At 32.4% G+C, this 72,089-nt stretch overlaps 7 protein-coding genes across 11 annotated transcripts in view; 6 read left to right on the top strand and 1 right to left on the bottom strand.

Annotated features, from left to right (window-relative positions):
• Positions 1-6,801, top strand: part of LOC107901280 (acyl-protein thioesterase 2) — a 12,180-nt gene extending 5,379 nt beyond the window's left edge. For both annotated transcript variants that reach the window (XM_041095254.1, XM_041095253.1), the window contains 4 exons: positions 5,290-5,440; positions 5,534-5,616; positions 6,338-6,431; positions 6,520-6,801. In XM_041095254.1, the coding sequence (XP_040951188.1) occupies positions 5,290-5,440; positions 5,534-5,616; positions 6,338-6,431; positions 6,520-6,601 (410 nt within the window). In that variant the 3' untranslated portion in view covers positions 6,602-6,801. The remainder of the gene's footprint in view (positions 1-5,289; positions 5,441-5,533; positions 5,617-6,337; positions 6,432-6,519) is intronic.
• Positions 6,802-16,178: 9,377 nt separating this feature from the next.
• On the top strand, positions 16,179-16,779 carry LOC107900303 (early nodulin-93). The gene is made up of 3 exons (XM_016825957.2): positions 16,179-16,280; positions 16,372-16,447; positions 16,557-16,779. The coding sequence occupies exons 1-3, from the start codon at positions 16,179-16,181 to the stop codon at positions 16,649-16,651; spliced, it is 273 nt and encodes a 90-aa protein (XP_016681446.2). The 3' UTR covers positions 16,652-16,779.
• A 6,878-nt stretch (positions 16,780-23,657) lies between these two features.
• LOC107900304 (uncharacterized RNA-binding protein C17H9.04c) lies at positions 23,658-24,907 on the top strand. The gene is made up of 4 exons (XM_016825958.2): positions 23,658-23,926; positions 24,020-24,352; positions 24,489-24,559; positions 24,670-24,907. The coding sequence occupies exons 2-4, from the start codon at positions 24,039-24,041 to the stop codon at positions 24,678-24,680; spliced, it is 396 nt and encodes a 131-aa protein (XP_016681447.1). The 5' UTR covers positions 23,658-23,926; positions 24,020-24,038; the 3' UTR covers positions 24,681-24,907.
• Positions 24,908-29,179: 4,272 nt separating this feature from the next.
• On the top strand, positions 29,180-32,530 carry LOC107899986 (uncharacterized). The gene is made up of 5 exons (XM_016825717.1): positions 29,180-29,237; positions 29,358-29,552; positions 30,012-30,828; positions 31,225-31,612; positions 32,132-32,530. Exons 1-5 carry the CDS (start codon positions 29,180-29,182, stop codon positions 32,528-32,530), a joined length of 1,857 nt encoding a protein of 618 aa, XP_016681206.1.
• A 2,526-nt stretch (positions 32,531-35,056) lies between these two features.
• Positions 35,057-40,127, top strand: LOC107901281 (NADH-cytochrome b5 reductase-like protein). 2 transcript variants are annotated; one of them, XM_016827212.2, is made up of 13 exons: positions 35,057-35,411; positions 35,874-35,916; positions 36,196-36,271; positions 36,694-36,753; positions 36,907-36,957; positions 37,659-37,713; positions 37,837-37,907; positions 37,982-38,033; positions 38,408-38,485; positions 38,603-38,692; positions 38,822-38,935; positions 39,587-39,655; positions 39,750-40,127. In XM_016827212.2, the coding sequence occupies exons 1-13, from the start codon at positions 35,247-35,249 to the stop codon at positions 39,804-39,806; spliced, it is 981 nt and encodes a 326-aa protein (XP_016682701.2). In that variant the 5' UTR covers positions 35,057-35,246; the 3' UTR covers positions 39,807-40,127. The 2 variants fall into 2 exon arrangements, with proteins under 2 accessions (XP_016682701.2, XP_016682702.2); XM_016827213.2 differs by lacking the exon at positions 39,750-40,127 and having other exon boundaries at positions 39,422-39,655.
• A 12,848-nt stretch (positions 40,128-52,975) lies between these two features.
• LOC107901282 (uncharacterized) lies at positions 52,976-55,399 on the bottom strand. Of its 3 annotated transcripts, none has more exons than XM_041095252.1 (3): positions 54,976-55,399; positions 54,007-54,403; positions 52,976-53,787 (listed from the first exon to the last, which is right to left on the bottom strand). In XM_041095252.1, exons 2-3 carry the CDS (start codon positions 54,112-54,114, stop codon positions 53,590-53,592), a joined length of 306 nt encoding a protein of 101 aa, XP_040951186.1. In that variant the 5' UTR covers positions 54,115-54,403; positions 54,976-55,399; the 3' UTR covers positions 52,976-53,589. The 3 variants fall into 3 exon arrangements, with proteins under 3 accessions (XP_040951186.1, XP_016682703.2, XP_040951185.1); XM_016827214.2 differs by having other exon boundaries at positions 54,007-54,398; positions 54,976-55,381; XM_041095251.1 differs by having other exon boundaries at positions 54,007-55,381.
• A 1,102-nt stretch (positions 55,400-56,501) lies between these two features.
• LOC107900305 (uncharacterized protein At1g15400) lies at positions 56,502-57,309 on the top strand. Its single transcript, XM_016825959.2, has 2 exons — positions 56,502-56,942; positions 57,063-57,309. Exons 1-2 carry the CDS (start codon positions 56,648-56,650, stop codon positions 57,218-57,220), a joined length of 453 nt encoding a protein of 150 aa, XP_016681448.2. The 5' UTR covers positions 56,502-56,647; the 3' UTR covers positions 57,221-57,309.
• The last annotated feature ends 14,780 nt before the right edge of the window (positions 57,310-72,089 follow it).

Here is a 72,089-nt window from a genome sequence, read left to right as displayed (position 1 = left end):
CATTGACACTTCGACAGCCATTTCAAAATACTCGCGTCAACAATCTCTACCTTTGGCAATTTTTTGAACAAAACCAATCAAGTGAGGAGACTTATCAACAATAATTGCTTCCTTTTAGTACAATTCTCTTTGTCCATCAATCTTATATTAAAACATGATTAGGCAAATTCAACCATTAATGCCTTATGAGTAATTGCATCAACAATTAAAATACTATAATTTTATGCAAGTAAGATAAGGATAAGAGCATGTGAAACAATGTAAAACCAACCAATCACCCATAAAATTTCCAATGTTCATTAGTTACAAAACTTGTAATAAAAAGTATGTAACAAAAAAGTAAACAAAACAAAATAATTCCCATCAAGAGTAACAAGAACAAACTAGCAACACCATCATCTTCCATAAGCATTTGGACAAGCTTCCAGCTACTCCAGCTCAACTACTCCATCTTTTTATTCAAAAGAGTTGCCAATGCATCACTATTTGGGGTGAGTAAATCATTACACAAAGCAACCTTGTTATATCTAATCTGTTGAATGGCCTATAACTCTAAGCGACTATTGATCTACTTAATTTGATATGTCAAATTAGGCCCTCTCGAATACTTAATGAGTTTGTACTCAAGTAGTTTTTTAATTTTGTTGATCGATTATCAGATTTTAGTGTTAATGATTTTTTTTACATTTTACTTTTCTTGAAACCCAAATTGACAATTATGCCATTGAGTGTGTAATAATCAATTTAAGCTTGTGTAGGGAGATGACTAAGGTCGAACACTGAGAAGGACTTTAGTTGTTATGTATGTTGCGACACTGACTCTCCATCACCTTAAAAAAGTGAACTTCAATGAAAACTCAATTTGGAGTAACCTATCGTTGAAGTCACGACACTAAGTATGTGGTGTCGCAACATTGAGCCTTCGAGTATTAACTACAAGCCTTGATGTTGTGATGCCAAGTCAATGGTTGAAGTGGGGAGACCCAGTGCCACTATCGTCGATGTTGCGGCACCAACAAGGTTGTGTCGCGACACCAAGAACCCTCAAGCCAAACTCGTGCCCACTACTATGGATGACACGACACCAAAGCTTGGATGTTGTGACATTGAATTCTAATGGTTGCAAAAAATTGTAGGGGAAATTTTGTTTCCAAACTCAACTCAAGTCATATCATTTTCTTGAAGGGTGTTTTTGTCAATGTTAAGGTTAAAGAATTATATGTATTTAAGTTATCTAAAAGGTGGGATCCTTTATCTTTTTGTCAACATCTTTTATTCCCTCACAATTTTTAGCTTTTTTTTTTTCTTTTTTAGCTTAGTAGTTATTTTCTATTGTTTTCTTCTTAGTTTTTCTGCACTTTTAGTTTTCTTTCAAATAGTTACAAGATTCTTCAATATTATTTTGGGTTTTTCTTTAAAGCATTCAATACTTACATGTTGTGAGTTATCAAAAGTGTAAATATAGTAACTTGGGCTATGGATTTATCAACATTATTGATGTCATCTGTATTAAAGGCTCCTTCAAGAGTCACTAAGTATTTTTAAACCCTTGTCTCTTTTGTGGTTAATTGATGAATCATTTAAGCATAAAATTGGCTGGACTTTGTATTTGATGATGAGTAGAAACTAAGTTTTAGAGTGGTTGGTTGATTGAAATGTTGCATGATTAATTTTAGGGTCAGAGATTAAATTACAAAAATTGGACTAAATTTAATAGACTTCAAAACCTAAGGCTGACTACCTTAGGTGAGCATTTAGATAAGTGAGACTGAGAGGAGATCTTATTGTGAACTAATTTGATTGTCTTGATTTAGTTTAGTGAGGTCGGGAGATAAATCAAATTAAATTATCTAATTGGATAAAATGGTGATCGTGAGGTAAAATTAGACCAATTAGAAGTTTGAGCAATTTAGGTCTCTAATCCAAGAATTATTTGGTAACATGGAAATCAATCGATCACTTTATCTCATTAAATTGATATTTTTCATACTTTTGACTGTTATTCAATTTAGTCCTCTAAGCATAGTTTAGCTTAATTAACTTTGAATTATAAATTGTCGTAATATAGTACTTAGTTATTAGCTAACTAGATTTCTTAATTGCATACTTGATCTTTGTTATTCATCTTATCGTTCGTTCTCCATTGAGTTTGATTCTTGGAATATTTGGAGTGTTTCATTAGAACACTTGGAGTGTTTCATTGGAACACTTATAAATATTAAAATTGTCCTATTACACTTGTAGTAAAAGTCTTCCATCCTTATATTTTGAGCTATTCCTTTGCTCGGTGTCCGTATGCTGTGGTGTGTTCAAGTTGTCGGCGCCATTGTCAAAGAGATGTGTATGTGATAAGTTGAACCGCATTGGTTTTTGCATGCTTTGTTAGGGAGATAATTAGTGAAAGTTAGGTTTATAGATACGGTGCTTTATTTTTTTAATAGTTTTCTTGATTTTTTTTCTTGTTGATAATTGATTATTAGTCATGTTTAATAATAACTATAAGTGGCCAGAAGATTAATTTGTGTTTGATGTGAATGGTATTTTAATGCCTAGCTTGAGGTATGATGATGATTATGAGAGTCAAAGATATGAGTCTCCTTAGGATTTTCATGGCTATACGAATGAAATGGATAGTTACAATCAATGATGATTAGGTAGTAACTCAACATGTCATCTATATTCCTCGTACTATTATCAGGATGAGGGTATGTATTATGAAGAATCTAGTGAAAATCATTATTTAAACCCTCGAGTTGGCATACTTGATGATGATATGTCTATGTGCCAAGACACTATGAAAAGTATGCAAAATCAGTTAGAGTTATTGTTAGAAGTCATCAGACATTTGAGTTGGGGAGCATGTTCCTGTGGAAGGGTGTGTAAAGTCAAATAATTCTGAACTTGATGAGTAGGTCTCCTATACGATTGTTGGCTATGAAGTCTTAGAAGTTGATTTTCAACAAGAGATAGAGATCGAAAAATTAAGTGAAGTGCTGGGTATTATTGATAAAGTCTTCGGTCCTATTGACATAGATGTAGAGATGGGAGTAGAAGTATTTTTAGAAGAGATTACTGTGCTTGAAAAGTTTGTAAGTGAAAATTTGGAGCCAACACATTTTTCAAACATTTTAGAAGGAATCTCTCGATAAAAATCGACCAAAGATATGTTCAAACAGAGGTGGGAGATAAGGTTCAACTACTTCATTTTTTGAAAGAAATTGAGTTTGTGGTTCCTGATTTGATTATTCCGCGAAAAGTGTTATGGAATGGGCTCGTTTTTGGTAAGAAATGACTCATAATGTGCATGTCAAAATGGTTTTAAATAAGCAAAACAATTTGTTCTTGAAGGGCTTCAATCGTAGTGGAGTCAATAGTGGGCACTTTATTTGTCACATGTAAAGAAATACTCCTTGCACCTTTGGCTTTTCTATGTTTGACTTTATCCAATTTTATTTCAAGGTTTGTATCTACCTAAATTAGTTCATCAGTCCTTAGACTATCTAGGTCTTTTGTCTCATCAATGGTAGTGACTTTAAATCAAACCTATCAAGTAATAATCTCAATACCTTCTTGACCAACTTGGAATTGGAATATTCTTTCCCAAGAGTAAATGCTAGATTTAGATAGATTACAAAGTTTTAAATAGAATTCACCAATAGTTTTTGAACCCTACATTCTCAAGGCCTTGAACTTGGTGGATAACATCTATATGTTAGAATGCTTTACTATGATGGTTTATTCATGTGCAATTTCAAAGATGTCTCATGCCTCTTTAGCAATTATACACTTTGAGATCCTCTAAAATTTTTGTTCATTGACACCGCAGAAGATAGAATAAAGAGCTTTCAAATTGGCATTCACAAGACGTTCTTCATTATTGGTCCAAGCTAACTTAGACTTAGGAGTTTTTCCTACTTCTGTATCAACCATAGGTGGTTGCCACCCTGTGGGAAAAGAATATTATGCTTTCTCATTGGTGGACTTAATGAAAGGTTTCATTCTTGCCTTTCAATAAGCATAGTTAGAACCTTCCAACATAAAAGGATGTGCAATTGAAGATCCTTCCATATCTAGCAATTAACAACACCATAAAACATTACTTGCTACGTTAAGTGGGAGGATCTGATATCAATTTTTGAAATAGAAAAATTTTAATTATTTAGAAAAAAAAAGGTGCTTGAATAGAGGTGATAGCCATAGTGGCCACTTCAGATGTCACTACGATGAGCACAATAGAAAAATATAACACAAAAGATTGTTTATACAGTTTAATTTCCCCACGTCTGCGGAGCCTAACTTAGTGAAAAAAAAACTCATCTTTAATCCCAATACAACAAGTGATTTAATTCCTATCACACCCCGATAAAGCAACCTCATTTATGTATCTAAAGACCTAGATCTCTCAATACTCTATACAAAACCTATACAAGTTTCTAAAAGATATAACAGTTTTGAGACTTACTTATATACTAGAGATAAATTACAATCCAACCCCCTTGAAAAAACAATTAAAATAGCAAAGTACAATATAATAATAAAGACTAATGTAAAGTGGATTGTTGGAGATATGTCTTCAATGCCATCCTGATCTAATCTCCATAATCCAAGAGATCCGATAGCTTGATCTGATCCAATCTTTAGGATAAGTTGCTTCAAATGGATTGAACTTCATAGTTGGGCTTGCGTACTTCTATTATATTGGCATCATTCAAACCCCAAAGATTTAGTTTTCAAAATTAAGTTCAAATATGACAATTAATAAGAATTTTCGCAATGTTAGCCGTAGTGACTACTACCTTGGTACTTTGGCAACCACTTCAAAACACTAGCCTTAACATATTATTTCTAGATGTTAATACACATTGATGGATTTCATTGATTTAGCTGGAAATGCTTCCAATACAAACTCGATTGATGTAAATTCACCCAAGAAGTTTTTTAAAAAAAAAAGAAAGATTGACAACAATGCACCTCTACCTCTTAACTTTGAAATGGTGTAAGAGCTCTTACAGTTTTCACCTCTTATTTATGTTTCTCTTTATCTTGACCAAAATGGCCTTTTTTTATAACAATCCCTTTTATTTAATGGCATTCTAATAAATTCCTGTAAACAACGATCACTATTTTAAGATTGGTTTATATTTAAGTAATTTGTTGCTTGACTAGTTTTGGTTACAACCGATACAATGTTGTATTCATCTTACTTTTCAATTTTAGCCATGAAAGTTTTGTTTATTGTAACTAATTTTGGCATTATTCTAACAGTAGCTTCTTCTTTTTTTATTACAGTTAAACTTGGTATTGGAGGGTTCAGTATGGATGCAGCAACCTCTCTATACTCTGCAACCTGTTTTATTCATGGAAAATATGAAAATGGCGATTTATATCATGCCAATTTGAGTGCAGTTGTAGGTCTTAGTGGATGGCTTCCATGTTCAAAGTTGGTTTCCTACGTCTGCACCTTCGCATATAACCTTAGTGCTCCCCCTCCACCCCCAACTATATTTGGTTTATAAATTGTTTTCTTTTCTAGGAATTTGAAAGCCAAAATAGAAAGACATGATGAGGTTGCTAGACGCGTTGCATCCTTTCCCATTTTGCTATGCCATGGAAAAGGTATTTTTAGTAACATTGTTTATGGGAACTATCATATGGATTTAAGTATGGTCATTGTGTTTCTTTTCTGGCTTTATCTTACTCCTCTGTTACAATAGTGGCACTGTTAAAATTAACATCATTTTTTATTATTATGAAGTAATGGGATATAACAAGATGGTAACTAGACTAGAATATATTCTACTCGAGGAATTTAACCAGGCAAATATGTTTAGTGTCAACTTTTCAAAATTAGGAAAGCAAACTTGATTTCTCAAGTTTAGTGATCTAGCCAGCCAAATGCATTGACATAAAACCTAAAATTACTATTGTTAGCATATTGTTGTATACATTCAATGTTATATGAGGGCCTTATCTATTTGTAATCTATTTCACATTGAGAAGGAAAAAACTGATTGAAACTATTTTGTGCATCCTCTATGGGCAACCATTAAATAGTTGTTATTAAAGTAGACATTTCTTTTGGTGCTTGCATATAATTAGTCATTTCAAAGAATTATAAAGTCAGCTTCCCAAACTTTCAAGTAAATATTGTCATTATTGAAACTTAAGGTAATATTTTTAAACATTTAGTAATTAACTTGGTGGTTGCTATCAGGTTAACAAATTTAGTTTATAACTCATATTTTTTTACTTGTTTCCTTATTACTGGCATCATCAATAGCTATTGGAAATATTCCTTCGGAAGTATGTAATTGTATATAATTAACTTGAGTTGCAGGAGATGATGTGGTTCCATATAAGTTTGGTGAAAAATCTGCATTGGCACTGAGTTCAAATGGATTTGAGAACATGACTTTCAAATCCTACGATGGGTATGGATCTTTAGGATCTAAATAAAAACTTTCATGATTTCTCATACGTTCAACAATTTATCAAAATAATTTGATAAACAATATATAGACTTGGTCACTATACAATCCCAGAGGAGATGGAAGAGGTCTACACTTGGTTAACATCAAAACTGGGGCTTGACAGTCGATGAGCTTAAGGATAGATGTGTTGCATTTTTTAGACGAAATCGTGGTGGTTATGGGTGTGGAAAATAATTTGCATTACATGGCTTGTAGTTCAATATTTTGTTTAATTATTGGTCATGGACAGAACAAGACAACATTATTAGCTCCTTTGCTCATCAACTTTTGTAGTTTGGAATTTATTATTAATCAGGATTCTATCTATAACATAAATATATTTGTAAAAATTATATTAGAATTTTAAAATATATATATTAATAACTATTAAGTGGTATGTCCAAATATCTTTGATATAATACCTATCAATAGTGATTTTATAACATTTGAATCTATAATGAATTTGGTTTTGCATTTCTTTTCGTGGATTGACTGAATTTTTCCCATCTTTTCATAACGAATATTTTTTAAGCTAATGGCAATATCAGGCTTCTTAACTCAACCATTAACATCTATATATCAATAATTGAAAGTAGAAAGTATAGTAGTCATAAAGAAACAAAAGGAAACTGCCGTTGAAAAAAAATAAAGGATTTACTTGTTGATTGATACATTAAAGTTTAGCTTCACTCGTTTGATCCTATGGCCAGCAACTTAAGCAAATTTGGTTTACGTTCTGCGGAACAAATATAAATACAAATACTCAAGCAATGGACTTACAGTTCTCTTCCTGTCTTACCTGAAACACAAAAAATTAGAGTCAGTTGAACTTGTCAACCGTACTATGAGGCAAGCATACAGGTACAAGATGTACATTAATAAGTTTAAACACTTGCATACTGAAATGAAACGAAATAACTTAAAGATAGAATCACTTGATCACACTTTTTGTTAATTGTCAGGAGTTTTCTGTTTCCTTACACAATGTCTCCAAAGAAATGATCCATTGTTTGAAGACTCATTGCCCTCATCTCTGGTAGATCCACTTTACTCATTATAGCTCCCCCTCAAAAAAAAATTATGGTAGATCTCCTCTTAATACTCAATTCAACTCTCACCTTTAATGTGTCAAACCAGCCGCTGCTCTTATGACTAAACCTTCATTTAAACACTCAAATAAGGAAAATGATAGTGAGCCAACTTCTATCATCACTAGATAAAATTCTATCATTAGCCTTCTTTCCCAAATAAAGATTGTGTTGGAAAAATTGTTTATGAATACATAGCAAAATTTCAAAATTTTTTATTATTTTTGTTGTGTTATCCATAACAATAAATTTTTCCAAATTTAGTATCTATGTTTCTGAGATTGAGGTGTTTTATCGAATCTTGGTTTTCGACCGAATGATCTTCTTCACTATTCTCGAATACTCGGATGCTTAAAAAGCGAACTCTTATCGCAAACTGAACACAAAACGAAAATTGTAACTTTCTAACGAGGAAAGTTCACTTTTTTTATAGGAAACCAGAATTGAAATTTGCAATCATAAGTACTCACAAAAAATAGAATTTATTCGCAGCTAAATAAATTTTTCATAAATTTTAGTGGATTATCTACATATCAATTGTGTTTATTTTTAACTACCTATAAACCCTATTTATAGGAAAAAATCACAAAAGTTTTACTCGAATAGGAGAGAGAAAATAATATTTTATTAGAAAACCTAGAGTCTTTCTGAGACTCAATATGGTGGGTGACACATTGGAAAGCACACACCAGGTTCATAGTGTGTCACCCACCCTTTATACTAAATGAGCTCATTAGGCCTTTTTCATGTTTTGGGTACAATTATATGTACAATCCAATTTTAGAATAAGCTCATATAATTATTTAACCTAATGACCAATTTTCTATTGGAAACTAGACCTAATAATGATTTAATCCAAGCATTAATAAGCTAATACAAATCCCTAGTTACAACCTTCAAACCTCATCGGTGATGCAATCCTCCCAAAATACATTCTCAAGGCTTCTGGAAAAGCTTTCCAACTATGCATTTAAATAACTAATGAGTTAAGCTCAAAGAGTTTAGTAAGTACTTTTAGATTTCCTATCTTATTCATATTAGTGGTCAATCTTTTACAAAATTATAGTTGAGTTTTAATTCTGCCAACTCTATGTTAATTTCACATTAGGTTTCAACTCTCAAGTATGATTCTTTACACATTCTTCATGTCACTTATTAAGGTGACTTGCATAGTTAGCACTTATGGTTTAGTTAATGAGCATTCAAATTATACCATATCAATCTTAATTTCGTTTCCAATTTTTATACCTTTCTATCAATGTATTCATATTTATACACAATTCACAAAGTTTACGATTCTTTTAATGTTTTCTTTATCAATTCTTAGATTTTAGTTTTAATGCTAGCTTTTATTATATTTTATCACTTTTAATACCCAAATAGACAAAACTATGTCATTGGGAGTCTAATGGTTGATTTGAGCTTGTGTAGGGAGATGATTAGGGCCAAACATCACCAAAACTCAACTTGGAAGTAGCTTGTTGTGGAGGCCATAACACAGAGTATGGGTGTTGCGACGCTAAGTTTCGAAGTTGCGATTCAAAGCCCTTGAGGTTGCGACTCCAAGCCCAAAAGATGAAGTTATTAAAACTAGTGGCTTGTCATCCCGGTCGCGACACCAGTAAGGGTGTGTCACAACAGTGAGAGCCTCTCATGCACCCTTCATGCCAACTGCCATTGGTGTTGCAACATCAAAGTTTGACGGGTGAAAAAATTGTAAGGGTAATTTTGTGTCCAAACAAACTTAAGTCATCACATTTTTTTAAAGGGTATTTTTGTTAATAGCAGTGTTTAAGAAATCAAAATATTTAAAGCCTCTTTATAGCACAAAAAACTAGACATTCATTTTCTATCATCTTTTCATTCCTTCAATCATTTAGGTTCCTGGGTTTTTCCTTTTTTAGCTTAGTCTTTATTTTGTTATTCCCTTTACGTTGTTGTACTTTTCTCTTTTAGTTCAAAAAGATACAATGACTTATTATGTAATTTTGAGTTTTTTTTCCAAGTATTCAATAGATTTAAATGATTAGTTACTAAGAGTTGCAAAGTACTTAATTAGGTTGTAGATTTGTGGAATATTCTTGCTTGTCATTATTTCCATCAAAAGCCTCTTCAAGATTTACTAAACATTTCTTAACCCTTACCTCTTTTTTAATTATTTGATGATTCATTTAAGCATGAAATTGGTTGAGATTTGTGTTTTTATGATGGGTAGGAATTAAACTTCATAGTGGTTGATTGATTAAAATGTTATATGATTAATTTTATAATTAGGGACTAAATCCTAAAAACTAGATTAAATCAAATAAACTTCAAAACCTAGAACTTATGACTGTAGGGGAACATTTAGATAGGTGAAATCGAGAGGAGATCCTATTGCAAACAAATTTGATTTTCCCGATTTAGTCTAGTGGGGTCGAGAGATAAATTGGATTGAATCATCCAATTGAGTAAAATTGTGACCGAGAGGTAAAATTGGACCAATTAGGAGTTTAAGAAATTTAGATCCCTAATTTGGGAGTTAATTAATCACAAGTAAAAAAAGCTTCTTCAAGCACAAATGATGGAATAAGGTATTGGTTTAGCATTTGATACCATTTGGTACTTTTTTTGCAAAAACAATATGTCACGTCGAGACATCAAGCGATTGCGTCGTTACGAGGAACCCCTTCACATCTCAAAGTCAACTCAAAATTTTTGAAATCTTTGCATATTGATCATTGTTTGATTTCGGGTTAACATTAGAGCTTTCATAAGCTCGTGTAAGACTCAGAAATGGTTGTTTATTGTATTAAATCTACGTAGTAACTGAATTTAATCATACAATGATATATAATTGAATGTGTTTGACTGTAGTTGCTCCAGCAATGACTGTGGTATCTCGTAACTCGAACCCGATGGCCAGGTCGGGTGCCGGGGTGTTACAATTTTTTTATTACAACTCATGTGCGAGTAATTTAATATTCTAGCCTTTCAAAACAGGGTTGTTTTGTCGTACAATAGTTACTAAATCACTTATATCTTTACCTACGAAATTCGAAATTAAGATCCGTTTGTCGTTTTTGAAACTAGACTAAATAACCTTATTACCATAAAAAAATTCAAAATTTAAATCCTTGTACATTAACAACATTACATTTTTAAAGTTGCTCAAATGTTGTTGCTAGATAGCTCTGACCTTTCTTCACTTAAAATTATTTTTTTTCCTCATGTTGGGTGCATCTCCAATTTGTTTCATTGGAAACTAGACTAAAAAATATTTTCAGACATATATAGTTCTCCTAATTCAATTTCTACAATTTTTTTTTTTGCAAATTTAACTCCTTGTACATTAATACTAAATTTAACCCATATCCATTTCCTTCATACCTTGATTAAGTATGATTGGAAAAAAATTATCTCCATTAATACTAAATTTAACCCACATCCACATGGGAAACAAAAATGGTTAATCTTTCATACCAAAATTGCACATAGGTAAATTTCGATTGAGAGATCATACTTTTCTTTCTTCGCTTCAAAGGCCTTTGGACATCTATCTACACTTGGATTTGAAGAAAATTCTTCATTCCCTGATTCAACTGTTCCGTATCATATTTAATGAATTTTTTCAATAAAATCACCAGATTGTTTCGCAATGTTTTCTAAAAAGAAACCACGTGGGAGATTGTGAACTTGAATCCAAAATGATGAAAAAATAAGAAGAACCATGAAAAATCAATAAATGGTTATTAAAAGCCCATGGAGCCCCATTAATCACCCGCTCAATGTCCAACTCATAAAAAATTTGAACAAGTAGTGTTTTTCTCCCAAATCTGATATCTGAACTCCTCCCAAAGGGAGCCAGAGCTTAGCCATTGTGTTTCTCATCGCTGGGAAAGGCACCACACTCGCCGTTAAAAAACAACCTACCAAACAAAGCTCATAAATCGATTTCTGCGATTCAACATCAATGGGAAGAAACCATGCCTCTTCTTCTCCATCCTTTATGCTAAGACCCGCCATCTCTTTTTCCATGTCGAAAACAAAAGACTAGTGAAGAACACCTGTGAAAAACAGAAAAACTAGAAACAATAAAATAAACATAAATCACAAAAACGTGCTACAAAGAGCAGACTTGTATCGATATAATAATTAGTAATATGATATTACTAATAGTGTTAAGATTTGGTAATATTTTCAATATCACTTACTTTTTAGGCTTAACTCATAAATTACTACATAAACTATACATTTTTTTCATCTTAGTACTGAACTTTTTTTTGTTATAGTAGTACCTAAACTACTTTTTCCCCAAGTTGGTACCTTTGTTAGTCCAACCATTACTCAAACCAATCTTATTTAAAAAAAAAAACTTAACCCACAAATTTGTATCTAAACTATGACCTTTTTACTATTTTGATACCTAAACATTTTTTTCTATCACAAGTGGCACCTAAACTACTTTTTTTCCAAGTCGATACATCTATTAATTCAATTGTTAGTCAAACTATTAAGTCTATTTTAAAAAGGTAACTAATTAAAAATTGCCATGTGACAAAAAAGGATAAAAAAGCATTATTTTCTCTTTATATATAATTTTTTTTACTTTATATTGTTTCGTTCTTCCTCTCATCTTTGGCTTCTTTTACTAGTGTGAGCATTTGGGCTTCATGGTTTTTATCAAGGTTTTTAGAACTAGACTAATGATCGAATCAATCAGGCCAGCAATTTTTAATTTGATCGGTTTGTCCAGTTCAATTAAATAAATTATTAAAAGATTCATAAAAAAATTTAAAATAGAGCAAATTGGTTCAACCGTTTTGTATTGATTCGCAAGTCAATTCAACCCTTATCTCTGGACGGTACCCCAACCGGTTCTTGGTCCAATCAGTCTGACTAGCTGATCCAATCCATTTTTGGAAACACTAGTTTTGATGGATGAAAGAATTTTTTTATCCCGTTAGGTCGAGCAAGCAAATGGTGAAGTTCGAAAACATAATTAATTGCCAATATCTTGACCTCGAGAGGTTCAACTTTGAGCATTGCTGACATTACCTACATTATAAAGGAAAAAGAAAGAAAGAAGGAAAAATAAAAAAAATAAAGAGAAAGAAATAATGTAAAAGGAAAATAAAAGAATTTAAAAAATGGGGAGGGATCCACTAACATTATGTAAAACTAATATGGCTTAACAACCTTTCATAACTTTTTCTATAGTTGACATTTTAACAATCAAGTCATTGAATTTATTAATATAATTACACTTGTCATACATGTAAAATTTTATATCAATCCAATATTTCTATTATATCGATCTACTATATTAATATATATTTAATAGTTGAAAGTTTTTTACAGAAAACAAATAGTTAAAAAAATTGATACTTCGAACTTAACATGGATAATCTACATGAATTGAACATGAAATTCAACAACTGAATTGTTAAAATATCAACAGTATAAAAAGTTATGAAAGGATGTAAAACCATATTAGTTTTTTTTGTATAAGTGGATCTCTCCCCATAACATTTTTTTTAAGTTTATATAACGTGACAGTTTATTATTGGTTAGAATTTTTAACGAATATAACATTTTTAGTAAAATGAGCTCAAAAGAATAATTTAGATACTAACTTGGGAAAAAGGGTTTAGTTTAGGTATTAATTTGTAGGTTATTTTTTTTAAAAAAATAGGCTTAACAGTTGGATAACGAAGGTACCAACATAGAAATAAAAACTAATTTAAGTACCAAAATGAGAAAAAGAGTATAGTTTAAGTATCGATTTGTTAGTTAAATTTATTTTTAAGTAATCTTACGTTACTTTGCTAAAGTGTGATTTATGACAAATTCACTACATGTATCGACTTCGATCCGTTTTGATTAAACTAAAACAAACCAGAAAGTACGTGAACATACGAACACCTTGAGTTTTAATTTGAGATATTCTTTGAGTTCCAAAATATTTTTTTAATTATATTTAAAGTGACTCTTGCTTTTTAAATGAAGTTTTAAATATGATTTTCTTACCCTTAATAATAATAAATTAAATTAAATGCATATTTCACTTAAAATCATCAAATTAAAATCAATATTCATAATACATATATATAGAAACCAGTTTTGAAGTATACCATCAATTTTCTATTTAAATAAAATTAATAACTTTCAAATATCCTTTATGCCGTATTTAATAAAATAATTAAATATTTTTTATTTAATACACATAATTAAATTTATGCGTCTCGCGAATATACAAAGTAGTAAATAAATATTAATGATATATTTTCTTAAGTCAGATTTCAACCATATTTATTTATTTATTTAAGCATTTATTTACTATAACTTAAATTTGTTATTATTTTCATTATTATTAGTTGATAAAACTTTGCATTTGTCTGTTATATTATATTTTTTTTCAATTACATTACCTTACTTTTTTTTATTAATTATTGTGAGTGTGTTTTTTAATTATCAATTATTTATTTTTAACATATTGTATGTTATTATGAGTCTCTATATTTTCATAAATAAATTTGATTTTCAGATTAATAACTTTTTCATCATTAAATGAGTAAAATATGATAATTACATTTCGTGAATAAAACGACAAAGTCTTATATTTGAATTAAATAAATTAAACAAGATAATGCGCGTCGACGCTCTTTGTTTCCTCGCTGATTTTCTTCACCATTTTACACCATCAAATAATTGTTCATTCTTTTGCAATTGTTGCTAACATTGCCATTGCCATTCCAACTCAAACTCAGATTCATCATTTGTAGTAAAATTAGTTCTTCTTAGGGTGCTTTCAATTACTTGCGTTTGGCATACCTTTGCAGTATCTCAATAACTTGTTTTTTATTGCTTCAATTACCACAAATGTTTTATTAATTAATTTCCAATCTTTGAATGACAACCTTTCTTCAATATTTATTTACCTTTATTTTAACCTAATTCAATTTTGACCTTTTTTTGTTAATTGTTTATTATTTTCGGCCTATTAAACCAATAAAACAGGAAAAAGGGATTTTAAAAAGTGAAGTCTGCCAAGATATGAGAAATCTTTGCAAAGTTTGAAAATTAAAATCAGTGAAACATTAGGGTGTTGAATATTTGGAAATACTTGAAAGTTAAGAAAATAATCTAGAAAAATCAGAAAAAACAAAAAAGGCATTGATGACAAATTCCATCTTCTCCTTTCTTGACCTATAAATTCCTGCACAAATTTTAAAAAAGAAAACCCACAGAGAACACAAACACAACACAGCCATGGCATCAAGCTCTAGCTGTAGCAGTAACGATGTGGAAGCATCATTCAGGAAAATAGTTACCGATTTTGAAGTTCACAACAAGATATTACGTTTGGACAAGCACCAGATTGATAGATTCATCAAGCCTAATTTGTCACCGGGTCAAATTAACATCCTTGCTAGCGGTAGAGATTGTTCAGGAATTCCGACTGTGGATGTGAAAACTGGTGATTTCTTCTTGGTGACCCTATCAAGCAATGAGTACTGCTATGTTATGACTGGAATCTCAAGCATGATTACCAAAAACATATTTGCTGCTGATCATGAGGTTGCTTTCAGTTGGCACCATGGGGCTTTGCATGTTCATCGTTACTAATTAACCTTCTTGTTTTTCTTTTTTTCTTTTTATATTAAGATATGAGAATAAATGAATTTTATTCTTCAAGATGAATGAATAAGTAATAATTTATAGTTTCTTGCTTAGCTTCTATTGGTATATTGAATGGTGCATGCGCCATCTTTTGATTTTATGTTTCATGCTACTTACATTAATATAATATTGTAAGTGATTTTTTTTTTCTTTTGTTTAGTCATATTTTAATTCGAGTCTTATATCTAATGTCAAGCTTACAAAAAGAAGTAAAGCGATTTCATTAATTATTACTTTTCTGCTATATGAGATGAGATTAAAGATTGAATTAATAGATTCGGATAAAAAAAATCAAAAGAGTTTTTATTTAATCGTTGGATCCATTGGTAGTTGTAAAAACATTGGATGAGATCCAATTTTTTTAATAAAATCACCTAAAGGCTTAAAACTAAAAAGGTAACGCACCCATGGTTTTGTGCAAATTCTCCATTATCTTTTTCTTAAGGAAATAGATCCAGTCTTGAAAATATATTTTTCTGTATTAGAAACATGACTCTACATCATGATTTAAGAGAACTGATTATTTTTATTATTTAACAAATATTTAAATATATATATATATATATATATGAAGCAGGAGTGCAGGGCACATGAGCCAGAGCTAAAGAAGTAAAACCCACACTAGAAGAAATGAAATAGAAAACAAGCGTCTCTGACACTAGAATTCAAGCCAAACCCACCAATTCTAAACCCACTTCAATTCCAATACTTTGCTTATAAATATGCACCATTCCAAACAATTTCTTCACTCAAAGCTTAGCTTAATTATACTCAATCCATACCATCTTTTTTCTGAGACTTGGTTTCATTGGAAAATCATCTTGTAACATGGCTACAAGCGTGGCTCAATCTTCTTCTACCTTGGCTTCACTTGACCAAAAGGTGGACCTTGCCAAGCGCTGCTCTCATGGTAAGCTTTTTAACTTCACACACCACTTTCAACATCTAACATTCAAGAATGCTGGGTTTCCTCAGTGATTTTGTTTTGAACCAACCAGAGGGCGTAGTTGCTGGAGCTAAGGCAGCCATTGTTGCTAGCATTGCCACTGCCATTCCAACTGTAAGAACGCTTCAATATCTGTAGTAAACCTTTTCTAAGGGAGGATTGAGTCCAAAATTTTAATAACTTGGTGTTTGACATGCATTTGCAGATGGCTAGTGTGAGAATGCTGCCATGGGCAAGAGCAAATCTTAATCACACTGCACAAGCTCTCATTATCACCACAGGTTATTCATCATCATTATCATCTTCAACTTTTAATTACCAAGTATCTGTAGAAGGTATTTTTAAGTATAAATTCCATTTTTGTTAATGAAGTTTTCGATTGGATTGCAGTGGCAGGAGCTGCTTATTTTATAGTTGCAGACAAAACTGTTTTAGCTACAGCACGCAAGAACTCATTCAAACATGTCCCTAACATGAAACCGTGAATTCTAGTTGGTCTACACCATAATCGCTACTCTTTTGATCACTCGGCTAAGAAGAGGGGGTGCATAGAAGGGGTTGGGGAGGTGAATTTGGTATTCTAGGAAGCCATTTGTTCCACTCACTGTGTGATTCATCGCCTGTTCAATATATAAAATAAAGATGGGTTTTCTTTACTAGGATCAGAGCTTTGTGCACAAGGTAAATTCACTTCCATCTATAAGTAAACCTGGATGGCATGTATCCATAAGTCAAATGTAACAAAACTCATAAGACTTGGATTTGGATGTTACCTTTGATTCATTCCAAAAATAACGGCAACTGCATAAACTTTCACCACCAGAAACCATAGTTGAAATGATGAGAATGCATGTCTTATTTCAAGCTCCGACTGGGCATTGTCCAGTTGGCTAGTTTGCTCATACATACTAAAAAGGAAAGTATAAACAAATGCTTCAAGTCAAGCCCAAGCTTCAAAACTTGTCCATGAATCTATCTCCCCTCATGATTTTAAAATGAAAGGAAAATAATATAGAATTCTAAGGAGAGTCCAGGGGGTGAACTCAAAGAAAGTCCTCTAATCAATTTAACATAGTATGATGACTATTTGCATTATTTGACGCAACAGCTTCCTACAAAGGTTATATCTATTTAGGCCAAAGCTAGATTAACCCGAGATGTATTGATTCTCAATACAGAAACTCAATTACAATAACTTCTCATGTATCCCTAACAACAATACCGATGAACCTTGAATTGCTTAACTTCACATTTCGCACAATAAGCTATTCAGTTCAACTAACTTTCCGGCATAAAAAAGTTAAAATAGTACTTTTGTAAACTAAAATCTAAACAATTTTCTTTTACGATCTTCGACATTGATCATAGGGTCCACTTGGATTTAAAGTATATTCTTTGATAAGTTTATTTTAGCAAATTTTTGCGGTTTAAACTGTCAATACAGTGCCATTTTAATATTTTGGTCATAACTTGAGCTATAGACATTTGTTTTGAGCTCGTAATGTACCGATTCGAAGAGAATTGAAACATCTATTTAAATTTATTTCATGGATGAAGCCCAAAAACGTCAATAAGACATCCAAAAATGGTCTGAAAGCTTGACACGAAAATAGTCGAAAAAACCTAAAGAACTCTATTTTATTTAATTAAGGGTAATTTTGTATTTTGTCCATTATATTATTTTTTTCATATAAATAGACATGATTAGTTAAGATTAGGTGGACTCACACCTAGCCGTTTTTAGTTTTATTTTGTTTTCTCTTCTTTTCTAGTTGAAGTAATATTCGAAGTTTGATTCTACAAATTAATTACTTTTAATCTTTCCTTACTCTTTAGTATTTGCATGTCTTCCGGTTTAATTATAATTGTTCAAGTTTATTAAATATTCAGCTGATATTTGATACCTTACAATAATTGTTTTGTCAATTAGATAATTAGTTGATCAATTAATTTATAATATTTGTGACGACTGCATGATTATTTGTATAATGTGGGCATGCGATCTAACTTAAATAAACCCTAATAGTGTGGTTGTCAGTTAAAATTGAGTGTTTTTTGTTATAAATTAAATTAAATTACTAAGCGAACGTTATAAAGTTGTATGTCAATAAGGAAAATTTTTAATCACGATTGTCTTAATTATCGAGAAGGTAAGAATAGATTAAAGACTAGTGTCACGGACTTAGATTTTTCCCACGCGATCCGTGCGGCCATAGGCATATTATTTACTCAAAAACGCCTAAGTCAACCTTTACTTGCAACAATTGAGGATTCAACAGAATTCTTCTAAGGCACCAACGAAGAACATTAGATGAACGAAATAAGAATGAACCTTGAAAGATGAACAAAAGCCACAGAAAAGCAAGAACACTTGAGAGAAAAGTTTGAGTGAATGCTCCTCAAAATTCTATTCACAACTCCATCTTATACAATGAGCAGAGAGTCCTTTATTTATAGCAGAGGCTCTCCAAAATCAACGGTCTAAATCAAAGTACATCAATGGCTACAATTAAAAACTATCTAAATATCAAATCTCTAAGATTAGATAACCGTATATTCTAAATATTACATTTAATATCTAGGATCATATATCTCTAAAGATCACCTTCCATATTTGCCAAACATATCTTTGGAAGATCACTTTCCTTATTTGCCAAGCTCCGGAGATGGGCTTTTAATTTCTCCAGGCAACGAACCAGTCCAATTGGGCCAAATGACCTCCATTGAATACGATGGATCGTACGAGTTCGTCATGGTTGCCGGCTCCCATGCGCAACCCATGGCACTAGGAGCTCGTTAGTGACTATAACCAATTTATTAAAGAACATTAAAATTTAAACCCTTGAATCAAACGGAGAATTTACTTTAACTAGAGTTTTTTCTCATTGATTTTTTTAATATTTTATTTTCTTGTCTTTTTTTTTTTACTTTGTTTTACTTTTAATATTTTACATTCTCCTACTTGTCAATGAAAACTAATCCATTATATTGATTGTTGACTTATTGTTTGAGATCACTAGCCAAACTTTAAAAAAAACAAAAAATTTAGCAACATTTAAATAAAAAATTTTAAATAATTCCATAATTAAGGTTTAGTTTAGCGGTTGTTTGAATTCCTTATGATATGCAACTGAAATAAGTTCTTGTTAATGGTAAGAAAGGGGCTTTGAATATGGTGTTGTTCTTAATTTATTAGAGGGGTTTGAGTTAGCCCCGCCTAATTGTATTTCGCCCGAGATGAAAAAAATGTTTTTAGGAAAAAAAATAGGGAGAAGTTAATTTTTTTTACTTTTCAAAAAAATATATTTTTAGTTCTAGAGAAATATTTCTTCTTTAGGAATACTTTTATCTCAAAAATATTTTTTATCCTAAAAGTAGTTCTAAAAAATATACTAAAAACACCCTAAAATGAAAACTTTCAAATTTGAGTTGCTTAATTTTGGTTCAAATTTAATATGCGTTTGGAAAGATTCAACCGTTGAAGTGTTGTAAGGCAAAATCAGATCAAGATTAACTAGGTTAGGATAAAAGGAAATTGCAAACCTCAAAAGCTGGAAAAGAAATGTAAAGGAGGAACATTCAAGATTAAACTTTAACTATTTATTAGATTAGAGTTTTTCAGAAAAATTAGTTGAAGGGTTTTGAATCGGAAGGTGAAAAAGATAAAAATCGGGGTTTAAAAAGGGAAAATAGTATCGTCGGAATTTGGAATTTGTAGCCGGAATCTGAAAAAATATGAACTTTCCGGCAAAAACATGAGTTTTCCGGTCACCGGCGTTCTTGTTTCGAAGAGCAAAGAAGAAAAATAAAAGAAACAAAGGAAAAGAAAAGGAGCAAGTTTATTTAAAAAGAAATAAAAGAAAAATGAAATACTTGTATATATTGACACATGGCAGTTGCAGATTGGTTCATTACTCCCATATTAGATATTGGGGCAAACTGATTAATGACGTAATTGTTCAGCGACATCATTCTCAAATATAACATAATGGAGTGTTGGTTTTAGTGACGGCCGATCTAATTTATACCAAAGAGATTGTCCTGTATGTTTGGGGAGCCTGTTCGATATTTGCAACAAACGGCTGCTCTTGCCATATGTCCTTCTCTCTGCACCACAGTACTCCACAAGGAAGGTAAGCAGATCTCTTATAGCAATCGTATTTAGAGCTTCTCTGACCAATATTAAGTTGGGTCAGCCTTCTGTCCTCCCCATTACAACTTTGATTGTACAGTATTAGTGCTGATACTTAGCTACCACTGCTCCCATCCCTTCATTAAAGGCCTTCCCCCACCATTCTACCATATTTTCCGCCTTATGAATAGGTAACTGCATTATCCACTCTCAACGCTCACAATTCACCAACAGATCTCGGCCTGTCTATTACACAGGCCACCTGGAGGATCGAAACACGGGGTCCTTTTTTGCCTCTCTTAGAGGACTTCTCTCAAACAACCACCGGGCATTAGCCAATTCACTACTAATAAGGGAAGTATGAGCAAAAGCATCAAGTCAAGCCAATGCCTCAAAACTTATCCGTGATGATTACCACCCATTTTCGCTAAGATTTTAAAACGAAAGGGAAAAGTATAAGAAAAAAAAATCAATTTAACATAGAATTATAAGGCAATGAAAGCCCTCTAGCCATTGTGTTCCAAATAACTTGATTTTAGGTTCACCAATGGATTCAATTAGTATGATGACTAAATTTGCATTATCTAAGGCAATAAGCTTCCTACAAAGACATTAACTCGAGTGAAACCATCACTCCAATATAAATATATATATACACACACAAGAGTTTGCTTTGCAACAAGGGAATGTTAAAATCTATGCCACATTTTGGCCTAATTCTGGATTAATTGATAAAATACTAGACAAGACACCAAACGTTTCCCAGGAAAGGGTTCCAATCTATGCCACATTTTGGCCTGGTTGATATTCTGCAAGTGTTAGAATATAACTGCAATGGTTACAATACAATACGTTACCAATTGATCTAATTCCTCTTAAAAATCGAAATTTAGATCAGTTTATTGGAACGATAACAGCACATGCATTGACAAAGACTAGCTAAATGGGGTACAATAATTGATGCCAACTCGGGGAGATGCGGGGTTACAAGTCATTTTCTCACTTGGAAAGTTGAAACTTTTGCATGGATAATATCAATCATCTCTTTGGAAGGGTCAACAATCAATGATAGATGCTCAAATCGATTTCGAAAAACATGAAACAACTTTACTTAATATTTAGCCCCCTCATGTTTCCAACCAAATTTAAGGTTTCATTAGTGTTAAGCTGAAAATCTTGGAATCACGTGGCAATGGGGAATATCCGAAATTTAAAAGCAACGGCTAATCCATGAGGATTCTCTCAAGTATTATTGAAGGGAGATGGACCTCTTCTGAAAAGAAGATGTATGTGTATACAGTTATGAGGTTTTGTATACATGAGGAATATTCACCATGTCTGGTAAGAAATGGTGATTAAAGATTCCGATTCCTCCTTATCAGTCCTGTAATTGCTAAACGATCAAGCATTTATGCATATGTTGCCATTATAAGCAATGAAGACCCCACAAATACCATAATAAGTGAGGGTTTTGCCTGGCAATTTGGCTCATAAGAAACCTGTAACTCAGTATATTCTATTAACCTTGAGTGAGGGGTATGAACGTTAACTAAAGCAAAGACCATGTTCATGACGAATGAGGCTAATTAAGCTGGGAGAATAGATTAGAAATGGATAGTGTTTTCTTAAAAGAGAACACAAAGATACCAAGCAGACTTGTCTAGTGTGGCCAGACTGTTTTTATTTTTATAATTAAATTTAACTAAGTGAAGCTGATGAATAAAGCCAATAGTGGTTAGGAAATTAGGGTGGTGAATTGTTATCAACTGGACAAGCCTCTTGGCACGCCTGTCATTGGCGTGCTGCATGGCATGGCATGCAAAAAGACATGGTTTTAGGAATCTTGGGCAATGACAATATTGGAACCCTTTATGCAGGTCAAACTAATGCAGCTCACCACATTGCATGCCTTGGAATTTTTTCAGGTGCAATGGAGCCCAAACTCCAATCTCCAAATGCTCTACTTTTCTCTCTTTCTGCTCCGAATAATTTCAAGATGAGTGTGGCATAAGAATATGTTTAACTTTTATATATATATTTAAATATATGAAACATAAATGTTAAACGCGAAAGAAAATGAAAGTTTGGAGTTACATGATATATATATATATAGCTATAACCCACCACTCCACCAGCGTCGGTTCGCCGCAAACCATATTCTGAGTTAAACATTCAGCAGAACATTCCCTTTTTCTTTTTTTTAAATGTAACCATCCATACATGTTTGTTTACCACACGTGTCAGGGTATGAGATTGAAATACATCAACTTCTTTATTATTTTTTTAAAATTAATAAATATATAGTATTGGACACATACTTGTATCTACTACTGAGGAGTCCGTTAATGTGAATCTACAGAAACTTTTGAATTATTGCAAGAAAGGGAATCGAAACATGAAACAAAAAGGAAGCTTGCAATGGATATGCATTATAAAGAATAAATTCCAAATGCCAATAAAAGAAAAAAGTAAATTTTTTCTCTTATTTTTCTTAACCCTTTCTTATTGTCCCACCTGCACCGGCACTGCTTAAGCCTACTCCTGGAAGGTGTATCTGGCTACTTGGGTCATGACTCATGAGCCCCCACAACTATTCTGCCATTTGATGACGTGTCCATCCACATCAGCTTTGGATATTGCAGGAGCCAGCATGACGTGTCTTTCCTCGTGTACAAACACGTCAGCTTTGCATGTGGGAGGAGCAATTTTGGCGACTTGTGACGTTTGAGTAAAATGAAGCTATGGCGGTGTCATGGTCAGTGCCATGTTGGGGTGGACAAACAGGGTGGAATGAACCACCTTTGACTAGGTTTTTGAACTGTTTCTTTGGACTCATTGAAAGAGCTAACATTTAAAACAATCAACAAGTTCCGATTTTTGGTTCTTATACACTTTTGTTAGTTTAACTTTACTTTATGTCGTTTAGCAATAATCCAAGGACTAAAAAGGATTATTTGATGATGACAAGGTATTTGAACTACTTCCTTTTGTTTAAGATGTGAATAAAGGAAACTTCTATATGGGCATTTCAACATTGATTCATCCAAACCAAGGGTTAAAAAGGGTTAAATTCCTTAATACTTTAAAAAATATTATAAAAAGAAAAAGAAAAGAAATTCGGAGTTTTTCTCAATTGATTATTGTAATAACTTTCAAAAACAATGTGAATTAGCAGTATCCAAATAACATCATCCCCTCATAACACCTAGTTGCTAGTAGCAATGTGGATGAGAAGAGAATAATATTTCACATTGTTTTTCAGCAATAATGATAGGGAATCAAATAAAGAGCTTTGGGGAGGGGGGGCATGTCTAGTTATTCTATTTAGAAAGTATGTATGAAACTATGGAATATGAATACATACACTCCTAAGCTATCTTCCTTTGTATAGTTAAATGTATAGCAGAACTATGGGGAGTCAGCTAGATTTTATCTAAACATCTGAGAAGAAAGAAAAAAAAAACGAAGCTGACAAAGCAACATCCATGTCCCCACAAATCAAAGGCTTAACTAGTATATATATAGCCCTTCCACCCCAAACACCAAAATCACCAATTGCACTAAGAAATTATTAATTCAGCTACTACTAAGTACAAACATTTGCGGGCTCTCTTTATTTTGCAAGGAGGTAAGCTTCGTTTCCTGCCTTTCAAATGTTTGTGTTTCTTATGTAGGATTAAAATCTGGGCTGATTTAACGTATTCTGGTATGTAAAATACAGTTAATCAATATAAAAAAAAATGAGCTGGTCTGGAGGAGATTGGATGTGTGCAGCATGCCAACACCAGAACTTTAGAAAGAGAGAAGCATGCCAACGCTGCGGGTACCCCAAGTACGGTGGCCCTGATGTATCGACTTACTTATACAACCGGACCGAAGTTATGGCCGGTGACTGGTATTGCACTGCCATCAGCTGTGGAGCTCACAACTACGCTAGCAGAACAAACTGTTATCGATGCGGTACCGTGAAAAACGATTATGGTGGTTATAGTATGATGGGTTCTGAGACCAGTGTTCCCCCTGGTTGGAAAACTGGCGATTGGATGTGCACTAGGTGAGTTTGCATAATGTTGTTCATGAGCATAAAATCCCACAAATAAGCTGCATTGTCTCTGTTAATGAGTTTGTTAATATTGCATTCCTATAATCTTTATGCTTTATCTGACATGACTGCAATTTTAATTGCACAGATATGGGTGTGGAGTTCACAACTATGCTAGCAGGCTGGAATGCTTCAAGTGCAAGACACCAAGGGATTTTGGTAAGAACTCATTGCAGCATTGATCTTCTCCAACATAACCCATTGAAAAGCTATTCACTCAAGTTCCTGACATTATCTTTTTTCTTTGTTTTTTTTCTTCAACTTTTTAGGGGATGCCTAGGAGGAATTTATGAAAAGAACATTGCCTGCAGTTTTTGTTCAACTTGGAGTGGAATAACGTTTAGGGTGAGCAAAGGGTGAAGGTTTTTTTTTCCAAGCATAGCCATGTAACTCAACATTAATCACTCAGAAGAAGCTTCGAAATATCTTCCATTAACTCTTTTTTTTTTTCTTCTTCTTCTTCTTCTTTTTGTTCATGAAAATTTGAATGGAAATACTTTGTTTCAAGTGCATGTCAAAATCCCTGTGGGCGAAAACATCCATAATTGAATGCCACTTTTGGGGGAGTGGTCCAAGGAATTAAGGCAATGGGCAATGGTAAATTCAAGCAAATATTAATATAAAAAGTAAAACTAATTCAAAGTTGAGGTAGCTTAATTCCAGAAATAAGATTCAAGGAATCTCTTTGAGCAGTTCATCTCAAAAGGGAGGCATTTTTTTTTCTTTCTCAGAGCAATAATTTAAGATCCCTTTAAGCAACAAGTGTATATATGTATAATAATGAAGATAAGAACCAGATGCTGTTTGCTTTTAAATGCATAGATGCAATTGGCGATTGCCAAGTTTAAAGCAAAGTCAAATCCCATCATCTTCTTTCTTTTGCCCTTCATTTTAATGCCTTAGCTCACCATTTTCACTCATTATCGCATCGTTTTGAAGCATGATTGGTTCCTTTGGCATACTAGTTATACCCTTTGCTAAATATGGGAATTAAAATGTACTAAAGTTTCAACCCATTATTTGTTAAAAGAAACTTTGATTTGGACATAAAAATGTGACTAAAATGTACGATGAAAATAAAAATGTGCTTTACAAACTTTTAATAATAATTTAGAGACGTAATGCATTTTTCTCTCCAGTTTTGAAACTGTATTTTTTCAGTTATCAAATCATTATTTTAATTTTAGATGAGTTAAAATTTATATCCAGGGATTTAAATTTTTATTTAATATATTATAATTTCGGGTTCAATTACATTTTAGATTTCTGAATGGAATTTAGGAAAATGTAACATCTTTTCTTTTGAGTCATTACGTTTTTAGTTCTCTCTTTTTGGGTTCTTATGTTATATATTCCATCTCCTTCTTTTATAAAATAATCTTAAAAATATTATCAAGATATCATTTTATAATAGTACATGCTAAACATTCAACAAACCCTAACTATAGATCAAGCAAAAGAAGCTGTAGAAGAGAATTCACAAAACCATGCACATCCTTCTCTTCTTTCTACACATTTGTAGTATGCTTCATAACTACTTCTCAACCATTTAATTATTTAACTATTTCAACAGTTCAATCACTCAATTATTCAGCTCAATTGTTTAACAATAGAAAAATCACTCTCGTAATTTTAGCTCCGAGCAATTCAGTTCAACCTTCATTTACTTATATATTTGAGATTTATGACTGTTCTTTTTAATAATGTTATTTTTAATATTTAAATTTATATATATATTTTAAAGTGTAATATACCAACATTTCTAGTTTGACATGGACAGATTGGTCTTTTTCAACTTGGACGGGATTTTTACCTTAAAAAAGGCCCCCAAGACAATTCAATTAGTTTTTAAGGTTAATTTTTGTTGTAGACAACTTTTTAGGATTTTGTGTTCGTGCTTTCCATCAACATGTGTTCTAGTCAAAGATTTAATTTTTCAAGTTTGTGGGATTTAAATGATTATCAAATACTCAATTTTATTAAATATAATTTTGATTTAAATTTTGGTTGTTAATAAAATTTCCCGGTTTGTTTTTCAACAACTCTTAAAGATCAAATGTGGAAATATTTCCACCCTCTCATGGATTTGTTAAAACATCTTTGGGAAAATATGCTACGGTAAATATAGTAAATTTTTTTAAAAAAAATTAAAATCTCCATTTATTGTGATATTTAAAATAATAAATATTTATGTAGCTAATCTTTTAGGAATAGTTTAAATTGTGGTATCCTTTAGGAAGTTGCTCGAACTTTTCAATTAATCGAACTCAAGTTTGAAGTTTTCAAACTTTCAACCATTTGATATTCTCCATTATTTTGGAACTCACAATTACTTCGAAAGTAGACTTTAACTCAAAGAATCGAACATAAAACAAAATCAAAATTCTCCTTAAAAAGAGTCTTTACATAAACCTCTATAACCTGAAACTAAAATTTTCAACTTCTAGTAGAATTCAAACTCAAGAAAATAGAATTTATTTATGTATAAAAAATTAAATTAATAAAATACCGCTAATTTTTGTAGAGTTTTCCCTTAGCATTGTTGATGCAAGTTTATTTCTTATTTAGAGTTCCAAATTAGTTAAAAAAAATGGAGTTTGAGTTCCATTAGAACTCCAGGGAGACATAGCCCGTGGCATCCCATAGGAGGGGACTCTCGTTGCCACCACTGCTTCACCTTTAATCGGTTGGTACGGCCAGCAAATGTCTGGTTCAATTTTCCAAATTTACCTCTCTAGATTTAAATAGAAAACCAAGCCTAATTAAATAGTACTTTATATTAATTTAGTTAATTAAACTTAGTTAATTTAATTTTCATTTTATCATATTAAAATTCATGTATAAACTTATTTAATTAACCAAATAAAATTAAATTATAATGATAATTTTAAACTAAAGAAGCTTATACATGAGTAAGAATGTCAGTGAAATGAAAAATAAAATATAATATAATTTTGATGTCGTACGAGCATTATATAAAATGGATTTCCACACATATCACCTTCCAATAGAGGAAATCCTTAGAAAATGGAATTTGCTTCTCTATTCGATTATTGTTTGTCTTTCAACCAAAGTAATAAAACTTTCATCTAATTTCATATTTTATTATTACACTGTGTTTTAACTTTTTTTTATTTTTTATGTTATTTTTCTAGGTTACATGAAAAATTCATCTGTAATGGCCTTGACCCTGCTCCTATGCCAAGCACGAGCAGCAATGAAGATCCACCTGGCAAACCGTTAGGAAGTAACAGACCCCAACGGGAAAAAAGGACACCTGTGGTCCTGCGTGGATATGTGGTGGGCTAGCAACAATTTAGGAACCATTCGGATGAAGGGCATTGGGTACTGTTGTATAAATAAGGGTAGGTATTACCAAGTGAGGCATGATATCATTTTAGCAATAACTGCTACATCCTCTCCTCTCTCAGCTGTACTGAGTTTTCTATTCCCTTCTTAATCCCTCATTTCTGTCTCAACCTTGTAATTCATCCTCAATGTACTCAATGAATCAGAAATAGCAGAAAAGTTTCATTTAAAAACTATAATCGCTTGAATCCTTGATTAAGTCCTCACATTTTGGTGCTTTTATTAGGCTCACTCCACCTCCCTATGGTAGACAACACCCGTTTGGCTCGCCTTGACACAACCGTAACCTCCTTACAACACGACCTTTCCGCCCAAGCCACCATCCTCAACAACCAATCCACTGCCCTGAGCTCTCTTCAATCCATCGTTACTACCTAACAAAACACCATGAAAGATATAAACTGACAGCTACAAAACTTAAATCAAATCCTTACTGAAAAATAACCCTTCCCTGACCACCACCTAAAACCCGATAGGTTCACCACTGAATCTTCCGCTACGGATAATCGCCTGCACCCAGTCAATGATGATGAATATAACCGCGAAGATTTTCCATTCAAACCCAAACCAGCCCGTGTTGAGCTCTCGAAATTTGACGGTTCCGATCCCGAATCATGGATTTTCAATGCCAACGAATTCTTTGATTTCTACGATACAGATGATACTGTTCAGATAACAATGGTAGCCTTTCATTTTGAAGGCAAAGCTAGGCGTTGGTATAGATGGATGAAAACTAACAAGCAGCTCTCGTGTTGGGACCATTTCACGCGAGCAATGCTTGACCGTTTTATATTTGCAACTCTCGAAGAACCCTAAGGTTTGCTGTTAAAACTTCAACAAACAACCACTGTCGATGAGTACCAAAGCCGATTTGAATCTCTTTCCAATCTAACGACCGATTTGCCCCCTCCTTTTTGTGGATTGTTTTATATATGGCTCCGAGCCAACATAAAAAATGAGGTCTTATCTTTTCGACCCACTACACTTAACCATGCCATTAGTTTGGCCCGCCTACAAGAGGCTAAACTATCTAAAACCCGGAAACTTTTATTAAAACAAATACCTTACTCCAAGTCTTTCACTCCTGGGCTGCTACCAAACCCATCCTCAACCCCACTTAAGCCTACTCCAGACCAATCTAAATCGCCAATTACTCCAGCTGTTCGTCGTTTAACACAGGCCGAGGCACAGCGTCAATTATTCCTGTGCTTCTATTGTGATGAAAAATATGTGAGGGGGCATAAATGTAATAAACCCCAATTATTCCTTTTAGATGATAGCTACCCTAGTGACGACGATAAACAATCACCGTAACCCCTTGAGCCTCCAACCGATCCTTTAAACTCCACCGACACACCTATCGAAACCCCAGCTCCTAATCCCACCCTTACAGATTCGACAACCACTACAATGATTTCTTATAATGCCATGTCTGATTGCCTTTCTCCAGCGATCTTGCGATTCATGGGTTCGATATAAGGACATTCGGTTCAGATACTTTTGGATGGAGGAAGCACATATAATTTTATTCAGAGTCGTGTTCCTCAGTTTTTAGGCCTTGATATTGATCTATCGGTGTCTTTTCCAGTATTAGTGGGCAGTGGGGAGAGTATCCACAGTGAAGGGCGAGTAAAGAACGTGAACTTACATATACAATGTACTAATATAGTTGCTAATTTTTATGTCTTACCTCTTCATGGATCAGATGTACTCTTAGGAGTGGCTTGGCTGGCAACTCTTAGCCCCGTCATAACCGACTATGCTTCTTCAACCTTTCAATTCGGTACCGGGTCGTTGCAAGTTACTTGGCAGGGACTACATAGTTCGAGTCCTAAATAGATTCAGCTAAACTCATTGCGGCGTACCCATGAAGTGAGAGCTGTTGCAGCATTCTATAGCCTACAGATATCGTTTGACCCGTCCCATACCAAGCCTTACACACCTACAGCTTTTTCCCCTTTACTTAACCAGTTTCGAGACGTCTTCACTCGAACATCCGGCCTACCCTCGACACGCCCGACGGATCACTCTATACACCTTCAACCTAACTCCGCACCGATCAATGTATGCCCCTACCGATATCTCCATTTCCAAAAATAGAAAATTGAGCGACAAGTATCAGTAATGTTGAAGGAGGGGATCATTCGGCCGAGTACCAGCCCCTTTTCCTCACCAGTGTTGCTAGTTAAAAAGAAGGACGGCACTTAGAGATTCTGAGTCGATTATCGGACCTTAAATGCAGTGACAATCTATGATCGCTTTCCAATTTCGACGGCGGATGAGCTCTTCGATGAACTATTCGGGGTTACAATCTTTTCGAAGTTAGACTTGCTTACCGGGTTCAATCAAATTTTGATTAAACTAGAGGACATTCCGAAGATAGCTTTCTGCACTCATGAGAGCCATTACGAATTCCTCGTCATGCCCTTCGGCCTTACAAATACTCCATCTACCTTCCAAGCCACGATGAATGGTATCTTTAAACTTTTCCTCCGTCAATTTGTCCTCATTTTTTATGACATTTTGGTTTATAGTAAAACACAGGACGAACACTTGAACCATTTGCGCATCGTATTTGAAAATTTGCGAGCTCATCACTTGGTCGCAAAAGAAAGCAAGTGTATTTTTGGGCAGTCGCAAATCGAGTACTTGGGACATATCGTCAACGGTAACGGTCTTCAAGTTGATCCCTCTAAAATCACGGTAATTCGTGAATGGCCAATTCCGGTTACTGTTAAGGGTGTCCGTGGATTCTTAGGCCTGGCAGGGTATTATAGACGATTTATTAAAGGATTCGCAAAGATCGCAGCACCACTCTCTGACCTTCTAAAAATTGACAATTTTAATTGGACCCCCGAGGCACAATCGGCATTCATCCAGTTGAAAGAAGCCTTGAACAGTGCACCTTTCTTGGCCCTTCCAGACTTTTTAGCCTCATTTACAATCGAAACCGATGCATCCGGGACGAGAATTGGCACCGTATTGGTTCAAAGAGGAAAGCTTATTGCCTACTATAGCCAACAGTTATCCACCCGAATGCAAGGTGCCAACATACCATCGTGAGATGTTTGCCATTACCCAAACAGTGGGCAAATAGAGACAATACTTGTTGGGAAGACGATTTTCCATCATCACGGACCAAAAAGCCTTAAAAAATCTCACCGCACAAACAATACAAACACCAGAACAGCAGCATTGGCTCTATAAATTGATCGGGTTCGACTTTGAAGTATTATACAGACCCGAGAAGTTAAATACAGTGGCTGATGCCTTATCTCGCTACCCGACAGGTTGCCTCTTATCTTATCAGTTCAAGAATTCACTTGACTTGCGGAATTTCGGAAACTAAATAGCTCTCACCCCGATCTATTACACATCCATGCTCAGTTAGCTGCTTGTAACTCTGAATTTCATGACTATACGGTACATGACAGATTATTACTCTTTAAAAACAGATTGGTAGTGCCCACGGACGCCACCTTGTATAAAGCTCTACTCGAAGAATTCCATTGCTCAGTCATCGATGGACATGCCGGAATATCACGCACTCTCCATCGACTAGCAGCGAATTTTTACTGGCCCTCCATGCGCAAAGATGTACAGCAATTCGTCTGCGAATGTGTTGTTTGTCAAACAATGAAGGCATCTCAATTGACCCCCGCCGGTCTACTTCAATCCTTACCCTTGCCAACACAAGTTTTCGAGGAACTCATTATGGATTTCATTACGGGTCTCCTCTCATATTTTGGTAAGATGGTCATCTTTGTCGTTGTGGATCGATTATCCAAATATGCTCACTTCTTTGCACTGCCCAGTACCTTTACTAGTATGAAATTAGCTGAGGTGTTTTTGAATGGGGTGGTTAAATTACATGGAATTCCAACAAAAATAATTAGTGATCGGGATCCCTTATTCCTGAGTGCTTTTTGGGATGAGCTCACTAAATTACAAGGCACTACATAAGCATTGAGCTCTGCTTATCATCCAGAGACAGATGGGCAAATCGAGGCTGTCAACAAAGTTTTGGAAATGTACCTACGGTGCTTTGTTGCTGACATTCCCAACTCTTGGGTTAAATTTCTGCCATGGGCTGAATATTGGTACAATACTTCACATCATACCTCAGCCGGAATGTCCCCATTTAAAGCTCTATATGGCCGCGAACCACCAACAATTATTCGATATATTCCAAGCACGACTAAACTTTCAGCCCTCAACCACGACCTATTCAATCGTGACATTATACTCCAACAGCTTAAAAACAATCTACTTATAGCCCAGAATCGTTAAAAAAACCAAGTTGACAAATATCGTCGAGACATCTTTTATGCCTTTGGTGATTGGCTTTTCGTTAAACTTCAGTCCTATCGACAACTTTCCCTTCGCCTGCACAGAAATCAGAAACTAAGCCAACGATACTTTGGTCCTTTTAAAGTCCTAAAACACATTGGCACCGTGGCTTATAAGGTTGATTTACCGTCATCCTCTCGCATACACCCGGTCTTTCATGTTTCAGTTTTGAAGAAATACATTGGCAACCCTGAAAGCCAAAGCATTCCTCTACCCCTCATCGACCCTCATCCTTCGAACCTTGCTGACAAGGTTCATCTTACAGATGGGAGTAATGTAATGGGCCTTGACCCTGCCCCTATTCCAAGCACGAGCAGCAATGAAGATCCACCTGGAAAACCGTTAGGAAGTAACAGACCCCAACGGGAGAAAAAGACATCTGTGGTCCTACGTGGATATGTGGTAGGCTAGCCACAATTTAAGAACCATTCGGATGAAGGGCATTGGGTGCTGTTGTATAAATAATGGTAGGTATTACCAGGTGAGGCATGATATCATTTTAGCAATAGCTGCTACCTCCTTTCCTCTCTCAGCTGTACTGATTTTTCTATTCCCTTCTTAATCCCTCATTTCTATCTCAACCTTGTAATTCATCCTCAATGTACTCAATGAATCAGAAATAGCAGAAAAGTTTCCTTTAAAAACTATAATCGCTTGAATCCTTGATTAAGTCCTCACATCATCACTAGTCAGTAACTCACTTATTCGTGATGATCAATATATAAAGGCGATTAAGAAAAATCTACTAGAATGCAATTTGACTCTTTGGATTAGGCCGAAAACTTTTATAAAACCTTTGCTAGAGAACATGGTTTTGTTATCCACATTTGGTCAAGCAGAACATCCCCTCGAAGTGATGCAATTGTAAGTCAAATTTATGTTTTTTTGTAATGAAGGGCAGTATAAGAAAAAAGTTATAAAGATTAATGGCATTCACATTTATGCCCTTAACTTGACCCGTCTGCCAGATTTGAGTATGGGTGTCACAAATAAACTAGGTTCTATCCTTAATTTTTTGCCAACTTAACTGCTATAAAACAGACTAAAAATAAAATTAATAATAATTCTTACAACAAGGGCCTTAAGCTATAGAATATTTAGTCCTTCAAAATTCTGCCTTTAATCAAACTTTTTGTTTACAATGAAACCTTAAAATTTTTTAATTTAGGGTTAACTAATTCAGAATCTAGACCCTAAGGACGTCATCTGTTTACACCATGATTGATCCTGAAGCGAAGCCTCCAATGGTACTCCCTTTCCATGTGCATGGCTCAGCTTCCTACAGTCTCCTATCTCATTGCTGTGTGGCTGGATCCCTCCTCTGAGTCCTCGGTCAACCTTGCAAATCCTACTAACATCAGACAAACTCTTTTAAGTTCAAACGAACTTAGTGAGTTCCTCACTACACCATAATTAAACCCTATTACACGAGGGTAACAAATGTAAAATAAACTCCTTGCACGCTCAAAGCGAGTGTTCTTTATCAGGGTAACAGGCTCCTCCTGATCCTCCGAACCACTCGACTCACTATAAGGCCTTCTTCCGGTCGAACTCTCCACTCAACTATTTTCCAGGTACTTCACTATATCAGCGAAACTTATCTTTACCTCTCGTCTTTCCTCCCTTACACTTGCCCCTTACACGGGATGTTTGTTGACCTTAAACTAACTTGGTTGTACACCAACTTCCTATTGTGAACCTTTATGATAACTTTTTCGTCTTCCCGCCCAAGGATTCTTAGAACATACCTTCATTGGCAGACTTGATTGGACCAGTCCTTGGCAGACTCCTCACTTTTCCTACCGTAATCTCGAAGGACTCGTTAACATCCCATCATTTGGGTTTGCTCACTTCGTACCTTGCCATCCTGGTGAACCTACCCTAATTTCACCATATTCTAGGTCATATGTGGTTAGATTACTTTCTCATAAATTGCCTTATGCAACTAAACTTTAGGCTTTTCGTTATAAACTCAAACTAACTTTTAGTTTGAGAATCTTGAGATTGAATTGGATGCAATTGTTGTCATTATCTTAGTTACTGAAAACAAGATTTTAATTATTTGCTTTCCATTCTCATTGATGATGGCAAGATGTTCCTATCGAAGTTTGATCAAAATACCATCAAACACAACTTTAGAGAGGGAAACAAGTGTGTCGACACACTAGGTCGTCTTAAGAGTAAATTTTCTTATCCCTCTCCCTTGAAACTACTATGTTTTAATGACTTGCTTTGTATTTATAATGTTCATTTTGCTAGTTTGTCCCCTTTTGTTGTTAGCTGAGGCTGCTAGGGATCTTTTGTATCAAATGGTTTGTTAAGTTTCGATTGAGGAGGGACTGGCTTCTTCGAGAGAAGTCTAGATAAGTGGGATATAAGCCTTAGGTTGGTGGTCCAAGTCGCTCTATACTCAAGTAATTCCATTACTATTCACAAGCCTCATGCTACCTTTCTCGAGTCTTGCAGGTATCACAAATAGAGGCACCCCGTTCCAGAAATCTTACATTGCTCTTCGCGAAGGCTAAGGATAAAACTCCAATATCAAGATAATACCTTCGATTATTTGGTGATTGGATCGGTTGCCTGATGGACAGTACTTCGAAAACTTCTCCTAAAAGAGCCATATCCCTCAACAATTTCTATGTTACTTGCGTTTTTAAAAAATATATATTTTAAATACTTTTAAGCGTATGTAAGAAGGTTTGCTTGATAATTTAATACTTATGCCATAATTTTGAAAGTATCTAATTTCATTTTATTTTAAATTTGAAGATTATTTAATTAAAATTATTGTGTAAATTAAAATGAATTATTCCTTTAAAATTTCGAGAAAAAAAAACTAATTTTTCCTCTTTAAATAACTTTATGACTAAAAGAAAAGGAACACCCTTGAGTTTTTGGGCTTTTATGAAACTAGTTTGAAAGCCCATGATGGAAGAAACGTGGCTGGAAATAATTAATGAACTCACCGTAAAGAACCAACTACGGCAGGCACCGTACCATTACTTCTTCCTGCAAACTGGACATTAGTCGAAGCACTCCACACACACTATATAAAAGTCTAAAACCCTCCCCCTAAAAAGATTCAGCGTTTTGTTCTTTACTTGCAGCGTTGAAAAGATTGAAAATGGCTGCTACCTTCTTTAGGAGACTCTCCAAAGCCACCCCAGCTACCTTCAACAATGCATTTCGAGGTCAACCCAAGTCTGGTTTTGCTGGATTTCGCTTCACTACCATCGCCGCCGTTGCCGGTGGAATCTCTACTTACTACTGCTTCTCCGACTCAAATTTGGTGAGTTTTTACACAAATTCCAATCTGGGTTTTGTTTCTCTTTGATCTTTGTTGCATTTCGGGATGCTTGGAAATTGAAGGGATTGTGTTTATTGTAATGGGGTTTACATATATTTGCATTTTACTTTTTAAATGGTGAAATGTATAGGTAGGACATTCTTTTGATTTGATTTCTTATTTTAGAAAATGAATTGTTTCATATGGAGGTTTTTGATATTGAAATGAATGTTGGATGTTGATACTTATCATGAGTTTTGAATTTCAATTAGGAAAGGTTACATCTGGGTGGTTCTAGTGGATTTGGTATTCTTGATGAAATTTGATGATTAAAAACTAAGCTATTTGGATGCGGCCTACGTACATGAGCTCTTTTAAGTTTTAACCATTGTTTTGTTAGCACTTCTCGGTGTATTGTGTACATTCCAAATTCTGTAATTGTATTATTATGCTTTCTGAATACAGGTTCATCTAGATCAAGTCAATGAAGAGACTGGTCCAAAAGTTGGTGAGCACAAATTTACTAGTATTCCTCATTATTAGATGACTGAATAGCTAAGTTTAGTTGAACCATCTAGGTCATGATCCCCTTGCCTTAACAAGCAGATGATATTTTCCATAACTAAACTTCACAATTCAATCATCTAGGTCAGATGATATTTAAAGTTTCAGCTATTTCATCAAGTTAGTTGAAAGTGGTTGCATAAAAGATAAATTATCTGAGTTAGTTTCTTTTGATCCTTTTTATATTGTGCTTAACTCAGAAGATTTTCCTGTATATTCGCAGCTTTGAAATCTGATAAGTGGCTTGAATTTAAGTTGCAAGATACTGCAAGAGTTAGTCACAACACTCACTTGTTCAGGTATATAACTTCTAGTCAGTCATTTTCATATGTTGTACTGGTTTAATCTATTTTAGTAACTTAGTTATTTGCCTGAACCTTTTTTATGGACATTCAAGGCTCATAGGATAAAGTGAATATATCAGATTTACTTCTTAATCCTTGGTTTGCAGTTAAATATCTTTTTGATCTCTCTCATTTAATTTGTGCCCACATTGAGAAGACTGCTATTTCTTGGATTCTGAACTTTCAAATAGGAATTAAAGTGGGAAAAGAAATCAGTCCTTGCTGATTGAGAGCAAAAGGAAAATATGACTCAGAACAGAAGTTGTTCTTCCAAATTTGAAATCAACATCTCAACTTATGCTTTTGCATTGTCAAATTCTTCCTCTAGCTGTCCTAGAACGTGTAAATTTGTTACTAAGTTTCTTCAAAATTGACAGGTTTTCATTTGATCCCTCTGCTAAGTTGGGATTGGATGTCGCTTCATGCATCCTTACTAGGTATGTTCTCTTAATATAAGCGGAGATACTTATTAGAAACCTTATTGTTTTTGTGAGAGAATTTGAAAGTTGCATGTAAAAGGGCATATTAAATGAGATTTAGAAGTAGTATGCCTCTACATTCACTATTTTGATGCTTTATTGTTGCTGCAGGGCTCCATTAGGACAAGATGCTGAAGGAAAAACCAAATATGTTATAAGACCGTAAGCCTACAAACTGAACTCATTAGTGGTTTGACTTGGACTTCCCTTTTCATGATCATTATTCCAAGTTGGTGATTCATTAGTCATTTAAAGCTTTTAGGTTATTTTAGTTGTACATGGTGTAACTGCATTTCCACGAATTTCCATTTTATTCTTTTGTTATTGTGGCAAGTATCATCTGCTTGTGAGGAAAAAATTCTGAAGCTTTGGTTTATCCATACCTCTAAAGTAAGGTCTTTAATGTGCCTTGCTTCTTGAAGACTGAAATAGATGAGAGCTTCCAATCTATAATAGTCTATAGAAGTTTTCAAAATAAGAAAGGATTATATGCATCTGTTTTCTTTAACTGAATTTACATTAGAGATTGCTTATTTAGAACTATTCATATAATGGATATCATGACTTATCTGGAGTTCTATTAAAATAATCCTTTTGAATAATAAATGAAATAGCTGAAACTTTTAAAATCAGGTAATTGGAGAAGCTTAGGTGGAGTGCGAGTCGGACGTGATTTAAAATTGGAATCTCTTATGCCTATTCTAAACAAAACTAAACTTAGTATGCCTGTTTTTTAACCAAAAGCAGGAATCAAAAGATTAAGTTGATATTTTGTATACAAATTGATGTTTCAGCCTAATTGTTTCATAATTAACGGATATTAGTTGTTAATATAATTGTAATGAAATAATTTCAATTATCAGGTATACTCCTATATCAGATCCAGATGCTCAGGGATACTTTGACTTATTAATCAAGGTATGAAGTGATGAATGTTGTCACCTCTTTGTCCTCTTTTTTCTCCCACTTTTGGGGATGTTCTTGCCTCACATATGAATAGGCACACATTGAATTATGTTGTCCATAAAATAAATTTTGCAGGTGTATCCAGAAGGAAAAATGAGTCAGCATTTTGCTAGCTTGAAACCAGGCGATGTAGTTGAGGTGAAAGGGTAGGTATCCCTATATGCTAGGTTCCACAGATTTTGCTGAAAACCATATTAAACTAATACGTTATCACTTGCAGGCCCATTGAAAAGCTCAGATACTCACCCAATATGAAGAAACACATTGGCATGGTTAGAGCTGGTTTTGTACTTTCCTGTTTATATTTTTCTCCAAAAGAAGCAAAACACATATGGAAATTGTACGCTTTATGCTGAAGGATTCAATGTTTCGAACAGATTCTATATATTATACTTCATTTTCAAATTGATACTAACTATATAGCTAATGGTATATTTTGTGTTCTTTACCCTTAATATCTAAAATTCATCCAATGCTAGTTTTATATTCTCTACAATTCACACTTGTGGACACATGGTTTCTGCATGTTTAATCGAATTATCTGCCAAGTAATCCGAATAGTTATCATCAAAACTGTATTATGTTTTCCAAGATTATTGAAAAAGTATGATCTCCATTTACACTCAATTATGGGCTGTTGTTCCAGATTGCAGGTGGGACAGGCATAACTCCAATGCTTCAGGTTATTGAGGCTATACTAAAGAACCCTGATGACAAGACTCAGGTAGGCATATCTGATTGGTAGATATGCAACCTTAACTTTCTGCTTATTGTTGAATGTCATCTGTTTAGTGCTTATTTTAGATCAAATATGAGCCTAGTTTGAACTTTACTCTATTAGGTGTCACTGCTTTATGCCAATGTCTCCCCTGATGATATATTGCTCAAGCAGAAGCTTGATATACTTGCTGCTAGTCATCCGAATCTTAAGGTATGAATTCTTTCATGATGAAATAGTTGCTGTAACGGTAGACGTGTTATTCAAATAGTAACTTGCTTGTTTACTTTTACTTTCTCATTTCCTTTTAATTTTTCATTTTTCATCTTTCATTTCCCCCAGGTACTCTACACTGTAGACAATCCAACTAAAACTTGGAAAGGAGGTGCTGGATTCATTTCAAAGGATATGGTCACAAAATGCTTACCTGGTCCTGCTGAAGATACTCTTATCCTTGTAAGTCACTTTCTTAATTATCAACCATTCTTCTTTTATTCTGTTTGCCAAGGCATGGAGTAAGTTTTATCTGAAGTGGAGCCACCTTTTTCTTTAAAATCGTTTCAACTTCAGGAAGTCATGAATACATTTTTATTCCCATTCTTTGTTGTTTCTTGGCCACTCATGGTGAAGAACTGACATCAATGTTCAACAAAGAGGAACCTTTTTACTACATTTGTAAGGATAAGAAAAAAATTAAAAAACTTGCAAACATGCGCTCAAGCTTTTTATTTATCTGTTGCTTTCTTGAACTAGAGGTATTGTCAGATTAAAACCTACCTGAGGTTGCTATTTAAGCGGATTAAGAAGCAGCCTGCAAATAGGATTTTTCCATAAGCATACATCACGCTTTTGCTTGATCTCTTGGTGCATTACTGCAACTCTTTTCAGGGCTAGTCTGAATGAACCATTGTTGTTCATATGGTCATGTTTCTTGAATTTTAGAGTTCGAGTTGTGCTGGACATTCTGAAACTATGTTAAAGACCAAGTTATGGCTTTGGAAAATGGCCATAATCCTACGATTTCATTTTGCAAGTCTCAAGCACCCCCTTAAACAATCCACCTGATCAATATTCAATAGATCCACTCACTCTCCCGTGTTTGTTCAGGTATGCGGTCCACCTGGTATGATGGAACACATATCAGGTGGTAAGGCTAAAGACTATTCACAAGGAGAGGTAATAAAACACATTTTCTGTTTTTTTTTTTTTCTCATCTTTCTAATTGTTATCTTAATTTGGGTATCTAAATTTAACCATCCTTGACATGCAGCTAACCGGCATACTCAAAGAACTCGGATACACTGAGCAAATGGTTTACAAATTTTGAGTATAGAGGAATTCAAGGATTTGAAGAGACACTCTCATAGGGTTTCAACATAAATTTTGTGTAATAAAGCTTCCTGAAAGAACAATGAATTGGGCAGAATTTAAATCCCAGGGTATCGAATAATATTTGTAGTGAAACATACAATGTAAATTACTACATTTTCACAGGCTTGTACTAGAGAAATCGTGACACAGAGCTTTTTATGAAACCCTGCAATCAGGTGTTGGGTGGGTATAATGTCCGAATCAGATTGGTTACAATTTGAGCAGTTGGTCATTTTAAGCAATGATTGAATAGACCAGACTGGCTGGTCGTAGACCATTTGAACGTGTTTTTTTTTTATGAACTTTTGAATGGTTTATTTAATCAAACTTGATGAACTAAGAGCAAGTTTGGTTCGCTGTATTGGATTAGAGGCGTAATGGAATAGAGGTGTAATAGGAAATTAATTGTTTGGTTGAATGTAATGGAATAGAGGCGTAATAGTAATCTTGTGTTTGGTTGAATGGAATAGAGGTGTAATAATATAATAGAAAAAACTAAAATGACTAGAATACCTTTAGCATAAATTTGTTTTGGTAAATGGTTATTGTTATTGTTATTTAAATTTTATTAAGATTATTATTATTAATAATAAATAATTTAATTATATTTAAACATAATTATTATTAAATATATTATAATTAAAATATATAATTTAATAAAATTCTTAATAATCAATATTCTTATATGAATTTACTCAAATCATAATATATGATACTATAAAATTTAAATTAACATAATTATTATTAAATATATTATAATTAAAATATATAATTTAATAAAATTCTTAATAATTAATATTCTTATATGAATTTACTCAAATCATAATATATGATACTATAAAAGATAATTTGAAATGATTAATATTAAATATATTTTAATTAAAATATATGATTTAATAAAATTTAAAATAATTATAACTAATAAATTATCTTATATGAATTTGTATAATTTAAAATAATTATTATTACATATAATTTAATAATAATATATAATTTCATAAAATTATTGATAATAATTTTTCTTATATGAATTTATACAATTTAAAATAATTAATATTAAATATAATTTAATAATGATATATAATTTCATAAAATTCTTAATAATAAAATGTTCTTATATGAATTTACTAAAATCAAAATATAACTTGAGAATTATATTCTGCATAAACATAATTAACTTATATTAAGAAAAGGTTAGATGAAAATGAAATTCTACATCATAATCCATATGTTATATAGTTTTACAACATCAAAAAGTTTGAACATTGATTTTTAATGGTGAGAAAGAAATCTTCTGACCCATTCTAATCGCGCAACAGAAGGTAAGCTAAAGAAAACGATCATTTGAGTTGGATGATCTGAAATTTTACTCAAAGCTTCATACCGCTGATCGTCGGATAAACCTTCAATTTCCCATAAGGTTGAATATAAGTTTGAAGCTTTCTTTTCCATCTTTTGATATTCTTCTGACTTCTGCTGAACTACCACGTCGGAGGCAATACTCCTACTGATTTGATCGCCAACGGCCTTGATGTTTTCGGCCAACAAAGTGGCAGCCTCATCAAATGAAGAATACACATTATCACGAGCATCAGATTTCTTCTTTCTCTTATTTGAAGATGAGGAACCCCCTTGGTCTCTATCTCCTCGCGGCTCCGTACCAGAAACATCCATGTCGTCTAAAGAGACGTCAGCTTCACAGTCATAGAATGTGTTTCTCTCTTCATTCATATCTGTAGTAGGTACATCCTCAGCATGTATTTCTTCAAGAACATCAGCAGCTGTTTGAGCGTCTTTCCCATTCGCTCGATCTCTTGCGTATATGGCAGTAAGCTGGTTGTAGTAAGGGAAAGAACGATGTCTGAACTGGGCGGCTTCTTTGTGACTCTAAAAAAAATGAGGAAATCATATTAGTTATAAGTTTTGTAAAAAAACAAATAAATACTTGAAATGCATTTTACCTTTACATAGGATTCCCAAACTGCATCTTCAGCAACAACGAGCTGCCTATGCTCGTCCCAACCAAAACCGCTATTGTTTTGGCCATTAAGCATGTCATAGACGACTGACCATTCCCTTTTTAGGCACCTAATCCGAGATTCAATATTTGGTTTCGCCTTCAACATTGCATTTGGTAAAGCCTTTTCTAGCATTTTTTCCAACTCGTTCAAATAACCGGCTTTGAACCCGGTATCAGCATTAAATGTTCCTACATTGTGCAAGTCCACCATGCAAGAAACCAAGGCTGCATCTTCTTCTGGAACCCATTTTCTTTTGCTTCCTCGAGAAGCTTGAGAAGAAGCATGTGATTGTGGAACACCTGACATAATTATCTTAAGAAAAAAAACAAATTAACATTATTTACTATTTTTAATATCATGAATCAAAAGGTGAACAGTTTATAATATTATATCGTTAGTTCAATATCATGAATCAAAAGCCAGTACTAAATTTAAAATTATAACACATGCTGAATGAAAAGATAATTAAATAATAATTCAACAAAGTTTAGTACAATACAGAATTTTAATCAAACACCACCAAAGTTTCATAAACTAGATACATAAAATAACATCAACAAATTAATTCAAACTCAATTTGTCCCTAAACCTAACTAATTTCTAGATGCTTGCCATTCATCGAACATTTGGTTGGCTAGTTCCATCCTCCAAGTAGCCCAAGCATCCGATGGATGAATATTTGTGATATTCGGTTCATCGTCATCCACCACATTACTAGGTAATCCTTCTCCCACCTCCGCTTCAATGGGATCAATACTCATATGGGTTCGAATAAAATTATGGAGCAAACAACATGCAATAATAATTCTATTGTGCACCCTTACAGGATAAAACGATAGACTCCTAAGTATTCCCCATCTAAGTTTTAATAAGCCAAAGCATCTTTCAATAATATTACGTGCTGAGGCATGTTTCATATTAAAAAACTCTTGCGGAGAATTTGGCTGATAACCTTGACGCCATTCGTTCAAATGATATCGCTGTCCTCTAAATGGTGCAAGAAATCCCTCACAATTTGTGTATCCATCATCAACTAGATAATAACAACCTATAAAATAATTTTTTTTAAAAATGATTAATTCAGCACACAAAGTTTGATCTTAATGAATAATTCAAAGTCCTCTAACTATACACTTTACCATGACGAACTTTTAGTCCATTTCTTCTACTAATGGCATCTCGAAGCACCCGTCCATCGGCAACTGAACCTTTCCAACCAGGAAGAATATAAACAAATTGCATCTCAGGTGTACAAACACCTAGTATATTTGTTGCTATGTCACCTTTTCGCGTTTGATATCTAGGTTTATCAACTGTTGGCACCCTAATCTTGATGTGGGTTCCATCAAGAGCACCTAAGCAATTCTATATCACATGATATAAAACCTTGAGTTAGAATACTAATTTAAATCTAAGTCAACTAAATGTTGTACAAGCTATATATAAAACTCAGTCTAATACCTTAAACCATTTCCACCTTGTGTCAGAAGAATCGACTGTAATTGGCTCCGGCTTTTTAAATAACACATCTTGTAAGCGTATGGCAGCATTTAAAACACTATGAAATGCTCTGCTAACAGTTTCCCCGGACCTTCTAAAGTGATGCTTGATAACTCGAATTTTCAGGTGATGGGAGATGATATGTAAAAACATTGCTACTTGCTCATCAACAAGCATGAACCTTGACGACTTCAATCCCCCTATCGATTCTAACATCTCACATAGTTTAAAAAAGGCAGTTCTATTAATCCTAACTTGTTCAATACAGGTCTCGTCACTAGCATATACAAGCTTTTTCACATAATCCCGTTTTGCATAAAAATCTAAGGTATAGGACCTAATCCTTAGTCTATGTAGGCTAAGGCTAGCACCCATTCTAAATAAGAACCAAATCGCAATTCTACAGATTTCCAACCATATTGTCACAGCAATACCAATTCTTTTACGCCTCACACTTTGTGCAATTAAAGACAGACGAGCCATTACCGCAACATATTAAAATTAGAATACACTATCAATGAATTGAAGTTGCAATTACACATTATCAAATAAAAATAAAAAATACAAATTTAGAACACACGAAGCAAAAAAGTATCTACTAAATGATATCGTTGCAACTTTAATTTAGTTTCTTTATCAATCACCCAAACAATAAAGAAATTATAAAGCATGTATAATTGACCTAAAATTAATTGTTGGTGTATGTATAATTGACCTAAAATTAATTGTTGGTATATGTATAATTCAAGTTTTAAAACTTTTATAACATTTAATTTCGTATAAATATATTGATTAGTTCATTAAAGCATGTTCAAAGTTTTAACATTGATTAGTTTAATAAAGCATGTTCACAGTTTGAACATTGATTAGATTATTTATTTATGATTAGTTTAATTAAGGTTTTTCTAATTTTAAAACAAATAAAATAAAGAATGAGGATTTGATTTAATAATAAAATATTAAAGTTCTTATTTTAATTATTGATTAAAATAATTAAGGTTTATAATTATTGAAGGAATTGCTATTTTATGATTTCACATTATTGACCACTTTGAAAATAAATTTATATATAATTTTCCTTAGAAATAGTAAAAAAGGGTTCAATAAATATGAATTTGGAGACCCAAGTTTAATTAGATTTTCTTCACATGGTAGGTTCAAATGTGAAAAGATTTTCTAAGCAACATTATTTTTTTTTGACTTTCATTCATTTAGGTCTTATTTTAATTTAGTTTTATTATATATGATTTATTTTGATCTAGATTTAGATATATATATCAGTCAATAATCATGCCATCAATATATGAACACTTCATAGATGACATGAAAAAAGAAAAAGAATAGACACGTGGTGCATTCTCACAGATCGAATGAATTATTTATTTTTTAAACTCGTTAAATTCTTTGACTAAAAATAATAATCGAAAAATAATTTAAATACCAATATAAAAAAAATTAGAGACAAAAGTAAAAGAAATGAATATGGTTTGAGAGCTAGTGACGTAAACCATAATAAAAAAGAGAGCAATTAATCACATTCAATTAGCTTACTTTGGTCGGTGAAATGTCATAAAAAGAAAAATATAATGATAATTTAGCTTTAGAAATAGATTACAAACTCTTTCACCCTAAAACATCATGAAGGGCATGAAAATTAATTAAAGGAAAGGTATTTTAATGAAATTAATTACTTGCTTTTACAAGTTTTAGCGAATGCTTTTACAATTTTTTTGAAAGCCAATTTGAATGCTTTTTTTTGAATGCTCTTTGATGAAATTAATTACTTGCTTATTTTAATGGCTGACTTTTTCCTTTGTATTATCATGGCCTATGTTCAAAACACATGCTCTTGAAATCATACTCTTATCCCAATCTATATGCCTGTTACAGCAAGGTTTTAAATTTCTCATTTTATACATTATCACTCAATCACAACTTGGTTGACATTTAATAAAATTAAATTATTATAAACAGAGTGGTCCTGCAAGTAACTCGTTTACAGCATTTGATTTCCATTTTCATATTCTACTTACTAACAAATCAAGAACAAATCAAGTTCCAGTTTCATATTCTATTGACTAACAAATCAAGAACAATTTCCAGCAGACAATCAAAACAACTGCCAGAACAGTTTCATCTTCTACTCACTAACAAATTAATAACATTTTCCAGCAGACTATCAAAACAATTTCCAGAACAAACCAACAAAATCTTTATTGCCTATAAACTCTTCAAACATGAATTTGTAATGTACAAGTACTTTAACTTACCTACAAGATTGAAATCATAAGGTCTTTGATATCTATGTAACTGACCATGTGTATGTTTAATTATTTTAGAAAAAATGGAATACTTGAAAGATATTGAAGTATCAGTATCTTCACACATATATCCAAAGCCAAACTACACACAGATCTAACAGCTTCTAGTTTCTATGATCTGCACTCAGCATGAAATTATATATATATATTGAGTGAATAAAATTTTAAAATATTAAATTCAATATTCTTAACATTATCAATTATTTTGAACATTCGTTATCATCTCTAATTTTCATCTTACCTATTTTTGCTACTTTTAGAGGACCAAATTCAAAAACGACTCAGTTCAGCCATTTAAACAAACAAACAAAAGAAGAAATCTCATTCGGTTTTAGAGATAAAAAAAGGACTCGAAAATTACAACAGAACAAACAAAAATCGAAGATTAGCAGAGAAGAGAGAACAACTTCGAACGCTGGGAACCACTTCAAAGTTATCGAAATTCGATCAAACAAACTTCATAATTCGGCTATAAAACAACCATCCATCATCAAAAAAAAAATCAAAAGCGAAGGTTAGCAGAGAAGAGAGAACAATTTCAAAGGATCATCTGTTAAGCCTAATCCGACTATTGTTTTCAAAGGATTGTCGGTCCTATACTGATGAATAAAGACATACATGCATAATTTTCCCTACAATATCCATAATAACAATATCAACAAACAACAGTATGCATTTCTTAAGCCTAACCAACAACACAAAACACATCAACAAACAACAGACAACAGACAACAGTATCAACAATATGCATAATAACACTACAATTCAATAGCCCCATCCATCCATATTAAAGCCCTTAAGTAGAGTAGGATTCAATATACAAATCCCGTCCATATTAAGAAACAGCAATAGAAACATGCAATCGGGGAAAACTACATTTCAATCGCACATGCAATACAAACAAAATAACTATGGAAAACTAACCTGTTAATGAGCAAATCGGGGCACAATGAAGAAGAACCTGTAATGTGAAAAGGGGAAACCGATTAGATAAAAACAATAGAAAAGGAAATAAAATTATCAGGCTAACTTGTGATGTCACGTAAACCTGTAATGAGCAGGTCGGGGCAAAGTGCGATGAAGAAGAACCTGTAATGAGAAAAGGGGAAACCAATTAGATAAAAACAATAGAAAAGGTTTACCTCGAAAGTATATTGTTTTCATCTAGAATAGAAAAGGATATTATTCTATCGGGTTAGGAAAACTAATCGATGATGCAAATCGGCAGAAACTGAGCAAATCAGCCGAAAAAGAAAAGAAAAGAAACGGGGGGAGCAAATCGGCAGAAAAGAAAATAAAATAAACTGGGAGCAAATCGGCAGAAAAGAAAAGCAAAGAAACAAGGAAGCAGATCGGATGAAGCTAGAAGGAACAGAAGAGAAACAAAGGGGATCGGGGGAGGGTAAAACAGGGAGGGTTTGCTGAAGTGGTAGCTAATCTGGGCAAAAGAGGGGGAATAGAAATCGATGGTTTTCACCGATTAGGAAAGTAATGGATTACACGCGTATTAGCAATACATTGAACCAAACGACGGAATAGAGAGGGATTAGGTGGGGCCCACCGATTAGGGGCCAATACACCAAACCAAACATGGCGTTAATAACTAATTACAACAATAACAACGCATATAAAATAGTTGAAATATATAATAAGACCAAGATTTAAATTATGATATTACATATAATTAAACAATCGTAAAATCTTACTAAATCATTATTCGTAAATATCTTCATCCATATCCTGACGAACCCATTGAAATTGTGCACTAGTACTAGGGATATTATCGTTTAAGTTTTGTTCTGAAAAGGGCAAAGTTTCTGATCTGTCGTCGATGTTATCTCTACTTCCACTGCCCATGTCAAACAAGTCTCTAGGGATGTTACGGAGTACAACGTACCTACCCTCATCAGTTGGATCTTTTGAGTAAAAAACTTGTTTGACTTGAGATGAGAATACATACATTAAAATTATGGCATTATTAATATTATTAATAATATTATTTAAAAATTTTATACAGATTTATTAATTTCAATTGTTAAAATTTTATAAATTTTAAAAATAAATCTTAGAGAGTGTATAATTTAAATATTATCAATATTCAAAATTATTAATTATTAATTAATTATATTATTTAAATAATGTATTATAATTTTAAAATTATATATACTCTATTTTTAAGTGAATATATAAATGATTAATATATATATGTAAATAACACAATATTTAAATAATTTGTTTCATCATATATAACATATAAATATGTCATTCGTCATTAATTAGTAAACTAGTCATTTGTGTCACTTAGAACTATAGTATCATAATAATAACTAAAAAACAATACGTATTTTTCATTTTTTTGAAATTGGTACCAAAGAATTCATTAAACCCTAAATCGCCCAAACCCCAAAACCATGCATTGTAAACGTTAAATTATAAACTGCAAACTGTTAACCACAAGCATCAACCCCTAAAACACTAATCAACCTCTTAACATGACTAAAGCAGCCTAAACCCCAAACCTCAAATCTTAAACCCCAAACTCTTAAACCTTAAACCCAAAACACCATACACTACATCATAAACCCTAAACTCAAAACTCTAATATTCACAAAATATTAAACATTATATAATGATTAACCCTAAAACTCTAAACTATATACGATAAACTTTTTAACTTATAATAATCACTGAACCTTAATCCTCAAACTCTCAAACCCTAAACCAAAAACATTATACCTACATCGTAAACTCTAAACCCTAAACTATAATCCAAAAATAATAAACATTATATAATGATCCCTAATACCCTAAACGTAAACCAAATACGATAAACTAAATATATAATAACATATGTTATATAATGCATGGTTAAGACCAAAACTGTGCGTTTTGGTTAAGATATTTGGCGGCGCTTCCCAAAAAGCGCCGCTAATAATATGCTTTAACGGTGATTTCTCGTGAACGCCACTAATTCCAGTATACATCAAGACTTAAACGCAGCGTTTTGGTTAATATATTTTGCGGCGCTTTTAAAAACGCGCCGCTAATAGAATGCTATAGCGTCGTTTTCCCATAAGCGCCACTAATTCTAATATACCTCAAGACCAAACTCTGCGTTTTGGTGTGCATATCTTGCGGCGCTTATCGCAAAGCGCCGCTAATACTATTATTTAGCGGCATTTTCTAGTAAGCGCCACTAATTATAGTATACATCAAGACCAAAACGCTGAGTTTTGGTTAACAAAATTTAGCGGCGCTTCTCCAAACGCGCCGCTAATAGTACGCTTTAGTGGCGTTTTCCATTTTCGCCACTAATTCTAGTATACTTCAAGACCAAACTCTGCGTTTTGGTTAAGATATTTTACGGCGCTTCTAAAAAATCACCGCTAATGTTATGCTTTAGCGGCGTTTTTCCCTAACGCCACTAATTGTATTATACATCGAGACCAAAACGCTGCGTTTTGGTTAAGATTTTTTGCGGCACTTCTAATAAGCGCAACTAATTCTAATATACATCAAGATCAAAACTCTGCGTTTTGGTTATCATATTTGGCAGCGCTTTTCGTAAGCGCCGCTAAGACTTGTTTTAGTGGCGTGTTTTTGTAAGCGCCACTAATTCTAATATACATCGATACCAAAACAATGTGTTTTCGTTAAGATTTTTTGCGGCACTTCCCACAATGCGCCGCTAATACTTGCTTTAGCGGCGTTTTCTCATAATCGCCATTAATTCTAGTATACATCAAGACAAAAACGATGCGTTTTGGTCTTGAGATTTTGCGGCGCAGGATGGTAAACGCCGTTAATGATGTTCTTTTACGGCGTTTATTCAGAAAACGCCACTGTATGTCTGACTTTTTACGGCGTTTTGTGAGAAGCGCCGCTAATGCTAGATATTTAGCGGCGTTTTATTGTTTGCGCCGCTAATGCTCGATTTTTAGTGGCGTTTGCCGTCCAAACGCCACAAAAGATGCCGCTAAAAGTCTATTTGGTGTAGTGTATCTGTCTCATTTATCTGTATTTTCCACTAGAGGCGTTAATTCTAGCTTATTAAGCATTTCGATATAATCAAACAATCAATTAATCAAGCATAAACATTAACTTAAACTAAAAAATAACCAATCCACCAACCATCAAACAATTTAGCACATAATAAAGCTTAACAACCAAATTGACATTTCATCGAACAATTAATATGTATAATATAAAGATAAGGGTAAGAAATGCTCATTTAGATGTGGAACCAAAGGCACCCCAAAGCTTGATCTATCTTCATTTACAAGAGTTTTTAACAAGAAAGAAAACAACAAAAATAAAATAAAATCTAATCTAAAAAGAAAAGAAAAGAGAAAACTTAATCTAAAAATGAAAAGAAAAGAAAAAGAAAGGAAAACCTAACCTAAAACTATGAAAACCCTAGAAGAAATGTTCAACCAACAAAATCTAAAATGAAAGGCTTATAAAATTGTATTTATAGTCTACTAACATTTAACATAACATTGACCATTATACCCTTAAGTGAAAAATAGACTTAAGCTTGTTGAACATAAAATTGCTCCTGTAGTTTTTTCATGCGTCAAGCAACGATATCGTGATACCCATGACAGTCTTGAAATTGGGTGTCCGTGGGTGTCTTGGTATCGTGATACCCATGGCTGGTATCACGATACCATTGTAGATTACCTCAATCCTTTTCGTTTCAACACTATCAAGGATATCACGACTTTCATACTTCGATATCACAATATCCCCCTTCTAGATGCTGTTTTCTTGGCCCACCATTGACTCCCTAAAACACTCAATCAACCTGTTAGGTTCCCCATGACATGTTTGGCCAATTTGGGTCTTAAAAATGGTATAAAACTAACAAATAATAATTTATTAATGATAAAATTAAAAATCAACAAAAGTAACGAAAAGACATCTAAATTGCTCGAGAATAAGCTCCTTAAGTGTAATGGAAAACTTAATTTGACGTATCAAATTACGAAAAATCAATAATTAATGGATTTATTTAATTAACCAATCTGTTAGGAAAAATTACAAGTTTACAAACAAATGTACTACACTCAAGGCACCAAATCCAACAGTTTTTTGAGTAATTTTATAAGTCTTTGAAATGCTTTGAAAATGTTTAACAAAATTTTCAATAATTATTTTCACCAAATGACTTAGGAAATATAAATAAAAATTTATCTTAATGTTGTTATATCAAAAGCTTGGAACATCAAAGCTAACAGGAGAAACAATACCATAATTTGAGAATAATAATAATAATAATAATAATAATAATAAGATTTTTTGCCTCTGAAATTGATAGTTAGGCCCACTTTAGTATTTGTACATTTTTTGTCCATTTCTGTCTCTGAACTTAGATTTTTTTTAAGATTTGATGATATGACCAATGTTACTAGAATAGGATTGGACAAGCCGAGAATTGGTCGATATAATAGTTCCAATAAAATGATTGAATTGATTGACTCGAAAACTGCTTGAAATTGGTAAAAATAAAAAAAAATAGGGCCAAAAATAGACAATTGAAACTGCTCGAAAACTGCTTGAATAGAATAATAAACTTTTTTATTTTTATTTTTTATAGTTTTATGAATTTTTAAGTAATTATTTACTTATTATTGGTCAACGGTTGAACTGATCAAACCGATAGAATCAAGAATTGGTGGTCTAACTTGTTCAAGCACTGGTCGAATTATTAAAGCACTGAATGTGACACTTTGAGATTATATAAAACCATCACCTGAACATTTATATAGTTTTTTTAATTTTCAAGTGATGATATGGTACTTTGAGATTGTGTCACATCATCAAACTTTTATATTTTTCAAGTTCAGAGATTAAAATGGACATAATTATGAAATTCAACCATTAAAATGAAGAAAAAAGTGCAAATCTTAAAGTGAAAAGTTGCCTTAATAATAATTGCAAAGCAATATTGAAATAAAAACCACGTCTTCCCAATATTCCATGTAATTTTAGGAATTTTAAAAAGTAACTTTGAAATCTAATTAATTAGATATATAATACTATGTATAACTAACACCTTTTTTTTTGTGCACAAAATGAGAAAAAGAAATGTAATTTTTGTCATGTTGGTGTTTTTTAACTATTCTATTAACATATTTAATAAGTTTATAATTATGATTATGGTTTTTTTTCTCTTTTTGGTATTATATTCATGTTGTATTTAAAAAATATGATGAACGCTATTAAAGTAATTCTCAATTTGTCATGTCAATAATTTTTTATGTTTATTTTATCATTAGTGCTTATGCTTATGCGATGCATGTAATCGTAAATATAATATAATAGATAAAATTTTAAGGCACGTTTGGTTCGCTGTATTGGAATAGAGACGTAATGGAATAGAGGCGTAATGGAATAGAGGTGTAATGGATTAGAGGTGTAATAGCAAATCAATTGTTTGGTTGAATGTAATGGAATAGAGGTGTAATAGTATTATTGTGTTTGGTTGAATGTAATAGAGGTGTAATAGCATAGTGGAAAAAACTAAAATGACTAGAATACCCTTAGCATAAATTTGTTTTGGTAAATGATTATTGTTATTGTTATTTAAATTTTATTAAGATTATTAATATCAATAATAAATAATTTAATCATATTTAAACATAATTATTATTAAATATATTATAATTAAAATATATAATTTAATAAAATTCTTAATAATTAATATTCTTATATGAATTTACTCAAATCATAATATATGATACTATAAAATATAAATTAACATAATTATTATTAAATATATTATAATTAAAATATATAATTTAATAAAATTCTTAATAATCAATATTCTTATATGAATTTACTCAAATCATAATATATGATACTATAAAATATAATTTAACATAATTATTATTAAATATATTATAATTAAAATATATAATTTAATAAAATTCTTAATAATTAATATTCTTATATGAATTTACTCAAATCATAATATAGATAATTTAACATAATAATTATTAAATATATTAAATATAATTTAACATAATTATTAATAATCTTATGATTTAACATCCTTCAATGGACTTCGAAGGTCCTTATAGTTTCAACCCACAGTACACATTATTCAAGTTAATCTCCATATTATATTTATACATATCAAAGCTATAAGCAACATAGAAGCTAATGAGGCCCCATTTCCCACAAGTCCACATGTAGATCCTCGGCAAAGAGAAACTAAAGTTACAAATAACCTTACCAGCTATTCATGCAACATTCACACACTTTTTGGACAGGCACCAGGAGTCAACCTGTAAAGAAATGTAACTTCTTCAGCTCCTTCAACTCCATTTCCTACTTGGCACGCCTTAACAAGAGCAGCACTCATAAGCAGCACTCAAAACAGATTTAACACGACCATTGCAAATTCAATTTAACCCCGTTATGCCAAATTTGATAGAAAAAAGTTTTGGCAGAGCAGCATGGTTCATTGAGATCAATACACTTTCTACTTTGCAAATTAACAGCATGCTTCATGAGATAATCAAGTGATCTACAATTAAAAAAAATTAAACAGTACTACTGCTGAATATATTTAATGAAACACTTGAAAAGGGACCTCAAAAAAAGATTATTGATCATAATTAGAAAACTCATTTCACCGAATTTGACAGAAAAACGCTTCAGCAGAATTAGCAACGGTTCATTAAGATTCATACACTTTCATCACATATTGGCAGCATGGCTCAATAGATAATCTATTACTGATTAAACTTAATCCAATAACACAAACCCATCAAAGTAAACCAATCAAACTTAAAAATTGACACGGTAAAGAAAGAAAATAACCACTCAAAATAAAATGTGAAGCAGAAAAAATCGTAAAACTACATTCTAGTTTTGGTAATTAAAACATCTAGGTTATCAACAAGTGCACAACCATGTCATTTGCTTCCTTTGCATGTGGCAGCATCTGTTTAAGTTCCTCCACCTTGACGAGAATATCCATGCCCCCCCTTGCAGCTTCCTCTTTTGCTTGTTCGGCAGCTGCCTCTTGAAGTTCAACTTCTTTCATCAAGTTCATAATCGATTGCATGGTCTGAAACAAAATTTTCTGAACCAAAATCTCATAAGTTAGCAGTTCATCCTCCCAAAATAGCAACAAAAAAAAAATAGAAGTTCAAAATTTCAAAGATCAGTTCATTCATCATGCTGCGATCAACGATATAATGGACTAAGTTCTAGTATTATTAGCATTGCATAGGATCATTCTCAAACCCAAACAGCCTCCAAAGTTGACAAAAGAAAGTAATAAGTTTAGAGCAAAGAGTACCTTGTTATCTTTAGCATCTTCAATGATCTCTTCGAGTAGATCAATTCTACATGTTTGACTTGATCTACTAACAACAGTGTTGAAGGTCTCATCCTCAACATCACTCATTTCACCAATGCAACCCTGCTGGGATTTAAGCCTTACAAAAATTTCTGGCAATTGTTTTTAAGAGTATGACGGAACCAGCATGCTCACAGCATTTTCTTCACCGACCATGGTTCCATTGAATGAACTGCTTCTGCATAAATCTTCATTAAAATCCATGGGTCCATCAAAATTTAACTTATCATCACTGCTGCCATTCTCCAAAAGCGGGGCCGTATCATCAGCCGAGGTGAATGGGGCAACCTGTGGCGTCCTCGGAAACCCATCTTCAATGTCTGTGGTTTGGTCTTGACTTGATGAACATGAGAAATAAAGAACCAAAAGTCAAGGAAAAAACATTAGAAGATACAGTAAGATCCATTAAGGTTCATGATAACTAGTTTTAGAATCAATTTAGAGAAATTTCCATTGAAATAGAAGAAATAACATACAGTTCACCCCTTTTTTAAACTCAGAAACAATAAACTATATTATAATCCTTATCTAAGTTTGATAGTTAAGCAAGTGAAAGCATTTGATAATTCCAAAGCCCAGAACCCAAAAGATCACATAAAAGAATTGCATACAGCTCATTTGACTGCATTTATCTTTCTTCCTCAATAAAAATGGAAAAGCAAAGAAATTCTGATCAGTCCTCTCATAAAAATTTTAACTCCTAACATAGTACTAGATTCATCAAGATGATGATCGTGACAGTTTTCCCAGAGACTTCCACTTTAACACTAGAAATCAAGTAATAATAAATTGAATTCCAACAAAATAACAGAAATAAGGGCATGGGTATTGACAATTAATGGGTAAAGAGAAAACCAAAATCAAAATTTGACCCAACAAAATAGAAGAAATGAAGCTTTTGGGAATCACCTAAAAGAAGTATAGTTATAGAATTCAACATCCAAACACATGAAAAGAAGTGAAGCAGAGGAGAAAATGGTTTGTCCCAAACGAAGAGCCAAGCTAGCGCTAGTTCCCAATGCCCCTGGCACTTGCTCTATCATCTTTCAAGTCAGCTTACCTCTTCGTTTCTTCATCTTTAAATTCCCGAACAAGAAAGAAGAAAATAGAGTTCCAAAGAAAGTGAAAGAAGTGGTCTCCGAAATTTCGAAAAATTATGCTTGCAAAAATGGTTCTACCTTTGGGTTTTGTTTCTATGATGAAGACCTTGGAAGAGAGAAATAAGAAAAGGAAGAAAGTGTTTTTTTTTAATTCTGAAAATAGGAGTTATATTATTTTGACATAGTTTCATTCATGTCTGTTTCAATGTCTGTGAAACCCATCTTCAATGTCTGTTTCAAGATTTGCATATAGACAGAGGGAGAAAATCGACAGAAAGGGTAAAACAGGGAGGGTAAACCGAAGCGGCAGCTAATCTGCGCAAAAGAGAGGGATTAGAAATCGGTGGTTTTTACCGATTAGGAAAGTAATGTATTACACGCGTATTAGCAATACAGTGAACCAAACGATAGAATAAAGAGGGATTAGGTAGGGCCCACCGATTAGGGGTGTATTGACATAGCCAATATACCCAACCAAACATGGTGTTAGTTATTAATTAGATACGTAATGCAAAATTACACTATAAAATTTTAGAAAAGAGAAAGTAAATGTAATTTTGGCATAAATAAAATTACGTTTTTACCTAAGTAATAGTAATATTATAATTTACCAAAATATTGTGATTTGTAAACTCATAATAAACTCATTATTTTCATATAAAAGACATTTAAAAAGCTATATTAATATGGTAAGATGTTTAAGAGTTAAAATATGAATGGTGACTTTTGAGGATGAACTTTAAATGCTAAAATTGGGGTTATACTATTTTTAATAATGATAAGTATAAAACTACGAATGCTGGTATGGATGAAAAATGAGTTATAATTTTGTTTCATATACGGCTTATAATTATTTATAATTTACGTTATTCTACATTGATAATCGAATTAAGACCATGTCATATAGATTTGGACATAATTTTAATGAAAATGGCAATGCCAAAATAAGGTCTTGGGCATTTACCTTGTGATACCAGTAACATGAAATGCCAAAATAGAATCAGATCTAAACAATGGTTGAAGACATTGGTGAATTTAGGTTTGCAATATAATGTAGAGGAGGATCTTTAATTGCTGCATTTAAATTGTATGTTCAGTCGATATGAGTACACACATATTTACATTAATTTGGCTTTATGTGAATATTTAATCTCATGTGCAACATATTGGAATATGTGAAAATTTACCAAATAATTGGATTTAATATTATTTGATGTAGGCTTAATTTTGTCATATACATTTTTTACTTAATTTGCTTCTTTTCTAAATTTACTACAAAATATCATTTCATATCGCAGCAAGGTGCGGGCATATATCTAGTTATTGAAAATAGTAAGCATCCGTTGTTTTATCCTCTCATTCCATGGACCTACACCGCATAACTCAACCTTCCAATTAATAACTCTACTCAACAACATGATTCCCAAAAAACTTAATCCATAAAAACAACAGGATTTGAGGAAAGGAAACAAGAGATCCTCATGGAGATGAAGTTGCAGAGGTCCACGACGTCGTTTAGGAGGCAAGGCTCGTCAGGGATGATATGGAACGACAAGTTTTTATCGGGGGATCTGAACCTAATGAAAAAGCTTAACACCAATCAAGGAAACCGAGGATCGGATGCTTTGATGACGCGCAGCGGATCCGAAGGACACAATGGACGTATGTCGGTAACTGCGGCATCCCCTACCATCGATCCTCCTTCTCCTAAGATCTCAGGATGTGGCTTTTGTGGGGTTCTTGGTAAACCTACCAAGAAAATTGTCTCAAACAAACGTAAGTCATGATTTTATATAACGGAATCTTCTTTTGCATGTCTATAATATGCCACTCGGCATTCCAATTCCATTTATGTATGATTTTCTTCTTCTTTTCTTTCTATTGAGGAAAAAAAAGGAAACAAGAACGATGCAAAGGGAGGGAGCACAAGCAACAAACTTAAATGTTTCATGAATTCTGTAATAAAAACGGTTTTTTCTTCCAGAGCTTTGTATCGAGTTGTTTTCGTTGACTCCTTTGTGTGTGTATATACATCTATTAATTCCTTCCTGTAGTTTTCTTGTTAAGGTTTTCAATATTTCTTAATATTTTGACACGATTTATAATCTATAATACAACGGAAATGAGAAGAATACAATCTAAATGTAAACATCTATACATAAATTATTATAAAATCTAAATGTACCAGAAGAAAAATAGAGTAAACAGATTACGGATTGCGAACGAGACAATTGATTACATGAAGAAGTGAGGTTTGAAGGGAGTCATGTTCAAAGTGAATTTGAGGAAGGCTCGTGATGCAGTAGACTGGAGCTTTCTTGATTCTTTTTTTTTTTTTTTTGTTTAAGATGGGGTTTGGGGAGTGGATGATATTGCGGATCCAAACCTGCATTTCCCGAGTGTCAAATTTTATCCAAGTGAACGGCTTCTCGACAAGGAGATTTTTCATCAATAGGGGACTTAGATAGGGTTGTTTCTTCTCCCTACTTCTCTTTAACCTCAAGGTTGAGTCGCTGACTGCTATGATATCGAAGGTTGTTTCGATTGGTTTGTTTAGAGATCTCTTGATGGGGTCGAAAAATCTACTGGTTTCTCACCTTCAATTTGTGGATGCAAACCGCTAATTTGGAACGTTAGAATGAGAATTCAATGTCACGGGTCGCGGATCAAAGCTTGTGACCATTACGCACAGAATGTGTCGTAAAAGTCAACTTATTAAATGAGACTTATTTGACCCGCTTGAATTGCTCCGATTCGTGAAACATATGCAGAAGTCCATCTACTTAAAGTCTTGGTTAGAGGTATCAAAGTAATTAATGTAAATCCTAAGGGATAAAAATGTATAGAGTTTAAATCCTTTAAAACTCTCATTTTATAGATAGACACAAATCTTAACCATTGATGTAACTCAACCTGTACCGTTGGATTTGAGGAAGCTCAACTATAAATAGAGATCTTCCCCTTATTTGTATTCATTCAGTTGTAAACCTTCAAAGTAATAAAATACTTTTGAGAGCATTTACTCAAACACTTGGTGTAACAAACCCAATTTATTCGGGCCCACTACCCAAAAATTTCAAGCCCGATAATACAAAAATTACAAGCCTAAAACCAAACCCAACCAAGTCCAATGGCCCAATAACCTAAAGCTATCAGAAAACCCTTATCCCCCCCCTAACCCTAGATGCGTTGCTCCCTAAGGCCTGTCACCATCACTTGCGCCGCACGCCTCCTCTACCACTTCCACTGTTTCGCCTGTCTGCTCCACCTGCAAAAACAAAAGAGAACACGCAACAGTAGAAAGCAGAAAAATAGAGCAAAAATAGAAACAAAAGTGTTGTGTAAATCGGCTATAAAAGCCTAAACAAGATGCATGTAAGGGGGAACCCTTTTTTTACGAACATCAGAAATAAAAGAAAAAGGTTGTCATTTCTTTTCTATTTATTATTTTATTTTTTTTATATATCCTTTTTTGTCACTTCTTTTTAAATCTGTTTTTCTTAAAAAAAAACTATTAATAAAATAAAGAGGGGAAATTTTACATGAATCGGTTTGCGCCGTCGAAGACCCCTCATCGGCGTCGAATCCGAACTCGAAGGAGGATTCGAAACACCATTTTTTTTGCGGCCCATCGGTTAAAAAAGGCTTCGCCTTTGTGCGCGTCGAAAACCAGGGTTTGAAACGCCCTTTTTGCGCAGCGCCGGCCACCGGCCACGGTGGCGCTACGGCGGCGACAACGGCCGGAACCCTAGGCCGAGGGGGGTGGGGGTTTGAGAGATGAGAGGCCTTGAGAGGATTTCTGCAGTTTTTTTTAATGAGGGAGAAAGAAATGAATAAAAAAAAATGGGGGTTAAATAGAAGAGACAAAACGACAGCGTTTTGGGCGACTTTTCCAAGCGCAAAACGACGCTGTTTTGTCTTAGACCCGCACGCGACCCGACCCGCTCCAGGAAGGATCCGCGCGTTTTCGCGGAATGGGTTATTTGCAACCCTGGTCATGCAGCGTTTGTGCTTCTTTTAATTTACTCCCCTTTGCTTTTTTTAATCTTTTTAAATTTGTCCACTAGAATTTGTCACGTTTACAGTTTAGCCCTTATTTAAACGACGTCGTTTTGGAAGAGAAGAGAAAATTTCTCTTCCAGTCCCTCCATGTTATTCGTGCATTCAAATAAGTCCTTCCTTTACATTTATTTCAAATCCGCCCCATTTTTTTGTTTTAGTTCAATTTAGTCCATGTTTTTAGCGATTTTATTATTTAATTAATTATTTTAATGTTATTATCATTATTATATTATACCATTAATCTTGTGTTATTATTATTATGATTATTTATTCATTTATACCTTTTAAATTTTAAATTTTGTTATATATATATACATGCGTACATTTTATAATATATATACGTACATATTTCTTAATTTTTATAAATATATATATACACATACTTTTATATATTTTCTATGCTTCATAATTTTATATACATACTTATATATTTTTTTTACATTTTAAAATATGTATATTTTTATATATATTTTTATTTCTTTTATTCACATACATATATATTTTTCTTATATGTACATATATATATATATATTTTTTTATATTTTATAACTTTTATCTATTCTCTTTGTTGTTATAATTGCTTCACTTGGTGTTTATTTATTTATTTATTTATATGCCCATTATCATTTTAAAAAATAAACATTTTAGTTTTATTTGTCTATTTACTTGTTATTTTATATGCAATCGATTTGTTCTTTTTTTTCTTTATTTATTAATGTTATTGTGGTTGCTCGAGTTATCTATGCTCACATCGTCGTATTCATTATTGTCATTTATTAATGCGGCATTTATTCATATATCAAATTTAACATTACATCAATTTTTACCCAAATTCGTAAAAAAAGAGAAAATTTTGAAAATAAAGGCAATACTCGGTATTTGGGATCTTCGAGACGATTGAGCCCTAATGTATTGGGTTCCAATTTTTTTCGTTGAATCTAAATAATCGAGAATGCTCTTTAATAAAAAAACATAAATAAAAAGCTCATTATCAGGAATTCAATACGTTATGTCCTAACGCATTGGATATGACATGTTATTTTCTCGAAATGAGGATTTTTCTAAAAAATAATAAAGACAATATTCAATGTTTAGAATTTTGAGAAATTGTGCCCTAATGTATTGGGCTGTGATTTCTTCATCTGACTTAAACAATTGAATATCATTTTAAATTTTATTGCACGAGTTTTTTAGACAAGCTCATTTTTGAGCAGGTGAAATATCATGCCCTAACTCATTGGATGTGATATTTTTTCTCTCCGAAATGAGAGGGTCTTAACGGGTGATTTGATTTATACAAGTTTTTTAATACAAGGATCGTATTTTAAAATCTTTGCACATTTTTGATATTAAGACACTAATTAATAAACAAGGTACCAATTTTGGGCGTGTCGAGGGTGCTAACCCTTCCTCGTGCGTAACCAACTCCCGAACCCATTTTCTGGATTTTATAAGACCAAAAATTATCGTTTTAGTAAATTTAAATTTTTATTAAAATGATTTAATTATGAGGTGATCCTATCACACCTTATCAAAAAGGATTGGTCGCGACTCCCATTTTCGTTTTCATTTTCAAAATCCCCGTTTTACAAAAAAATGGTGTCAACACTTGGTGTGCACTATTTTTCTATGGCTTTTCTTATTCATTCATAACTGTTTTCTCTTTCAAGTTTGTTTCTGTTTTGCTTCGATGCCTTAGAGAATGTAACAACCCGTTTTTTAATAGTATTAGAAACAATGGTTTTCGGACCACAACTCTGATGAGTGAGTCCATAGATATATTTAATTAATATTTACGAGTTAAATATAGCATAATAGTGAATCGTGCTATAATAAATTTTATTAAATGGTTAGCTAGTTAAGATACAAGTGGTACATACCGAAAGTCAAATGGTTTTGGAAAATGAAGTTTCAGGACCTCATTTCTATAAAACGAGTCCGTAAATTATATTATTGAATATTTACAGAGTTATTATTTTTAGTGATATTGAAGTTTGGCCCGAAAATTTTAGAGTTCAGATGGCTAATTAAAGAAAAAAATTTAAATTATAAAAACCGTAAAACTTAATTTAAATGAGAAAAAAAATAATTGCAAAGGCGAAAATGAGAATTAGGCCATGTGGACGGTCATGCTTAGTAATTAACAATTTATTTGTTAATCTTTAAGGTTTAAAAATATAAAATATTAGTTAAAAGTATATTAAAATATAACAAAAGATGGAAGTGGCCATTATCATCTTTTCTTTCTTCCTGCACCACCGATTTTTCATGGGAGAGGAAGACCAACTTTCGGTTGAGCTTTGTTTTGATGCATGTAAGTCAAATTCAATCTTTCATTTTTTGTGATTTTTATGTTTTGAGAACGTTATAATTGGGATCAACTAACCCATATCAATGTTTTTTAAAAATGTTAAAGATTTCTAAAATTTTTATTGATGTTAATTGAAGGGATTTTTGTTAGTTTTGAAGCTTTGATGGAAAATAAGACCATTTTTTAAAGTGATTTTTGTTAGTTTTGAACATAAGGACTAAATTATTAATATCTTGAAATTGGAATGTAATTTTTGTAATTTTTTAATAATAAGAGGCTGTAATTGGATATATTTGAAGTTGGTTTAAAAATTGGAGTCCAAATTTATAAGTTATGATAAATTTGATTTTAGGGACTAAATTGAAAAAAGCATAAAACTTAAAGAAATAACCAAAAGAATGAAATTGAGATTACATATATTTGTAATAGGCCGATATATGATATTTGAGTGATTAAATTGAAATAAATTTATATTATAGATCAAGATTTGAATAAGACGGTTGATAATCGAGGAAAAAGGAAATTTACAGACTAGTCTCTGACGCTTCTACTTTTGTTGTTAGCCCCTAGTAATTTCATACAGTATAATTAAATTGTTAATACTAATATGTTATATTTGATTTGGTAATGATGAGTGTTGGTGACTATGAATTGTGATATAATGTGAGATAAATCTCGATGAAATTAGTAAAAGTCTCATATACGAGGTTATGGGTTATTTGTCAGTAGGTTCTGAGCTCCAACATGTGTTGTGGACTTGAGAATACAAGTTTATTAAGCCCTGGGCAAACTATATGTTGTGTAGGTTCAACCCTAACGGGTGACCAGACATTATTATCTAATTCGTGTAGGTTCAATCCTAATAACTAACCAGGCACTATTATCCAATTCGTGTAGGTTCAACCCTAACCGGTGACTGAGCACTATTATTCGATTCGTGTAGGTTTAACCCAAACAGGTAACCTGGAATTACTACTTTCACATGTGTATGGAGTTCTTTTACGAAGTTTCATCGGGCAACATTGTGAATGAAAATGTGATGGTATTCCATTGGATGTTGGCAAAGTAATATATATAATTTGGATATAAGGTATAAGTTGGATTATGATAGAAAAATGGAAAAGTGAGGTTATATGCATGGTTTAAGCTCAAAGCCTTATGTATTCAATGTTGTTGCATTGTGTCTTGATAGGGATACTTATTTTGCATAATGAATTGAATGTGTGACAAGTAATTGAGGTAAGTAATCGTTTATATCGTACGAGCTTACTAAGTTTTTTAAATACTTACCCATGTTATTAATTTTCTGTAGATTTTGGACATTCAAAACGTGTCAACCGAATCAGCGAGAAGCACACACCTTTCGACTCTCAATTCGATAGACTTTTGATGTTTCGAATTTGGTTATTTATGGCATGTACATAGGATGGTTAAACTTGTATAAGTGGATGAATGTGTTTTGGTATGGTTATGCTTGTATGAAATTTATGTGGTAACTTATTATGTGATGAATGGTTTGATGCCAAGTTTGGTATTTAGAAGGTTAATAGTAATGACAAAGTTTAGATGTTGGTATGAATATGAAATAAAATGTGGTATGAAATGGTTAAAGGCTTTGGTTTGAATTATAATGACTTGAGCCTAATGTTGTTTTGGTGCCAATAAGGGTATATTGGTTGTATGTTTTGGAAAGAGTTTATGCTATGATATATCATGAATTGATCAAGTTTTAGGACAATTTTTACATTGGATATTGATTGCATTATAGGTCATTTTGGTAAGGTTGGTTTGTGCTATGCTTTAGGTGGTCTATAATGATATATACGGTCTAACACAAGGTTGTGTGTCACAAACAGGCAAGTGACACGATCATGTGCTCTATATAATTAGGTTGGTTTTCAGTACACACGAGCACAGTCTCTCAAACGGCCTAGCTACCCAACTGTGTGAATGTTTGCAAAGTTTTACAATTAGGTCCACACGGGCACAGTTTGTTACACGACCTATCGACATGGTCGTGTGGCCCTATTTTATACGACCTCAGTTTGTAACACGGTTTGGGGCACGGTTGTGTGTTACAACCCTACACGGCCTCAGCCTATCGCACGGCTTGACCACACAGCTGTGTGACCCCTGTTTTGTATTTTTGCCACATTTTTAAAAAATGTTTCAAATTAGTCCATGTTTTATTCTGAATTATTTTTAAAGCTTTCGTAAGCTCGATTTAACCCCAATATTGTATGAATAACCTATTTTTGACTTTATGATTGATTATTAATAATCGTTTAGAGAAATTTGAATTGATATAGCATGATTCTGTTCTATTATTTACTGTAGCATCTCGTAACCTTAATCCGATGACGGAGATGGGTGAGGGGTGTTACATTAAATTTCTGTGAGAATTCTCATTTTTCAAGAGTAAGGCTGATTTAGGCAGATTTGAACCCAAGAAATTGTCTAAGGTCACACGATTTGTCATACTATAATTCTAGCCCCATGGCATTTCAATGTGGTTAATTAAAATAAATAAATAACTAAATTAAACAAAAAAATATAATTAATATTTCTTCATTTTGTTCCATTCAATCCAAAGGGATTCCTTTTTTATTGGATGAGGTTTTTTTTTATCTTGATAAATTGTGGAATAAAAAAGTCCATTTTATCAATTATTTGATAAGTATTAATCACAGTCTTAATTTTTTTTTTTTTACTCTTGGTACTGGTATGGACCTAAGACTCAATATCGACCTTATTTCAAAGACAAAACATGAAGAATTCTCCAATTAAAAAATTTTCTATGCGAAAAATTCTCCACGGCATCTAGGATATCACCTTCTCCTAGATAATTATGGATAGGGATATCACTCAGTGTATAAAAAAATACATATGATTAATAAAAGGAATAAATATAAGCAAAAACCTCATTTTCTCCATTAAAGTAAATGGTCATCTTCTCCAAAGAGTTTCACATTTGAAATATTATTTTTAATTTATTTTTGAATTATATTTTTTATTATCCATGAAGGTACATGTATTTTTATTTAGGTTTAGTATTTACTTTTTTTTATTAACCATATCTTTAGTCATTTTTTTAATTCTTTTATTTAATTTTTCACATAATGTTATATTATTCTTGCAGACTTGATGATTTAGAAAAAAAATAATTCTATGTGTTAAATTTTCATTGACTAATTTAGCAATTCACTAACATTGCTAACACCAGATAACATAATAAAACACATATTGATAGTTCAAATATCGCATTAGATATTTTTAAAATATAGGTACCATATTGAACATTTTATGAAAATAAATATATCATAATAAAACACGTATTGATAATTCATGCACCATATTAAATACTTTTAAAATATAAATAACATATTAAATATTTTATGAAAATACAGATAACAAATATTAAGAGATTTGAGAGAGAATAATGAAATATATATAGCCATAAGTATAATCAAATTAATGCTAATAATATCTCAAAGGCAGAAACAGAAACTGAAATCCTGACTCCTGAGTAATGTTAGCTGCAATTCATTTCAATATTATATCATTTAGCATTTTTTTTTTGGAAATATTTTAAACTTTTTTTTTTAGATTTTGGAGGAATTTTAGCAACCATGTTGAATTTAAATCAAAATATTACAAATTAATTAAATATTAATGCATTGAAAAAATACAAATAAATCAAAATTGTAAAACAAAAGAAATAATAAGTAAGGTGTTTTTATAAGTAATTTAGATTTTTGAAAAAATAAAATCTTTCTCCAAAATTATGGTAAGATTTGAACCTATACCTCATTAATAAAAGTTTTAATTCACGATTTGATTATTAAAGTATACTCATTTTCTCACTTTGACACCTTTTTTTTTGTCTAATTTCATACTTTAAGTATTACTACCTTATAGTTTATGGTACAATTTTTAACAGATATTAAAAAAATTGGTGGCCAATCAAATAGCATCACATGACAGGATTTTGTAAAAATATACATTTCCTTTCATCAAATATATGTGAACTTTTAAAAATTATAAAAATTAATATTTAAAAAATCATAAAAATATATAATCTAAAAATATAAAAATTATAAATAATGGAAATAATTTTTTATGTATTACAAGTTTTAATTTGCTGTAAAATATTTGTAAAAGTCATATAAAATCATGCATAATATTAATTGTGGATAAACCAATGTATTTAGTTAAATATAATATTATTACAAAACTATTAAAAGAGTAACTTAAAAAATATACCTCAAATAAATTTGAATGATACATTCTTTATTTTTATAATTATTCATGATGCTTTTTGATATGTTAAAACCGTTAAATTGTCTTTTCATTGTTAATGTTGTTAAAAATATCTTTCTCAAGTTATGTAATCAAATAATTATTCATCCATTAATCTCCAATTCAATTCCTCAAACGATTCTTTCACAAATTTTATTGCAAAAAATATTGTTTCCACCCCTGTTGTAGCAACTAGCAAAATCAACGCAAGTCAACATTTAGAAAATACTCGGCTTCACTATTAAACGTTCTTTTAAAATATTTTCCATTCTTGTTAAGTATTTATAACAAAAAAATATAAACTTTAAACTTAAAAGTTGTTACGAAGCCAACATAGGACTTCTAACTTTCTTTCACAAAAATTAAAATCACTAATATCATAAGAATGCAATATGTCAATTTTCAAATACAAGATTCACAATAATCACACTAACAACAACTATTTCGGATAAAAATGTTAAATTTCTAATTAATATTCAAGAAATTCAGATTATAAATACAATCAAGATGATAGGTATCTCATACAAAATCAATGTCCCAAACTCATTTAATAAATAAAAACTAAATCTTGCATGAAAAATCCTAATCTATGACAAGAAAAACCACAATTCTAATTTGTTGGGGTTAATCATAATCTTAATTTTCTAGAGATTAATTAATAAAGCTTGAAAATAAAGGAAGACTTAGCGACCCACTTGAAAGTAACGAAAGATTGATCACCTATCTTGTAAAAGAGACCCACTTGAAAGTAATGAAAGAAATTTTAGAGAGTGTGTGTGATAATAAGAGAAATTTGAGAAAAAAGTGATGAGTGTTGAAGGAAAATAAAAAGACTAGGGGTTTTTTAGTTTTAATAGTAGAAAGAGATTTATTTATTTATTTTTATAAACTAATTTGGCAATAGACACTTTTAAGTATAAAATTTTTCCTAACTAAAATTATTTTTTAAATATGCACTTCCAATTTACATATTTATTGTGTTTAAGTTTGATATATTTTTAAATTAGATTTAATTAATTTTAACTTTATTATTTGAATTTTGATTAAGTGTAAAAACAAACCTAAAAATAAATAAAAAAGAGTCGAAGAAGCGAGCTGTTGTAAAACTTTTAGGCCAAAGAATAAAGTTGATGAATAATTATCGGGTTTTTTACAAAAATATTATAAAAAAATAAAAATTTATCAAAATATTACAACTTTTTATTTATTTATCAAAATATATAAACTTTTTTTATTTACCAAAATATATCAAAAAAAACTAAAAAAAAAAAAAAACCTGACACAGCCAATTAAATTGGCGGTACAAAGGTGCCAAATAAATTGGTGGCACCATTGGTGCCAAAGTCATTGGCGGCACCATGGTGCCAAAGGAAAAAAAATGTGTAATTGCTTGCTAAGTCCTCCTTATTTATTATTTTCTTTTTATTCCCCTTCAACTCATTTTTTTATTTAATAACTCTATTTTAATTTAATAAACTATTCTCATTTAATAACTCTATTTTAATTTAATAAACTATTAAGTAATACTTAATTTTTTTAAATTAAAATAGAGTTATTAAATGAGAGAATTCTAATTAAGTGACTATCTGCAATTTCAAAGACCTGACATGCAAATTTACCATTTTGAATTTTGAAAGTGAATTGCTGCTGCTTGCGCACTAAAATTGAAATGTGGCTAATTCACTTCTAAGCCCTCCTTATTTATTATTTTCTTTTTATTCTCCTTCAACTCAATTTTTTATTTAATAACTCTATTTTAATTTAATTTAAGTAATACCAAAATATTACAACTTTTACACCTATTTTAATTAAGTATTACTTAATAGTTTATTTTGGTATTACTTAAATTAAATTAAAATAGAGTTATTAAATAAAAAATTGAGTTGAAGGAGAATAAAAAGAAAATAATAAATAAGGAAGACTTAGAAGGAAATTAGCCACATTTCAATTTTAGTGCGCAAGCAGCAGCAATTCACTCTCAAAATTCAAAATGGTAAATTTGCATGTCAGGTCCTTGAAACTGCAGATGGTCACTTAATTAGAATTCTCTCATTTAATAACTCTATTTTAATTTAAAAAATTAAGTATTACTTAATAGTTTATTAAATTAAAATAGAGTTATTAAATAAAAAAATGACTTGAAGGGAAATAAAAAGAAAATAATAAATAAAGAGGACTTAGCAAGTAATTACACATTTTTTTCCTTTGGCACCATGGTGCCGCCAATGACTTTGGCACCAATGGTGCCACCAATTAGGTGCCGCCAATTTAATTGGCTGGTGTTAGATTTTTTTTTTGTTTTTTGGTTTTTTTTTTATATTTTGGTAAATAAAAAAAAGTTGTAATATTTTAGTAAATAAAAAAAAAGTTGTAATATTTTGGTAAATAAAAAAAAAGTTGTAATATTTTGGTAAATTTTTATTTTTTTATAATATTTTTGTAAAAAACCCATAATTATCTATTTTGAAATTTTATTTGTAAAAATGATATTTTTAATTTTTCATTAGGATAATATTTTAATTTTTTAGTATTTTATCTTTTAGTTATTTTCAAATAACTCTTTAATATTAGATTAGATTAGATTAGAGATAAGTAGGATTAAGCTTTTATATTTTTAATATATATTTATAAATATGCGTAGCAGGGAGGACGTTTTGAACCCCTGTACGTGGGACTAAAATCAATTGCAAATTTCAATTATGTTTCTATCTTTTGACTCGCTCAACATTGCGCAATTTTTTTATTTATTTTTTTTGTATTTTATTTTTTATAGTTTTAGACTAATAAATAATCTAGTAAAGAGTTGTGAGTTTCGAATCTACCCTCATTCTGATACTTGTTGTTTCTCCAGTTTAAGAGATAGACACTGTCATCTTATAAAGTAATATTGACATCAAATTAAAAAGAGTTCATTGATTCGGTGTTGGTAGGCGTACAGTTGGAAGTACCGAGTCGATCGTCTTTCATTTTTAGTCTATCAAAGAATACACTGATGTGTCCAATTAAGTAGTTGCTTGGATTCTGTCAAGAGAAATAGCAATCGGATCTAAACGACCCGCGCGGTTGAGACTATTGATTCGAGTTTGGTCTTTCTAGTTCGTAAGGCTATCGGAGAGATAAATTGTGGACACGGTTTTTTGTTCGGTAAGGGTTAGTTGCGAGAATATTAGTGGGAGTGGGGGCTACTAAGTTTTGTTGTTCTCAGTTGAACTTGGAGTAGACAAAGAGCCCTTGAAATGTCTTGACACCCAGTCTTTGCAAGGTTCATCCCTTCACTGGTAAGTTGGGTCTTTTCCTTTCTTTTGGTGAGATTCTTCCCTCGCCTCGCAAGCCTTCTCTTTATTCGACTGTGAACCATTTTGTCCTGGTTGAAGAGATTCTCTAGTTTCTTGTAAGGATCCCTTCTTTTTAAAAGTGACATCCTTGCCAATACAAACCTGACCAATAGTTGTGTTTTGTTTCTTCAATGGAGGATTTTCTTCTCTATTAGGCCAAGTACTTTTAGACATTTTCTTCCTTAAGATATCTTTAACCATAGCTAAGATATCCATAGTTTCTTTTAGAGGATTTCTTATAAAAGAAAAACTTAAACTTTTTAAAAATGATAAAATATATACAAGGTTAATTCAAGAAAAAGAAACCTGTGATTTACTGATTTTTTGCACACACCAGAGCTATAAGTGTAAACTACATGGTATACCTTAGTTTTGCCAAAATAAGTACTCAAAGGAGTTATGTTCAAAACATCATCATCATTATCACTCGAGGTAGTTAAATTAATCACAAGAATGTAGGATTGGCTCTCCATAATGTTAGAGAAAGAATCTCACTGTTAGCAATTTCGACCATAGTGTTGCGAGCTCCAGTAATCCTAGCACTAGCAACAACATCTTTATTAGGATCATCAAAGCTTGTTGATACATCTTCATGGTTACTAGCGTTTATGACACTTACAATAATTGTAAAAGAAACCTTCGGGGTCTTTAATTTTCCCTAACATAATCAACCTTATCTATTCATCAGCACCACATAGCCAAGCTTCCTTACATGATACTAATCCATCAACATTTATTCTTTGACCAAGTTCACTTTAAAGTTGTTGGGACTTTTCTCTTCTAAGTAATAATTCCAAACTTTTTCTACGGTTACCAACTCTTCTATCTTCAATGGGTAACTTTTCTCTTCTGTTTGAAAGATGAAAAACAAAAGCAAAAATGGATGTTGGTTGAGAGAAAAGAGTTGACAATTCTAATTACTTCAATAAGCAACATTACATGTACATAAGTAGTGCTATTACATTGGAAGAAAACAAACATAACTTGTGCTAGTATCCAAGCTGTAAAATCAACTTAATGATAACCTAAAAAGCTACTAAATCAGCTAAGTACTTGACTAATCCTTAGCAAAACAAAAAAGTTACAATCAAACTAACAAAAGTCACATGTTACAAAAGTTTTTCAACAACTAAAATACGCAATGGATATTTGCTTGCTGCTGCATTGTTGACAACTTTCAACAGTAACCCGTCTGTAAGGAGCATACTAAGTTTGCTTGTATACATTTTCAAGTTTGAAATCTTGGTGCAACATTCGCTGCTTAGGGTAAACCATCAAATAGAAAAATCAAACAACTCTTTACTGTTCTATTTGATGAAAAATTATTTTTGCTTGTCAAGATGAAGATTGGTCGCTGTATTGCTTATTATCTCCCAGTTCTCTCTATGAGGTGTGAAATACACCATACCTTTCAAGCACACGATGCTGGATATGGTAAGTCTGTAAATCATACAAAATACATTTAGCATTGGAAAGTTACCTCTTTTATGACAATTAATAAGGAAACACACGAGGATTTACCAAGAGAAGTTCGTCAGTTGATCAGGGGTTATGCCATACTCCTTCAGTGCCTTGCAAAAGAAAAGATGCAAAGGTAGGTGGAACCTAACTTCGAAGATGAACAATGATAGAAAGAAGCCTCTAGTTACATCGTTCAAATAGTTCACCCAATCATGAATTGAAATTTCAAAAGTAGAGTTGGGAAACCTAATTCCTCTGATCTTCAACTTTTTCTTTATCTCATATTCCTTCGTTTTACATGGTCATTTATTTCCAGTAATAGCTACTAAAAACTCTCTTTACTTATCGAGATTCTTTGCTATCGTTGTACTATTTGAACTAGCATTATCTTTCCTTTTTCCTCTTCTACCACTAGCCTTTCCCCTTCCTCGCCAACTACTATCACCAGCCATGATATGCCAAAATCCAAAACCTACTCCTATTATCCATAAAAAAAAAACTTCTACTCAAATCTTAACACAAACAAACAAAAACAACAAATTTTAAACTTACCAATGAGGGATGATGGTAGAACTCTAGCAAGATCTTGAGCGACAAACACTTAACTACAAAACTCTCTTTAAAATTTTCTTTTCTCCAATATGTAGAGACAAAAATCTCAACAAAAGCCTTAAAGTACCTTGTTTATAGAATGAAAGGCATATGAGGGAGGATTCAAAAACAGCACAACTTCCCACAACAATAAAATATTAACAATTGTACCATTTATAAAATATTGACCTACCGGTTTTGTAACCAATTAGGATCAAATGTATATCCTCCTTATTAGATGGAGCAAACCCAAACAATGTTATTCTTAAATTCAAATTAAAGATGTTATAAAAGCCCTTGTCCTCCTCACCAAACATGCATTTCATGAGCATTTATTCTTAGAAAACAAGAAAGTTGATCGTTTCGAGGTAGGTCATTTTATACCTCCTTCTCGATAGGGAGGGTAATTGTTATTGGTACCTTGACAATAGAATCGCGTTGCCCCTACCTCGTCATCTCACATCATTGACTATGACCTTGCCAAGAGTAATACTTCGTCAACTACGAGCTTCATTAACACATATATACACTAAACCTAGAGCTCCTTTGATCGACCTCAATAAGGAAAAGTGTTGGATCCCCTTGCATAAATCACACGTGAGACCTGATCTAGTCCATGTCCATCTTATTGCCACTTACCTAGAAGGTTATTGTACTTCTTAAATGGTCAACCATGATAAGACCCACGTCGTACACTTGTCAAGACCTAAGGTTAAGAAATGGCTACCCTCGCCTTAGGATGGGTCTTCTTCCTTCCTTGCTTTCCTATACATACACACACAACTTGAACACCACAAACACCTCTCCTTCTCTAGCAGCTCTCAGCACCCACCACCATGTGAACTTCTTGCACCGTGTAAGGCA

The sequence above is a fragment of the Gossypium hirsutum genome, chromosome D06 (assembly GCF_007990345.1).
Source record: "Gossypium hirsutum isolate 1008001.06 chromosome D06, Gossypium_hirsutum_v2.1, whole genome shotgun sequence".
Taxonomy (NCBI): domain Eukaryota; kingdom Viridiplantae; phylum Streptophyta; class Magnoliopsida; order Malvales; family Malvaceae; genus Gossypium; species Gossypium hirsutum.
Note: the sequence above shows the minus strand (reverse complement) of the source record. Positions and strands in the feature narration are given on the sequence as shown.

Coding starts and splice junctions, on each gene's coding strand:
- LOC107900303 (XM_016825957.2), top strand. CDS start 16,179: ATGCTGGGTTTCCTCAGTGATTTTGTTTTGAACCAACCAGAGGGCGTA. Junction 16,281..16,371: donor TTGCCACTGCCATTCCAACT/GTAAGAACGCTT, acceptor ATGCATTTGCAG/ATGGCTAGTGTGAGAATGCT. Junction 16,448..16,556: donor AGCTCTCATTATCACCACAG/GTTATTCATCAT, acceptor ATTGGATTGCAG/TGGCAGGAGCTGCTTATTTT.
- LOC107900304 (XM_016825958.2), top strand. CDS start 24,039: ATGAGCTGGTCTGGAGGAGATTGGATGTGTGCAGCATGCCAACACCAG. Junction 24,353..24,488: donor GGCGATTGGATGTGCACTAG/GTGAGTTTGCAT, acceptor TTAATTGCACAG/ATATGGGTGTGGAGTTCACA.
- LOC107899986 (XM_016825717.1), top strand. CDS start 29,180: ATGATTTCTTATAATGCCATGTCTGATTGCCTTTCTCCAGCGATCTTG. Junction 29,553..30,011: donor TTCTTCAACCTTTCAATTCG/GTACCGGGTCGT, acceptor CCTTAAATGCAG/TGACAATCTATGATCGCTTT. Junction 31,613..32,131: donor CTAGTATGAAATTAGCTGAG/GTGTTTTTGAAT, acceptor GTTAAACTTCAG/TCCTATCGACAACTTTCCCT.
- LOC107901281 (XM_016827212.2), top strand. CDS start 35,247: ATGGCTGCTACCTTCTTTAGGAGACTCTCCAAAGCCACCCCAGCTACC. Junction 35,917..36,195: donor AGAGACTGGTCCAAAAGTTG/GTGAGCACAAAT, acceptor GTATATTCGCAG/CTTTGAAATCTGATAAGTGG. Junction 37,714..37,836: donor ACTTTGACTTATTAATCAAG/GTATGAAGTGAT, acceptor TAAATTTTGCAG/GTGTATCCAGAAGGAAAAAT.
- LOC107901282 (XM_041095252.1), bottom strand. CDS start 54,114: ATGAGTGATGTTGAGGATGAGACCTTCAACACTGTTGTTAGTAGATCA. Junction 53,788..54,006: donor AAGATGCTAAAGATAACAAG/GTACTCTTTGCT, acceptor ATTTTGGTTCAG/AAAATTTTGTTTCAGACCAT.
- LOC107900305 (XM_016825959.2), top strand. CDS start 56,648: ATGGAGATGAAGTTGCAGAGGTCCACGACGTCGTTTAGGAGGCAAGGC. Junction 56,943..57,062: donor GAAAATTGTCTCAAACAAAC/GTAAGTCATGAT, acceptor AGGAAAAAAAAG/GAAACAAGAACGATGCAAAG.